Consider the following 61,923-nt stretch of genomic DNA (forward strand, 5'->3'; position numbering starts at 1 on the left):
TTCACAATTTAATCTCAATTCAACATGCATATACAATAGGATCTTGAAAAAGTGAAACTACACCTTCTTCCTAGCTTAATGTTATTGAGGAAGTTACAACTTTAAGCTATCACTCCGTATCAAACTTTAGGACTAATCAAGTCAATCTACCATATACGCCAACACAACTCGAGGGAGCAAAATACCATTGATAGGCATAACCCATGTAGCTTATCCTAGATTTGCTTGAGCAACTTTGATTAAATCCGCTATAATTTACTTTCATCATTCTAGCTAAAGTTCTTGTGTGGTTATATTAGACTATACCTCTCTATGATACATTTTGACCCCACCCCTTTGTTTTAACTAGAGCTCAATTTACAATTATAATTGATTAAGTTTAAATTAATACATCCCAAAATTCTAATCATTTATGAGATGGATCTTACCCTTAATCAACTTTCTATTACTTTGACTATAATCCAAAATATATACACACGTAATGTAGACCATAATCTAAAGTATAAATACCAGAGTAAATTATCTCACATGTTTTTGCTGGTGTGGTATATACAAAGTATAGTACTTCTTAAGTTTCATACACGATACACCGACTCATACAATACAACTATACAAGTGGTCAAGTGCATACTATGCTTAGATCTAAAGGTTGAAATAATTCCAACATGACATAACAACCTAAAAAACGAAGTGATTTACACTTAAAATTGCAAGGACGCTCTAATATTTCATGAGAAAAATATAATATGACCTATCTTGACTACGAAGTAGATTTTATACAAACGTGATTAGAGGTGTCAAAATCAAACCTAATCGATCGAATCTGATCCGACTAAAAAAGCTCAATACAAATTTTGACTCGTATGCACATTAACATAACTCAACTTTGAAATACAATTGAGCCGACCCAATCTTACTGAGCCCGATCCAAATATTCGAATTGACACTTCTAAATCCGATTTGCAATTTGATACAAAGTACAAACTCGTTTTGAGTGGGCCAAAACCGCATAACAAAAATTGTCTAACGAAGTTTACAACCAACTTAAACTCCTAAAGAGACTCGGACTTTAACTCATAATCAAGCCCATAAATAAACAACTAAAAAAACCAACAAAAAGAAAATCAAAATTAGAAATTCTGAGCGTAAGAAAATTTGGGTATCTAGGGTTTATCTCTCTCTCTCCTCTTTCTCTTTATCACTCCAGCAGGAAGAGAAAACAACTCCTTCACTTTCATCAAATTCCTCTCTTTCTCTCTCTTCCTGTTCGGAGTTTTCACATTAATCATGGCGAATCGTAAGAATTTCTAATTTTTTCAATTTTTTTGTGTATGATTTTTTATTTTTTCTGAATGAAGTTTGAATTTATTAATGGTGATTTTCAGAAGCTCCAGCACCAATTCGATCGTTTCTTCAAGCTGCGGCGAAGCCGGAAGAAGCTCCTCTTCCTCTTCGCGTTGTTCAGATTGAGGGCCTGGTCATTCTCTCTCCTCTTTTTATTAATTTTTAAAAATTTCGTTTAATTTGATTTAGTTTTGAAAGCATTGTTTTATTCGGAATTTGATTAGGTTTTCTGAAGAATTTCGGTCCTTTTTTCAATGGAATTGATATAATTAGATGTCTTAATTTTGTAAATCTTATTGTTGGTTTAAAGTTTTTATTGTTTAATCCCTTGAATTCGAAGATTGCGCATCTCTTTGATGCAATTACATGCCTCAGAAAACCAAAAATTGAATTTTTGTCTCCATTATCGTGATCACTAAATTCGCGTGCAAGTGAAACATGTTATTATGTTGAATTATGTTTTGCAATTGGATTGAATTGGATGGAATTGAAGGAGGTATAGGATGATTGTAAAGTGTGTAGGTGTTTATCAGTTTTGCAAAAATTATAGGGCATTGGGTTAATCGCTGAAGATAATTACAGCATGGATATAATTGAATGGTGTTTGATTGGGGTAGGTGATTTTTGAGCAGAATTTGAAGATAAAATGATGGATGTAAGAAGAATAGAATGAAGTGGAGGATTCAATTCATAACTGCAAGCTGTAATTTAGCAACTGACTAATGTGGGGAGGAGAGGGAGAAACAAAATCAATGAGTTGTTTATTGATGGAAATGGGAGATATTTTAATGATGCAGTAATAATAATATTGATTGACGGGACAATTTTTTTTCTTTTTTTGTTTTGATAGAGGAAGAAGCCTTTAGTGAATAATACAGAGATTTTGATTTAGGATTGTTTTTGTTTTGATAGAGGGCGAGGCCTTGAGTAAGTGAATAATACAGAGATTTTGATTTTGGATTGTTTTTGTTTGATAGAGGATGAGGCCTTACGTAAGTGAATAATACAGAGATTGTGATTTTGCCATAAACAATTGTATTTTTATTTTTAGTTGCTCAAGGTTAATTATGCAAATTTGTTGTTTTGGAGTACTTAAGACCTAAGGTTAAGTGTTGTTAGGAGATGCTGGTCTCTAATAGGGATGAATAGCCACTAATCCAGTCCATTTCTTATAGATATGATATGGAACATCCCTTGGATATGAAAAGAAGTAGGTTGAGTCATGCAATCCTAAAAGTTGAAGTGAGTTCAAAATTAATTTATGATTAGTGTCACTATGTAGGAGGTTGGGAGAAGATCATGGAGATGGAGGGATGGTTAGTCCCTCCGTCTCCCCCACGAGTGGCGTGGGTTCAATTCCTCATCCCACCTTCTGTGATAGGAGGTCCCCCCCCCCCCCCCCCCGTATCTTACCTGTAAAAAAAAAATGTAGGAGGTTGGGATCTTAAAGTATATGTGTTATGAAGTTAAAAAGTTGTTTATTCATCTATTGATGGATGGCTAAGACTAAATTTTGCTGTATGAATTGGTTCAGACTACACGTTAAGTGGTGCCAAGGAATGATCAGTGGGGTTGCTCAAATTTATATGAAATTTGTGATGTGGAACACCCACTATGAATGAAAAGAAGGCTGAGTCAAGAATTTCTTAATTTTGCGTCGAATCATCTTTCCTTTTGTTTTTCACGTGGGGTATTTGTCGATCAATATAGTTGTGTTAACATTGAGGAAGATTTTTAATGAATTTTTCTAGTCTATGGTTTTAATGTAGTTGCAAGTTCTAATTTTCTCTTAATCGAGAATGCGAGTGAATAGGCCGTAGTTTGATGTTTGACTTTTATGCATATAATTTCTACATGTTAATTATACTTTATTTTATAAGTAGCAAACACAAGGTCACAAGTGGTGTGATATGTTAAAAAGGGGTTTCATTGAATGTAATCTCTCTTGTGCATATGGAGCTGTACGTTATTAGGTTTCTAGAATTCTGACATTTTTTTTAATGACATGTAATTTGAGCAGGCAATTCTGAAGATAATTAAACATTGCAAAGACTTTTCCCCAGCTTTAGTCACGGGGCAACTTCTTGGTTTAGATGTTGGCAGTGTCCTTGAAGTTACTAACTGCTTTCCCTTCCCGGTATGCAAAGTGATTCATCTCTTATTTTCGTTGTCTTACTCTTGTCCTATTTAGTGAGCATTTTTTTTTTTTTTTGGGTTATTGATGTCTATTGTCATGTAATACATGCTTAGATTAGAGAAGAGGATGAAGAGCTGGAGGCTGAGGGTGCAAATTATCAACTCGAAATGATGAGGTGTTTGAGAGAGGTTAATGTCGACAATAACACTGTTGGATGGTAAGCTCTGATTGATTGTTTTGGTTATGTTTCCGCCAAAGAATTTGTGTTCAACAAATGAATTCTGTTTGATGTTTAGTAATCACACATCAACTTCTGATTAAGTAGTTGTCCTTTATCTCCTCAATATTGTAATTTGTATTTGTAAGAGCTAATTTATTCTATCAATCCTTTACCTATGAGTGGTTGTTACACTTAGCACTTTTCCTTTTGACTGTATTATAGTAATTGTTCTTGTAGAAGAGATGAACTTGATCGTTTAATTGTTGCAAGTCAACTCATATATTGGCATTTGCACCATCCTGTGTCCCATAGGTTTACTCAGTTGGGTTGTAGATACCTTGGCTGGGGGTCTCTACTTGCCCTAATTAAACTACTACAGATACAAGGTTGTTTATATATATATATCAGTTATATGTCGCAAAATAGCTTATAAACCGTCTTGGTGTATACACTATTTTCTAGATGAGACTACTAAGGTAGCCTGAGCAAGGGCTCTTAACCTGCCTTCATAATGTTTTCAAGCCTGTGTGTTTTAGCAACCTCTAAACTAGTCTTTGTTTATTGGGGGATAAGATTATTTATATCATCATGCTAATCCCAGCTTGTAAAAGAATTTTAATCTAATTGTTGTTGCTGCTGTGTTCTCTGCCTCATTGGGATAAATGTAACATTTCAGGTACCAGTCAACCTTGTTGGGGTCTTACCAGACTGTGGAACTGATTGAGACGTTCATGAATTACCAGGTAATTCTAATTTGACTTCTTAGCTGCACATACATAGAGTATCCAGTGTTAGTCTATTTCATAATGTATGACACTTGATTGATTTCAGTCACAATGGTGCTTTTGACTTGTACTATACGTTTCCTAAAGTGGTACATAAATAAAATCTTAGATTTTATCTTTAGTGTTTCAACTGCTGCTTGTGCTGAAATAAATTCAAGCCTTATTGTCACCATTCTTCTTGTGGAAAAAAAGAGAATAACTATTTATGAAATGTTTTCTATATTTAGTTCCTCTATGTCGGCAATCCAAACACTATTGTTTGATCTTACATTATTAGTTGTAGTAGTACTCTAGCATGTTTCAATTAGTTTGACTTGTGCGGCAACTAACTGGTTAAAAATTAGATTTGGCTTTCATTTGTTTGGAATTTTTTATTATAAAATGAAATGTTTGCATTTGAATTGTGCTGTCAACCATTATCAACTTGACCTGTGTTATTTTCTCATTATTTTTATAATTGTATTAAGGATAATCTTGCTCTAATACCTTTTAAGTTGGTGTTTGGCTTGCAGAGTGGAATGGGTTTGGAATTAGGATTGAAACTAGGCATGTATGGGGGTTTGAACTTGATACCTTCTAGTCTTCTACCATATGTTGGTTCAATATAAAATTGAAAATAATCCCTTAATTTTATACCTAGTGGTATAGTATGAGCCAAACCCACCTGCCCCTTGAATTTTTAAACCCCATACCTTATGGAGTTATGGGTTTGAAATTCATAATTTTGTAACCAATCACATAGTATAGGTTTTACCAATTTTAATTCCATATTTCCTATCAAAAAACCGCTTTTCAAACACTACATTAGACACATCGTCAACCTTTGTAACTTTGTATATTTTTTAAAGAAAGGATACACATGTCAATTATATTTTCACATTTTTTGATAATCCAATGTTCAAATTTAGTGAGATTTTCCGTGTAATATCAATGCAAGTGCCAATTTCGTGGTTTTGATGAAGTTCAGCCAGCATTTTAGACGTTCATTTTCTTAAGTTATCCAATAAGGTTGACAACAATTCACACAGGGTTGTCTCACAGCTGTAAACGATTTGTATTACTGTATTATTGACCTTTGGGGTTCTAGTAATAATTTATATGTTCACATTAAAAGATTGCCCCTAGTCTTCAATATGGTCACTGATTTAGTTTTTATTTTTTTTATTTTATTTCTATTAATTAGCTTAATGGATGCTGAGTTATTGAGGTTCATCAGCTATCTGCTCATTGTATCATCTTGTTTATCCTTTGATTGTTGTTTTTTTTTAATTACTTTTTTTTTTTGAAAAAGTTAAAAAAAAAATCTTCTGTAGGCTATTTCTCAGTTTTGATTTTTTTTTAACGGTTTTAATGTCATTGCAGGAAAATATAAGACGTTGTGTTTGCATTATATATGATCCATCTAAGTCAAATCAAGGTGTCCTGGCTCTGAAGGCGTTGAAGCTTTCAGATTCTTTTATGGAGCTATACCGCAGCAATAATTTTACAGGAGAGAAGTATGTCCTTTTTGCTTGTCCAGTTTCATTTTCGTGAATAAAATAAAAAATCTCTTTTTAATCATACCTGGTCCTTTATGTTATAGGTTGAGGGAGAAGAACTTGACATGGGTGGATATATTTGAAGAGATTCCTGTAAGTGATGGTTCATTTTCTCTTCTTGAATTGTAGATAGTTGTCTACTTCTTTGTACTCGCCGGATGAATCATAAAGAACTATATCCTGACTTTCTATTCCCTCTCTGCAAGCTTTAAGAGGGAGTACATTTGAGAAGAGATGTACCTTATATCTTCTTGGGAAATGATATTGCATTGTGTTCTTTTATAGATATCTTTCTTCACATTCAAAGAATTTTACGTTTGGAAAAGTTATTTGCAAGTAGGCCTAAGGAAATCACTCTACTCATTTGCTTTAAAAGGGGAAGAAAAAAAAAAAAAAAAAAAAAAGGAATTAAAGGCATTAAAAACTTTTCTCTACATTGGTCCTTATCCATGTGGCACTTTGAGTGTTGTTTGCTTAGGCTGATAGAAAATCTGTATTCTTTATTGTGTTTATATATTAACTTTTTTCTTTGCAGATTAAAGTCTCTAACTCGCCTCTTATAAGTGCTGTCATGACAGAGCTGGAAAATGATTCACCAGTCACCCAGGTGTAGTTTCTTCCCCTGTGTATTGCAGAATTTTTTTTCCCAGACACTTTTGTGTAGGTACTTATGTGGCTTGTACTTCTATTGTAGTGTGATTATGATCGCCTGCAATTAGTTACCACTCCATACATGGAGAGAAACTTGGAATTTTTGGTTGAGTGCATGGATGATTTGTCTATGGAACAGCAGAAGGTTAGATTTTCAGGCTTTATGGAACTTTTTGTCTGTTAGAATTTCCTTTCTGTTTGACAATAGTCACTTTACTATTAAACTCTGATTTTGCAGTTCCAATTCTATTATCGGAACCTCTCCAGGCAACAAGCTCAGCAGCAAGCATGGCTTCAGAAAAGAAGGTAATTTAAGTGATTTTTGAAATAGCTACCTTTAGCCAAAACAAGAGCGTTAGAACATCACACAGAGTAATATCCCCTTTAAAGATAAGTTTGGGTAGAAATGAAGAGGCTGCCATTGAATCTGAGATTTGGCAATAAAAGCGTTGTAGGTACATAATTTGGGAAAACCGAACTGATATGATATATATACTAGGAATTTACTCTAGGGGATCTCAAGTAGGTGCTTTCCTATAACCTTGGATGTTCTGCTAAGGTTTTATCTTTTGATTACTAATATAGCTACTGCTAATATTTCTCTTTTACCATCATGTTGGATTTTTATTTTTTAAATTCCTTATTGTTGGCATTTTCAAGATTGATGCTGTTGTATTATTGAATGGATCATGGGATTTGTGGTTGATTGAAGACATATGTGTTCTGACCTTCGTAGATCCTAGACCCTGCCAGCAGTAGAACTCATACCCATTGACTGAATTAGCTGTTGAATGAATCAAGTGTGATTATGATACCTTTTGATATTATTTTATTAATGTTGTCTGAATTGAAAGATCATGCTTGCAAATGGAAAGTGTTCTGCTGAGAGTGGTCTAATGAGATATAATCATGACACATTTATATCTTCTAATGTTAATTTTGTTCTCTCATTCATGCAATTTGTTTTATGCAGGGCGGAGAACATGGCCCGTAAAGCTTCTGGAGAAGAGCCTTTACCTGAGGAGGATCCTTCAAATCCAATCTTTAAGCCAATTCCTGAGCCATCACGACTGGATAGTTTCCTCATAACAAATCAAATTGGCAATTACTGCAACCAAATCAATGGGTATGTTAAAACTACTGGATAGTTTAGAACTTTTTTTTATTTTAGTTTGAATAAATAATGAACTTGGGGAGCCCTTGTGATTGTGAGAAGAGTGAGCATGTATCAGTTGCCTGTTTTTCACAGCTGCAAGGCTTTCTACCTTCAGCATGATATAATTAGATGGTACTTGTGGAGAGTTTTACTGCCCTGAGTTTCTGCAATTTTTTCTTCTTCTTTTTGGAGGGGGTGGGTCAGTGGTTAAGGAGTTTTTAATTGTTTTTGGTTATGTTGCAGGGTTGCTGGACAGAATTTCAGTAGATTGTATTTGACCAAGGCATTGCATGAGAATTGAAGTGCGGATGCTTGGTGAGCCTCTCCCACAGATCTCACAAATACATTATTGCTGCCTGAAAATGCTGTCCTTAACGAAATACTATCATCTGGGAGTTGGTGTCAATTTTCAAGAAATGGTGATTTGTAGACTAGTTCATTTTTGTCTGACCACATTCGTGGTGTTTTTTACAATTTAGTTATGTTTGTATTATACACTTAAGGTCGTAGGATCATTGCTTAGATCTGAATGTAACAAGGGGATAATTGGCTGCAATAGTGCTGCTTTGCCCTTTTCATGGGGTTTCTTTATTTCAATGTGTACTTTTTAAGGAAGCTCACAAAGGCTTAGTTTGTATACCGTCGCCGAGTTAAGTAATGCCGAAGAAAATGCAAATTTATGCTGTCTTGATACATGTGGAATGAGTTATGATTTGAAAATGGAAAGCCTTTTTGTCCGAGGAAAGTTGCACTCTACTAAATAACTTCGTATGGCTGTAGGTAAGATGAATTTAGCAAGGCATGCCTCAATAGTTACAGTATATTTCGTTAGTACTTCGTTTTTGTCTGCGCCTTTATTTGGTAATCCTTTCACTTGCACCCCACTTCTCTCTCTCTTTCTCTCTCTATTCTCATCAATCCCACTAACACCCATGTGCACAATTATATTTTACTTAAAGAAGTGAAATTTGCTCTATTCCGCAATAATAAAAAAATAATAAAAAAAAAGACGGAGGGAGTATATGATTAGATTAAATTATTATGCGGCTATGTTAAGAAAATGACATTAATTACATAACAGTTCTTGCGCTTATTCTTGTCGATTTGTCCCTTTTTTCCTGTTTTTTAAGGAAAATAAGGGACTGCCAGCTGCTATATTTGGTTACCCCCGTCACGTCGCTCGTTTTAGATGGCACTGCATATATGCATGGCCAAGGTGATCAAGTGATATGTATCCTAAAAAGAAAATGGAGCAATTTTTATCTGAGTATCTCAGAAACCACATTACTAAAATTACTCCTGTTTTACCAACAGACTAACAAAGCACATACCATATGCATATGACATCAGGAAAGTCGTTATCAAATCTTTGTCCAAAACATTAAAATAAAAAACCAAAAAAAGCATACAATTTCTTCACATCCTAATGATCCTACCTACTTAAATTCAGTAACCTTCTTGTCTTTGAGGAACTGGGGTTTTGATCACTTGAAGAATCTGAACCACCTCGGACATTGAAGGCCTGATCGAAGGAACTTGAGAGGTACAAACCAGTGCCACCTTCAAAACAGGCAACACCTCTCCATCAGGGTACTCTCCCATGCTATGATCAACACAATCCAACACGTTCCCTTCCTCGAGTAACACTCTTACATGATCATTCAGTATCACCACATTGTCTTCCCCATATTCTATAGGCCTTCTTCCTGTAATAATCTCAAGCACCATAATTCCAAAGCTATATACATCACATTTTTCATCAACTCTCAAGCTCTGGCACACTAATTCAGGGGCTGCATAGCCTGGTGCACCCTGAAATCTATTGCCGGCTATACTATGATTGTCAAACCTGGTAAGCAGTCTAGCTAGTCCAAAGTCAGAAACCTTAGCATTGTAATTTTCGTCTAGTAAGATGTTGCTTGGTTTCAAGTTGTAATGTATGATTGGTGGGCTGCAAGAATGATGCAAATGAGCGAGTCCCTTTGCTGTTCCAAGTAAAATTCTGAACCTTGTATCCCAAGAGAGAGGAGCTAAGTTTAGCGGCCTTTCATGGAGTCTGAACTGGAGGCTGCCGTTGGTAGCATAATCTGAAACCAAGAGCTGCAATTGAGGAGTCCAATAGTATCCTCTAAGAGATGCCACATTTAAGTGTCTGACCTTCCCTAGAGCTCTTACTTCCCTATCAAAGTCTTCCGGGTATTGAAGTATGTTGGACTTGTAGAGCTTCTTTACTGCCACAATCCTGCCTTCAGCCCCTATGGTAGCCTTGTAAACTATGCCAAATAACCCTCCTCCGATCTCAGAGGCCTTGTTGATAAGAGACTCAGGGTCAGCAAACAGGTTTCCTGATGTCCTTGTATCAAAGAGGACTAGTCTCCCTACAGAGGGTGTTCCTGACCGAGATGAGCTTGAGAAAATGCTTTCCAACGCATTGTCAATGAAAGCAAGTCTCCTCCTTGCAGAAGCGTTTAGTAGGGTTATGATAATTACCCCAATTACGATTATTGCAGCTGCTGCTATCGCAATGATGGCTGAGATACTGAGGAACTTGTGATGATCTAATCTTCGTGCTATCTCGTTCCCCTCATTATGACCATGCATGCTGTTGGGATATGCATTGGGATCAAGGACTAATGGCTTTTGTACATTCAACTTGCAAGGACCTTTAAGTAAGGGTGAGCAAAGTCCCAAGTTTCCTTGTAATGCACTTGCATCTAAACTCGGAAATACTCCCCCTGGAGGAAGCCTGCCAATAAGCTTGTTGTAAGAGACATTAGCAGCTAGAAGATTTTGCATTGTACCTAACTCTTTAGGCATCTCCCCACTTAGCTCGTTCGACTCCAGCCTTAGAAATTCAAGCCCCTTTAGCATTGACATAGAGCTCGGAATTGGACCACTTAAATTATTGTGAGACAAGCTCCTGTAATTCATAATTTTATGCAATCATGATCAGTAAACATCCTAAAAAAGGGAAAAAAGAAACAGAAATACTCAAGTTTGGTACACTTTTCCCTGTTTGTTAATCTAGAATAATTGTCAATTAATCCTAGACTATAAATATGAAAAAATTGCAAGCAAAAACTAATATTTAAGGCATCAAAGCTATAAAAAAAAAACAGAATTTACTTGATAAATGAGAGTACTTACAATAAATATAGTGAAGAGCAATTGCCAATCTCCTGTGGAATAGGGCCAGTCAAGGAATTATCATCCAACTGAAGGATAGATAAGCTGCTTGATGAATCACACAAATCACCAGGAATCATCCCATATAATGCACTGCCTCTAATATCTAAGACTGTTAAATTCTGAAGGTACCCAATTTCTGGGGGTATCCTAGAATGAAGGTTATTCCTAGACAAGTTTAAGTACCTTAAGCTAGAGAAAAGTCCCATTTCTGGTGGGATTTCCCCTGAAAGATCATTATTTGACAGATCTAACACAAGCAAAGACTCGAAAACCTGACCCGAAGCTGGTGGGATAGAGCCTGTGAACCTGTTTTCTGACAAGCCTATTTCTTCCAACCCCATTGTAAACAGCCTTTCTGGGATGCTCCCGTTAAAGAGGTTACCCTTAAGTTGGAGGGTTTTTAGCCCATTGCATTGTACTACTGAAGTGGGTAAATTCCCAGTAATCTTGTTGTTTGACAAAATTAGAGATTTTAGTGATTTGAGATCACCCATTGACATTGGTAAAACTCCTGTTAAACCATTATCAGAAACATCTAAATGTTGTAAATTGGTCAAATTTCCTACCCACTGAGGAAATTCACCATTTAAGGTATTGTGTGCTAAATTTAGGAACACCAAAGATTTTAGTGTACCAAATGTTGTGGGTATATTACCAGCAAAGAAATTACTGTTAAGATCGAGTTTAAGCAAATGCGGGCATAGACTAATGTCGGATGGTATCGAACCCGAAAATTGGTTACCTTGCAAGTGCAATTCCTTGAGATTATGCAAAGTATATATTCCAGTTGGGATATTACCGGAGAGTAAATTATTTGACAGGTCTAATAATCTGAGCCTATTCAGAGCAAATATCCCACCATTTTGGATAAAAGGGTTACCAGAAAAATGATTATTTGAGAGGTTTAACCCATTTAAGACACTACATTTAGAGAGTGTACTTGGTATTGGACCTTGAAAGGAGTTTCCTGATAAAGAAAGGTAGCTTAAAGATGGGAAATTTTGGAAAACGTTATCAGGTAATGGACCAGATAACATATTTTGAGAGAGATCAAGGTATCTAAGAGACGAACCGAGGCTCGAAAATGAACTAGGAAGTTGCCCTGTAAATTTGTTGTGACTAAGATCAAGTGTTTCAAGGTTAGGAAGTTGGGCTAATTCTGGCCTTAATTCACCAGTCAGATTGTTGTTAGATATTGACAGTACCTTAAGTCCCTGCAGCTTCTGCAACCCTTTTCCTAGCCGGCCCGAAAGGTCTAGGCCTGTTAGGTAAACCCCGGAAACCCGGCCTGTGGCCGAGTTGCATTGAATGAACTTCCAAGAGCAAGGAGATCCATCATCCTCAGTCCATGAGCTCAATGCTGGTGGGTTATGAAGTTCTGACTTGAACACTATTAGTCCCAAAATGTCGTCGTTTAGATCGATCGCCACGTCCTCGTAGGCAGCCCTAGAACGTCTCATGGCACAACATGATAGTAGTAGAAGGCACACTATCAACTGAAGAGTGCCCATTTGCAACTTTTTTCTTTGAGTAATTTTTTTTTTGGGTGCATAAAGTTATGTGTACATAACTGTAACTAACTAAAATATCATATAATAATTAAACTTTGAGTTAGTCCACTCAAAAGAAGGTGAAATCTTTACCTAAAAAGGAATTGTGGGTGATGAAATTTTGGTGGGTTTTTTGCAGGGAAAGAAAGGCAGATGAATCAGAAGAAATTGATTGAAATCTTTGGGAGAATGTTTTGAAAAATTATGGTGCCAAAAAAAAAGGTGGGGTGTAATGTGTAAAGAGAAAGACAAGTCAAGTAATTGGTCCAAAAAATGCATGTGACACCATATCAGAAGATAAAATAATGTGTATACAGCATATAATGCAACAAAATGTTTACATCCTCTTGTCTAAGGCATCCTATCTGTGCAATTTTGTCTCTTTTTAGGGTTGATTTAGAGCTATATTTTTCCCATACTTTGGTGTTTGAAATTAGTATACAGTATACTTCATTAATGACAATGGGAATATTTTGGTACTTCACTGTTAGTAGTAAAGCTATGACAGTAAGGCTGATGGGTTTGCTGGGAATTTTGGCAGAGGCTTATTTACCTAGGATTAATTGATAACATTCAGTTGATGTGAAGCCTTAACTAGTTGGTTAAAAGCTGAAACACCGGGAGCTCTATAGCGGAAAATAGTGAAACTAGCTGATTGCATTAACTGTTCAGTAAAACTATGGTTTAAAGTGTAGCAACTAATTAGTATGAATTTGATAGTCATATTATTAGTTTCATCTCATCAACGTGACTATTAATTTTGGATGAATTGCTTACCAAACACATCTGAAGTTGTAGGTTAGCTGGAGAAGTGGTTAGTTAATCACTTGATAAAGTACTGATTATATAAATATTGAATGCTAAATACTCTACTTAACTAAACCCTACATCTGAATCTTGTCTGCTCTTGCCGACCTAAAAGGGTAACTGGCTGACTAAATCTAAACAAGCAATAAATGCATGCATGTCTTGTATGAAAATTTTAATACAAGTATAGTTTTTGTAAGGAAATAAAGTCTTCATTTTGCGGCGTTAACATAAAAGGTGCAAGTATTTGGATAAATTTACTTCGTTGGATGCCTTGATCTTGATGATTCTATAATAGTTCGTTGTGTTCTGTCATTCCTTTCCAATCAATCAATAGTGATCAATTTAAGAGGATATCCAATCATAATTGAACTAGCAAGCTAAGAAAAAATCACCGTAGTAGTGAATAAGGAGTACTTCATGATACGGTCTTTCTAATGTACGAGGGCTTATGAGCTGCACTAGTTAAGCTTTAATATACTCTATTTATAAATTTTTCCGCCAAATAAAAAAAATTAATAATAATAAATTAAATTAAATTAAATAAAAAAAAAAGTCACTACAAGCAAGCAAGAGTTATAATATTGAAATGATGAACTCCAGGTTAGCTTAACAAGCATCCATGAACACTCATCAGAAAAACCGATACTAATAATAATTGATGAACTTGGTTAGCACCAAGTGGACACTGGACAAACATATACAAGTATATTGATACCAAAATAGTGAAAATACCAATCATTCTATGCGATATGTTCAAGAATCTTCAAAGATAAGAATAAAACCCAACACACATTTATTCAACATTATATTACATTATTTAAAGGCCACAATATTTATTTTAAGGCCTTCATAATTCTAGTTTGGATTGTTTGCAATATTAAGCTGATGTAATGTTAGCAATATGGAACTTCAATCAACTTCCAACATACTCACTTCATCACATGTGACTTGATTGTGAATTGCGATGCCTCTTTTTTTGGCTCACGGGCTAAAAATTCATGTACCTTATAATGTTATAATGTTGGGTGACGGTGATATATATAGTACTATAACATCTATTTTGTCATGTCAATATCATAATACGTTATTAATGACGGAGTTTAACTAGCATGGTCGATAAGTAAGATTGTAGGTATTAACTACTTGCATTGCTCCGTCTAGTCAGAGTTCATGAAATAAATAGAACTATCATGTTTTCGCAAGTACTCCCTCCGTCCCTTAATTTTTGCCCAATTGCAAAATTATGAGTCAAAATTTTAAAACTTTGATCATGTATTCTCGTTAATCTATTAGTGATAATGTATTTATGTGCGATCTTGTTAGAATCATCTCATTGTATAGTTTATTAATAGCAAATTTTCATAATTTTTACGCGTATAGAAATGAAGATATATATGTTTGAAGACCATGAAAAAGTCAAATGAGGTAAAAAAAATTAAGGGATAGAGGGAGTAGAAACAAAATATAGGCCTTATTTGGTTGATGTAGGAAGTAAATTCCCATGGGAAATTACTTCCTTTATTAAAATTCCTAGGAATTCCATAAATATGTTTGGTTGTCATGTGGGAATTTGTAAATCCTAGGAATTGTGAATGACCAAGGGAGGGGTGGGTAAGTAACTTCCCATGTTTTGTGGGAAGTGAAAATTTTCCATGAATTATAACTTCCCCCATTTTTGCTTTTTAATGTCAACCAAACAACATACCTAAAAGAAAATTCATGAGAATTTTGAATGCCCATTTTATTGAAGTTAGGGTATACGTGAAAATTCAACTATGGTGTTGTTTGGTTGCCTTTAGTTTTCATGAATAGTGAAAAGGGGAGTCTTGTAACAAACAATTAATTGGGATTACTTAGAAAGAAGGGAAAATGCAAATTACTCGAACTTGGTTCTTAATCAAAATGTTAAAGTGCAACAAAACTAGCTAGTTACTTGTTAGTGTATTAATTAGCTTAGTTAAATTATTATATGATCTGTAAATCAGTGATGCTTTGGTACAAATCTACTCCAAACTTATTTTAATTTCTCAAGTGACTTATTAGGAGATAGTCCTAGGATATCTGGATATATAATGCATATTGCAACCTACGTATATCATACCTACCATAAATAATAATGTAAGATTAACATGTATTGAATTTTTTTTTTATTTTTATTTTGGTAATAATCATTTATGAGAAAAATACAATTCATTACAGATATATGACTGACTTCCTCTTCCCAATATATTAATGATTCTCCAGGTGATGATGAGAAGACAAAGAATATGGTCACTTACAAAGTCAAATTATATACAAATTCCATAATTTTGAAAGAGCTTTCTATAACTTCTTTTATCATCTCCTAATGAAATATTAGTATGTACAATAATTTGTTTTCTACTTGATTAAGCATTCAAATTCAAATCATCTAAACATTGTAAACGCTTTGAAATATAGTCACCACTGTTAACCTCATCTTTACATAAAATTTTACTTCATAGATGATAATTGTATTGATGATCTTGATTATGAATTATTGTTATTTCATTGAAAAAATAGATGTAATGTGATTTAGTGGAGTATATTTTGTGAGTACCAAACTTTTCTTAATGGAAAGATATCGATATTAACATACTTATAAGGTTACTTCATGTACGAAATTGTAGCAACAAGTATTCCGAAACAGATAAAGGAAAATGTCACAAATATTCTTAGTGGAGGCAATATCCTTTTTTCCTAAGATTATGTATGGTTATAAGTAACTTACCCTAAGCAAAAGTATTAGTACTAATACTATTAAAATTAGGTGTATAGTCTGTATTATATTCCGTAATTAAGTACAGTAGATTAGTAGTACTAGTACATAAATTAGGAATATAGAAATAAGGTACCCGAAGAAGAAGGGAACAAGGACAAGAAAAACCTAGAGCTTTCAGTATCACAAGAGTTAAACAACGTTCACGGGTGTTTCCTCTATATTTTCTCCACTCCACCCAAAAAAGAAATGATTTTTTTCTCTTTTTACACGTACTTGTAAAGTTGGCTTCTCAAAGAGGTAAGTGGTCCTATATTTCATAATTCATATGCTTCTTTTCATGCCTCATAATATATGGTACTATACCCTTTGATACGAATGGTACCACCACCTACATTTAACTTCTTGATGGCATTGATGCCATGAGGGTTGATTCTTTTTTTTTTTTAACAATGATGCCATGAGTTGATTAGGAGCAAATAACAAGATACATTTGGCTATCAATGCAACAAAATTCCGAATTAAAGTTATTAATTCTTTTTTTTCTCAAGATACTGCAGACCTGGCCTATTGTTATGCTTATTATGGTTCCAAACAACAATCTATGACCCAAGAGGACACCCAACACATTCACTTTAGTTTTAAAAAAAATAAAAAAAAAATCGAAATTGATCCGAAAACATGGATTATAGCCTTTGTTTTTAGGCGATTTTTGACTTTTTTGGGGTCGAAAAAGAAAGAAGACGAGGCACTACTGAGAGGTTGTTTGGATAGTTGGAAGCATCTTTTCTACGTCATTACCACCTATGTAACGGTTTTCCAAATAGCCATGCAATTTCATATATTACCACCTGTTATGGTACTACTCCAACCTATATGATAACGAGGAACACTCCACACATACATTTCATATATTTGGAAAAGTTTAATTTTCCAAATTTAGTCCAAAAGCGTGAATTTATTAATCTAGGGTTTTATGCATTTTTTTAAAAAAAGGAACTTCCACGCTAGAAGTCAAAAAGGCCAAGGCGCTCCCTATAGAATTTTCACTATATTTCGAAATGATTCATGTTATGCATGGCTCATTTTTCTTTAATTTAAATTTTATTATAAGGTTATTAAAGTAGAAATAATATTTTGACATGCATCATGTTATTGTTATGTATGACTCATAAATTTAAATTTTTAAAGAGTAGACATAATATTCTCATCTACTCGTACTTCGTATTAAAATTATGGTCCAGTTCAAAGTATGGGCTAAATATTTCCTTTGCCTCTTTACAGTTGTATAAAATGATAATAGTAACATATAATGAATTGATGATTGTTTGTATGAATTGTAATAATATACATCATATTTGCTCACCATTTTATTTTTGAAGGAAATATCTGCTCACCATACATATAGTTTATGCTATAACTGGACTAGTTATTGTTGGAAATTATCTAATATTACACCGCACAAAAAAGAAAAATTAGATTCAAAAGATTTTGTTAATGTGTCATCCACAAAATTGAGATGTATTTTGTATGGCTCATTGGCTTGTGCAAAGCAAATGAAGCGATATCATCGTACTACCTCCATTCTTCCTTCTTTTAGTGTATTATTAAACACCGCCATAAAAAATGATCACCATCGTCAACATTTGGTATGAATGGACAAATATGCCTTAACTAATTCACCACCCCTTATCCTCCCCGAAGACCCACCACCCCTTCCGACCAGCGGCGACCACCACCACTCTGACCGGTGACCCACCACATCCCCCTCAATGACGACCCACCACCTTCCCTCGCCGGCGGGAAGGTGATTTTTTTTATTTCCGGCAACCACGGTAACGGAAGCCCAAAACTGATTACCAAGTTACCGTGCCCGATAACCGTTTCCAACTCCTGGAGCCCAAAATCGATTATCGTGCCCGGTAACCAGTTTTGGGCTCTGGTTGCTAGAAATTAAAATAAATAAATAAAAAAAACACCACCTTCCCGCCACCGGTCAGGGTGGTGGTGGTGGTCGTTGCCGGTTAGGGTGGTGGTGGTCGTCGCCGATCAAGGTGGTGGTGCTTGGTGGCGAGAGGAAAAATAGTGGTAAATTACTAAGGGTATGGTGGTCCATTAACATAAAATGTTGGCAGTTTTTTTTTTTATGGCGGTATTTAACACCTCCCTTTTTTTATTGCAAAGTTAGAGATTTTACAATTATAGAACAAAATGTGTTTTGTTTATTCAACATGTACTGGTATCGGAGAATTAGACATGCCACACTTGCTTGTAATGATAAATTAATCGCTAACACTAACATTATCAACCAAGATTAGTCCTGAGATCTGAATTCAAAAGGATATTAGTCCTGCAAAATCAAATAAAATCTTCACCTCATCACAGAAGAAAAACAAGTCTCATGGTGAAGGGGGAATTCAGACACCTTTCACAGATTTAATGTTCACAACTAGATTTCAGACAATGTTACACCGATACATTTACATTAACCGAAAGCGAAAAAACAGCCGGAAAAAGAAGAAAAGAAGAGGGGATGGGGAGTTTAACTAGAAGAACCAGAACCCTATCGTACTATGAGAGCATACCTCTTGCTATACAAACATCTACTAGGTATACTTTACTACTTACTAGCATAATCTCCTGCTGCTTTATTCTAATATAACCTATTTGATGCCAAAAGATCCATGATTTTAGAAACCTTGAAGCACAAATTTCAAACCCTTGCTAATGAATTGAGCAGGCAAGTTTCCATCATTCAGAAAAACGAATCCAGGTATTGGTACGCATGTTTTCTATTGTACTGTAATAAGCTTGCGTAAGTCCTGTCCCATATTCCTATATATAAACATTCGTCATCAGGGCTCAAAGATACTCCGGAAATCTCCCCGAAGAAATCGATCTCCTGTCGCTTCTCGTAGTTTGCTTTCGTGCTGTACACATGGACAAAATCGGCTGGTTCAGCAGCCACCATAAATTTACCGTCTGATGAAAATCGGATGGATCGGGTAGCACCCAAGTTTCCTTTTAAGACAGCAACTGATTCCGAAAGCTTCCTCACATCCCAAACTCGGCATGTCTTATCTTGATTACCTGTGGCAAAAACTTGTCCGTCTGGATGCCAAGCGGTAGCAAAGGAAAAATCGCGATGGCCTTCCACTGTTGAAACAACCTGCCCATGCAATAAACACATCATTATAATAAATCCTCATTTATGAAGGCCCACTTTCTACATTCACTCTTTTTAAGTATTCCCTGGGTTTATTGGTTATATTTTGACTTTTAAGAACAAATTAACAAACATTGACCTAGCATGTTGAGAATTATATGGAGTACAAATCAACAGCATGTCCGACATAAGTATACTGTTTGACAGATTCGTCTTACAAAAACAAAACACATGCACAAATTTGGTATATTCCCTCCAATACTCATTATCTTCCCACTTCACTAATTATTAGTTAATACTCAGTACACTCCATTTCATACCATCAATAACTTGTATTAACCAATGAACTATTGCTAATCAATCCAACATACAAACATTACTAGTCAATTCTGATTATATAAAGTGTTGTTAAAATCACGAGGATTGAAGAATCATCCAACGACTTGGATCATGCATAAAATTAGAATCAAATAAAGAATCAGTTGTGGGATCGTTATGATAGTATGAGAATAAATAGGATCACGATTAATTCTGAATCTAATGATCCTACAGCATAGATTAAACGAGCTTCTTTTAACAGCCTTGGGCTAGCTTATATACTGAAACTAAAAAAGCCAGCAGTTGATTATTATTAGAGCAGAAACGAAAATAAAAAATAAAAAAAAATAAAAAATAAAAAAAAACCCTTTTCTTCTCTAATTATCTCACTCTCCCCTAATTCGACAATTTCATGCTACTCCAACATTGATGCAGAAACATCCAAGATTTTCTTTCTTGATTCATTCTTGGAACTTTCTTTTAGAACTTTCCTAAAGTTTCTTGAAAGTTCTTAAAGGTTCTTGGAACTTTCTTTAAGTTTAAGTCTAGATTTTGCTTACAATATTTTACCCATCATTAAAAGGGATTTTCTTGTTTCAAGGATTAGGATTTAAATTTATATTTCAAATTATAATTAAAAAAAAAATCTATCTTTTTAGAATTTCTTATAGAGATAGAATACTACTAGGAATTCTAAAGTACTTGGACTCTTAAAGCATATTTTGTAGCCTAAAGGCATGGCCATTCATTGATAAAGTTGAAGTTTTGTTTGTTAATAATATTATTTTTTAGGCTTGTTCAGTACTTAAGGAGAGATTTCTCATTGTATTTGTCAAGTGAAACCTAAATCAAGATACTTAGTTTAAGCAAGTGAAACCTAATCTAAGGTTAATTAGTTTAGTGAGTGAAGCCGTAATTCTGATTTAATCCCTTAGGTGTTAACAAACAAGCTTGTTAAGATCTAAGATTAAATAAATAAAGATACATATCAAACCTCAACGAATCTGTTGCATCAACAAAATCATTTTGGTGTTCCAACAAGATTTGTATTTTGCTACAATATTATCGATCAAATATGTACTCTAATCTTCTACAAGTACATTTTAATAAGTTTTTGTTGTTTGATTTATAAATTAGAAATTTGCATGTTCCATTCGAATTAGAACAGTTTTGTAGTTTTTTTTTTAGTTTACATTCGCATATATTAGAATTATTACTATAAATCAAATGCTGTTAATTGCAAATCCCTCTCCCCACCTTTTTTCAAATCAAACTTCCCCCTTTCAATTTATAGGTCGGTAGCTCTACGCCTCTTCTAAAAAGATTGATTCTCTAAATTATGCCAAGCTCTTTTAAAAACAAATGCTCATGGTAATAGAACTGACCCTGGAGGCCTAGATAGGAGCATGGCACTGAGGTGGAAAATGAAAATAGGGTACGATGTAAATACTGTGCTGTGATGTGGTGTTTGCTGGTGGAGTTTATGTTTATAGACTGGCTGTAATGTCGAGAGTTGTTTGTTCCAGCCGATTTAAAACAGAAAATTAGAAATCTAATGCAGAACAGTTAGTAGAAAAAAAACTTAATGACATAGGTGAGGACGATGATACTTGTCAATATCAACGAAGTAATACTGAAAAAGGAAGGGAGACATGGATGCTTTTGCAGGTAGAAGTAAAACTGAAGTGTGAGCAACACTAAACCAGAAATTCAAAAAGGAAGAAAGAGAAGTTCGTCAGCAAACTGCTCCTTTTTTTTTATTTAACACCGGTGCAATTCCTTTAATGATAATTCTAAATTCCTATCACGGTTGAAAAATGTCCAAGTATGGGATTAAACTTGAATCTCCAAGCTATCATGAAATAAGGATGAAATATTTGAGCAAAAATATGACAAATGCACTAATGCAGTGACCATGCTTGAAAAGTAGATGGATGGAGTGGTAGGAAAAGACACTCCTTTGTAATTCCTTGGTGAATAGCCCTAAAGGGTCAGTTTTCTAATCGTAAATTGATACATTGAACAGACAAAGTTCTTAATACATAGGGTGCAGTTATAAAAAAGGTTGGTGAAGAGAATGTGGTGCAAGTTGTCACTGATAAAGTGATAAAGCGGCGAACTGTAAAGCTCCTGGTAAAAAATTGATGGAGGAAAGGACTATATTATTTTGGACATCATATGCTGCTAGCCAGAGAATTTAGATTAATAGTTAAGGTTCATAGTGTTACCATGCAAAGGCTAGGAAGATCACTTATATTTACTCTAGAACCATACTCTTCACATGGATAAAAGAGTTTACTATCGAGAGCTTATTAGACCTACGATTTGCTGCATCTTACCTGACATGAGGTGCTTAAATGAGCATAAAGGATCACTATTGGCTTAGTTTTCAGCTAATAAGTGGGTATCTAGCAAGTTAGCCAAATCTGTTGAAAGGAAAAAAGTTCAGAGGATCATCTTAGATACTAGGGGATTTCAGCAGTGCTGTAGCGTGTTTAAAAGCTGCATTGCCACTTGTGAAATTTATACGAATAATGGATTCTGATGAGAACCAATCTATGGGATTTATCTATGAAACAAAGGCGCAAGCAAAATTAAAAAAAAATAATTAAAAAATCAAATCAAAGAAATATCTAAACAATTTTGACAGAGTTACTTTAGTTTGTGTTATGTTGTTACAGATTTTATAATATATAGTGTTGTATGTTTTTCTTATAACATAGTTTCAAGTCTATCTTAGACATTGATGATGAGCATTGGGTTGAGGTACGAAATTAGGCTTTATAATGACCGCTTCAATATAAACCTGATTTTCAAGCCAATGCTAACATTAATATAGGTTTATATTGTTTTTTTACAAAAAATGGTTGACCTAGAAGAAAGAATGAAAGATTAATCAGCAAATGGATGCTTTAAGAATGTTAGAAGGCTGTATAGGTTGCCTACTGCTGTGATGACAAGAACCAACGGACAAAAACTACATAGGCCCCTACATTCACCATCCTTTTTTTAATTTTTATATTTGTAGACAAAAGTTATTTTCATGAAAATAACATGATAGTCTATATGTAATGTATGGTTGGTGCACCCGCATGGTGCACCCGAAAAGAACATAAGGTATATTTAAAAGAACATGGGCAAAAAAAGAACATTATATATATTTATAAAGAACATGAGCATAATATGTTCTTTAAGTTTGATGATTATGTTCTTTGAGTTTGAACTATATGTTCTTTATATTATACAGTATATTCTTTAATGTATGTAAATTAAAAAAAAAAAAATCAATCACTCGAGTAACCAGAAAAAAGAACATGTTCTTTTTGTAAAGACTTTATGTTCTTTAGCTAGAGGTGATCAAAGTTAGAACGGCCCGACCTGATTTTGGACGGGTTTTGGGCAGAATTTTTTCGCCCCCAAAATCGGATCGGACCCGGCCCTTAAATTTAATTTATTGGGCGGGTTTGGGAATGCGTTTTATGCATTTTAGTTGATTTTTTTACTCGACCTGAAAAGCCCGCATGGCCGGACAATTTTGGGCACAAAAACTTTGGCCCAAAATTTGGCCCGACCCGAGAAGTGAGCTGATTTTTTAACCTTTGCCCGGCCCACCCAATGATCACCTACATCTTTGTCAAACACGAACATGTTCTTTTTTGTCAAATATAATGTTTTTTTTTCAAACATGTTCAACACCTAAATAACCATGAAAAATAACATGTTCTTTTTGTAAAGACTTTATGTTCTTTGTAATGTCATGTTCTTGTCAAACACAAACATGTTCTTTTGTCAAACATAGGTATGTTCTTTTTCTAACACTAGCATGTTCTTTTTTTTGCCCATGTTCTTTAAAATATGTCTAATGTTCTTTCCGGGTGCATCATGCGTATGGTGCACCCGGGTGCACTATACTATTTTCAGTCTATATGTTTGCAACCTAGACTTGCAGTTCTTCTGTTTGTGAAATAGGAGTGCATGACGGTAAATATGCTTTCTATTTTTTTCTACTTTATATTATATATTTATGGGGTAACTTGATATCTTCTTATAACTTTTGTTATAATGTTAATAGGTTCATACAAAGAAAGCAAAGAAGGAAATCAATTACATCAAGAAAAATACACGATTTAGTTTTAGTAATGTTAATTTGATATTAAATTATAGACATGATAAACAAGCGAACATACAAATAACATAACAACCAATTGTTTTGGAAGAGTTGCCAGTGATGATGAGTTGATAGCAGAGGTAGAAGAACATGCTCTTCCATCAAATGAAACATCGTTAATTGATCTTAATTGAGTGACAAGGAGATTTGCTAGAGCGACAGATTTTAAAAGGAGAGGTGATCTTGAAGTTGAAGTTCAAACTTTGAGCGTGGCAACTTTTATGGGTCCAAATGAATTTGATGCAGAAAAATTAGGTGATGGCGACAACTTTTAAAATGAGCCAACTACTACAAGAATTGATGTTGGAAGTGATGATGTTGAATATGAATATAGATAAATACATTGTTTTTTTTTAAAAAAATAAAGAAAAAACTAAGAGCCAAATGTCCTTTGTAGTTTGTGACTTGTGCTGTAAATTGTATACTCCCTCAGAATGATTGTTATATACACGTAAGTGCACGGTACACCCATGAGCATTTTGTTCTCATTTTGTTGATTGTTTTTCATTTAATCATCAAATGAAAAGCAAAAACTAACTTAGAATTAGTTGGGTGCACGGTATACCCGGGTGTGTATAAACATTCCAAACCGTTTCGCAATAATTGCAATAGTAGGGTGGACACAAAGTTTTAGGAAAATCATAGGATAGGGTCTAAAAAGGGAATTTTATAATATAAAGTATAGTTAATGCCTTAGTGGGATATATTTAATTGTAAATAGGAGAGAAAAAAAAAAACAACGTAAGTGGGGTTGGTAGAAGAGAGAAATAATAAAATATTAGTGGGTCCTTACCAAATAAGGAAGTACAACAATTATTATGAAACAAATGAAAAAGGAAAGTGTTGTGATTATTACGAAACGGAGAGAATACTTAAATTTTTTTAACGAATTTTTAATGCGAATGAAAAAAAATGTCGACGAATTCACTATAGGTATCTATTTGTGAAAACAAAAACCCCCACAATTAATAAATATACGTATTAAGTCTTAATTTATTGAAGTAGGTAGGATTGTACTCCGTACAATTTTACGATCCGATCCTACGCATGATCCAGAGAGTCCCTTCCTACTGTGTTTAATCTTGAAAGAAAATAGCCGTGAAATTGGAGGAATATTAAGAAAAGTAACCCAGCAAGAGAAGAGGAAAGCATAACATTTTTCTTTATCACTCGGTTGCTCATGTCTACTGTTTTTTCTACTATGCTAATGTCTTCAGACCCTTAGAAGTACCTACAATTGAATACAAATACCTAAGCCAACAACATGCAACTGCGAATATTCTGGCAGATACCAGACTTTGGCACTCGGAAACATGCACATGCTTATGCTTATAGAATAAAGGGCACTGTCCAAACCTTTAATGGCCAGGCAGCTTATATATATGTAGCCCCTTAGCTCTATCTAAGAGAATTCTGCTACATGCATAGTCTGTCATACCTTTCCGCTTTGCGAATCAACAAGCAACCCATCGACATGATCACCCACAACAGCAATAAGCTTCCGGTCAGGACTAATTGATGTGTGCTGCATCAGGAATAAAAAAAGTAAGTCAGAAACATAGTGTAACTAGTAGCCAGATTACTGCAGAATACAACTCTAGATTATACCTTGATGTCCCATCAAACCTCCAAAAAAAATAAAGAGAGAAACACAACAGAACTTAACATTGTTTTATTTATGCCGTGAGTATAATTTGAGATGTGTGACAGGGAGAAAGAGAGAGATGCCAAAAGTATGAAAACACTCACATTTACTGGCCAAGGGAAGCGGAAGTGGCTCAAGTGCTGGAAACTCTCCATATCATACAGTCGTATTCCACAATCGTTATTTGAAGCCATAAAATGATAACAGCCACTGCCCGAAAAAAAAAAAAGGAATTCCAACCAAAAAAGTCATCCGTCAATAAAAGAGAAAAAAAGAAAAAGAAAAAGAAAAAAAAGTAGCCACAACATTCATTTGTCGTGATTTCAATACCTCGAACTGTTGTATATCTCAACAGCGTTGGTGATAGCATTGTCATCGTACGTTGTCCGGGCACAAAAACTTATTCCTTTTTTATCAAGACGCTGCAAAATTTTATCAAGTCAAAACACCATTAATTCCATCATATAATCAATATAGATTCTGTAACACACCAAAAGAAAAAAGGAAAGAAAAACAAATGTTTAAATTCAATGCCCTGAAAGACCATTAAGGTTACATTAGGGAGAATTCCACAAGAACAATGTATTCAGAGTACCCCTATAACAAGAGCAACCAATTCAAAACCTTCAAAGAGCTAATTGCAAAATCTGACCACAAGACTATGTTACTAAGAGTCTCAGATTCAGTTACTTCTGTCAGACACGAATATCCAAGTGTCACAAATCTAACCACCAGCTATCTTTTAAAAAAATTTAATGTTTATGGTTCAAAATGAAGTGTGTCCATAACCATGTCAGGGTGTCATCTGTCGAGTAACATATCTACTAGGTTCATTCTTATTCAAAAATTCAACTCTCTTTTTTTATTGAATAAGAAGACAAGGTTGATAAGAGAGGATCACTTTACTCATCCTTTCAATTTGACAGTCTACTTAGTAGTGCTAAAATTGTCTGCATATATGATGATTAAATAAACTATGAAGTCCTTTTTAAACACAGGTTAATAGAAAACTGCCCATACCAATAACATGTATAGTCATATAGAGATAACTCAGATCTATTCAAAAAACAAATATATATATATATATATATATATATATATATATATATATATAGAGAGAGAGAGAGAGAGAGAGAGAGAGATAACTCAGATAAATGACAATTCAGTTTAAGAAAAAGCAAAAGAAATCAAGTATCGCAGTAAGCAAACAAAAGATGCAAATATACCTTGCACACTAATTCTCCTTGGAACCCTCCAGCAACCATGAGTTTGTCTTTGACTGCTAGTGTACTAATCTGAGTTTGGGTAAAACCTTCCACCAAGCTTCCTTTGTGTTTCTGCAACATCAATCAACAAGATAGCCATTGTGAGTTAAAGATCAGCCAAGGACTTAAGGAAGAAGCTTCAAAGAGGCTGTGGGTATTGAAAAAAGGACTGAGGGGGAATATACAATCTCATAGTATGAATGTATGATAATATGCAAATGAAGGGATTTACTTTATTATGCAGTAATATTCCTTCATACAGTTTTTTTTTTTTGAAATTAAAGGATAAAAAAGATAAAAAGATAAAAAAAAATAATAAAAAAAAAAATAATAAAAAAATTATTAAAAAAAACAAAAAAAAAAAAAAACATATTTCAAGATAGGAGGGAAAATACCTCATTAGGGGAAACATGTCCAGCAAAATTAACAACCTCTGATAAGCTTCGAGTCAATGATGACCAATGCATCACTTGGTAGTTGGACATGAGATACACATCATGTTTTGAAGTAGCCCAAACAAGATTTCTTAACTGCAAATAGATGAACACAACAATGTCAAACAGTGATACAGCTCCAGCAACATGCACATTATGCTAACAAAAAAAATGAGATCAAAAGACTCTCTCAACAGCGTTCACCAAGATTGAATAAGTGGTTGAAGGACTCACATAAACTAGTACAAGAATAACATCTGAAACTGATACCAATTGAGAAAGACAATAACTCTGAAAATAAATTAAAAAAACAATATATATCTTAGGGTGCATTTATCTACCTGATTTACACTAATCTGAGCTTATTAAAACTTATTTTAGCTATAAATTGAACTTAAGTAGCACTTACTTTTTCCTAGAATTAACTTATCAGCACATATTTTCTTAAGGTGAACAAGACACATGTCCTTAAAGGACGCACAATGCAAATACTAGCATTTGACAAGGAAGCAACTCATTTTAGCATTCCCAATCGTCATAGACAGTAACAGCTACAATAAAACACAATGAAAGTCCCAGCACTCCTAGCACGTATCAATATATCATCACGTTCTATTAGGCATAGGTATTGCTAATTTTTATGCCAATTGATTTCAAAATCGATCTGAATGAGCTAGAAAGTGATCTCATGGGCACAGACAGAACATTATGAATCCGTATGTATAATGTCTTACATGGGTTCAAAAATCAACTTGGCTTATTCAAGATTTATAGCTTTCGCTTGTAAAAACTTTAATTGTCTGCCTAGTCCCAATAAGGACAATTGATTAGCTTTCACTTTACTCAAATTTACAGAGAATTTGCATGTGAGGCAGAATATTAAGATTTTACACATTCAAGATGAGTATAATAACTTTATAAATCTAGCGAGGCACTTCTTCAATTGCCATATAATTTTACTTCACACCCTAACATAAGCTTAAAAGTGGCCTACATATCAGTATATTCCCTTGGCACAAGCTATGAGCCTAGGCAAACTTCCAATCCAAAATTAAACAGCATGAAGATCCAGGGAGGAGAGAGAGAGACTATGGCACGAGTGAGAAAAAAATTACACAGGTGCTAATCCTAAACCTAATCAGAGAAAACAGATGTGAAGTCTATCAAATAACAACATCATGAATGCTTTGAAATTCCGGGCAACAGTGGTTATCATGGCCACTATCATAATCTCCGACCAGGGAAGAAGGCCTCACTGCCAAGTAAAGAGCTTAAAAGCCTACTATTTTGCAACATATACACAGACAGAAAGAGCCACATTTGCAAAATGCAACAACAATATATGGTAATGTAAACCTCAACTGTATTATCTGTTTTTCTCACATAATCAATACAGAAATGCAGAAAGCTACAAACCTGAAAATGCAGAATTGTAGGCTTGACCACTCTTGAATTGTAGAAGAACTCATAGAAATTTCCACCTTTCTCCTTTGACTTCCATTCCTAATCACACCAAGTAAGTCAATACACAAAATTCCGAACAAATATTTATTCATTATACACACTTCAAGGCAAGTAACCAACCTTGTCTATGGAGTCCCCAGAAGATGGGACGTTCTCATAATTCTTGTACTGTTCTAGCCTAGTTAACCTGTATTTCTCTCTTGTTATGTTCAATCTATCCCAAGGAATACCCTGAATGTCTTTCCCTTGTCTAGCACTGGCAGCAGAGGTATCTGTCACCTTTGTAAGCTGCTAAATCATATCAAGCAGGTAAGTTTCAGTACCAGGAAGAACAATACTTGAAATCGAGAAAGAACTGCATTAAAAGCTAATATTTTATCCAAGCTTCTACACTGCTTATTGAACCACATGAATAGAGATACTACATACCGCCTCATACTCATCCATTCCTAAATTGCCATCATCTCTAGCATAAAACTCCCCATCCACTTCGTCAATGAATTCAGGAACATCCTGCTCATCAGCCATGTAGTCGAATTCGTCGACTTGATGTTCAGACATGATTCACCTGCACATGAATGTCTTGGTATTAGCATAAAAAGCTTGAAATTTAGAATACATGCATAATTTCCTACCTAAACCCAATGCTTAAAGACCAGTCAGCTGTTCTATCACTGAAATATAATATATACAAAATTCGCAATATCTCATCAAATTATTAGATCAAAAGTACCAAAAATCAATTAGCAGTCAATCACTAAACCCCTAATCTTTATACTCTAGAAAAATCAATTGCCAACAAAAATAAATCAATACTAGATCTTCTACGGATCTTCACCCACCAAAAAAAATTGAAAAATTAAATTAAAAACAGAAGCAAAATTCAATAATTCTCAATTAAATTCCAAATCTAAAGAACACCCAATTCAAAACAATCATAACCCATCTATCAAAACTTGAACCCATACAAAAAAAAACCAAAAACCCAGAAAAAATGAAATCTCAAATCCCCAAAACATACCCTAAAATTGCAACCAAAGAACAACCCAGAAAAGAAATTAGATAATAAACCCACAAATCATCAAATCAAATATTATTAATTTATTATAAACATAACATAATTAAAATACAATAAAATAAACCAAGTAAGAATAATTTAGAATATGTAAGAAAACGACATCACCTTTTAATTAATTAAATTTTAAGACAGAAGAGCAATCTGGAAAACTCTCGTTCTCCTTCAACCTGAATATCTTTCCCAAATATCAGATACTATAACTTTTAATGGGGAATTTTTTTCTTTTTTTTAAGAAAATAAATTAATTAATTGAATTTCTACATAAAAAAAAAAACCGACTTTATTGGGTTGTGGGGAAAAGAGGAAGTAAATGGGCCTTAAAAATTGGGGAAAATAAAAATGAACGCAAAGACTCGGATGAGTCAACTCAACTCGAAAAGTAATGTGTCCCCAGAAATAGATAAATGGGGTTGCAGCATTAAATTGATTTGATAAGAGAATATCAAGGTTAATTAGATTTGAGAAATTAAATTTGGATTTGGCAAAGCAGATTTTGTGCAGAGAGGATGAGTTGTGAGGGGGGAGAGAGCAACAGAGAAACAGACAGGTTTGAGATGCGACGGTGGATCTCCAATTTTTATAAAATTTTATTTATGGAGTACTAATTAGAGGTGTCAAAACCGAATCGATTTGGAAAAAAATCATTCATTTTGAAATATAAACGATTCGATTTGATCAGAGAAAATTAGGATCCAAACCCAATATGTAACCGACCTGAACTCAATTCGAATTCAAATTTGACCCAATCTAAACTTAAATCGGCATCTTTGATCCGACCTGGAATCAACACGAAACCGATTTGATCCGAGTTGAACTCAAACCGAACCGGTTTGCCCGACCTAAACTTAACCTTATCCGAAATTGACCAAACAAATAACCGATTCAATCCGATCTATTTTGACCTGACTGATATTAACCTTACCCGATTTTAACTCGACTTGATTTTAACCCAACCATGATTTTAAAACCAACCTATTATTGACACTTTTTTATTTTCTTTTTACTTAAACATAATTATTTTGATCCATCTATATACAAGTTTTTTATTTATTTTATTCAAGGTCATATACTGTTATATTTAATAATTATTAATAAGTTTACCTTTTATCCCGTCAAAAAAAAAATGTTTACCTTTAATAAATAAATAGAAGTCCTACAGAGTAACATATTTACTTCAAATATGAAGTTTATAAAATTACATTAGCTTTATATTCGTCTCATCTAAAATTTTTTAAACACAATTATAAAAACCTCAACATTAAAACTCTTCTTACAACAATAAGTATTGACTCAAATCTTTTTCAAATTTAATTACAGTTACTTGGCTCAATGATAAAAAAATAAAAATTAAAAAAAATTACACAAGAACATTCAATGAGAACACTAATACATTGTATTTCGTAATTAGAGTAAACTAAACTTTGTACTCAACTTGTTTTACGTGTTATGGCAGGTTATGGGGAAGCATTGAATAGCCAATTTTTTTTTCATACCTTGAAGTCTGAGATAAATTACAATAAAAATGTACAATTTTAAGACTAAGCAATTAGAGTGAACTAAACTTTGTACTCAAACTTGTTTTACCTGTTGTAGCAGGTTATGGGGAAGCATTGAATAGCCATTTTTTTCATACCTTAAGTCTGAGATAAATTACAATAAAAATATACAATTTTAAGGCTAAGCAATTGTCATTTAAATTATCTAGCCATTACAACTAAATGAGTAAAGCGTTGAACATCACCTTAACTAAATTAACTTCAAAGAACCATTAGAAGCACATTTAGATATCGATATTTTTTTTTTTAACGATGAAGTATGAACTTATGTAATCTCTTCGAATGTAGGATTTAATTTGCTAGCTTGTACTTGTAGATGGGTATGAATAGATTAATTGGGCAGTCAACTTCAAAGAACCGTTAACATCACCTTTAATATAATGTCGGATTGTTTATATTTTTTTGGCTAAAACCGGTTATAACAAGTTAGAACAGGTTAAGTGGTCAGAATATTCTCTCCAACAAATACTATCCCATAGTTTAGTACCCAATTTATAACTTTTGATAGTTGAGTACCCAATCTGCAACAACTAAGATAGTTTAGTACCTAGTTTTATGGTTCACTCTTTGTAATTATTAGTCACATAATATGAAAAATGTAACATGAATGACTTGATATTGACCCAATAATGAGGTAAAACTCAATAAGTACTCTAGTTTTAAATGACTTTATTTGAATATTGAATTTATCAACCCGACCAAAATTAGCCAAACACAAAAGGATTTTATTTGGAATTGATCTAATATTGAATCAACCATATCTAATTAAATTGTACTTGGCCGAACCGCAAAATCAACCGAAACGAAATCAGCCCGACTCGAAATTAACCCGGTCAAACCCTCTTTTAATCCGATCCAAATTTATCTGAACCGATTATGAATCGATTTGAAGATGACCCCACCGAAACTCGACATATCTTGACCCGACCTAATCCCATCCAAGTTAAAAGAGTAATTTTGACCCGACCCGTCATGGGTCAACACAAACTCCATACGGTTATCTGAATTGACACCACTAATACTAACATTACAGTATTGAGTGTAAATAAATTGCTTCATCTATCTCGTAAAGATTGTTTCATCGTGTTAAAAATATATATTAGAACTTTAATTATGAATTCTCATTAGTTAATGGAAAATAATACAATCACGTGTGATCTTATTGTAATTATTATTAAAAGTTTAAGTTAATGTTTTGAAGATTATGAAAAGTGATTGAGAAATCTTAAAAGACGAACGAAGTGTTAATAAATTTAAGTAATAGAGATTTCATAGTTGTAGTCTTCTCATACGTAAAATTGTTTTATTGACTTTCACAGTACTTTCTTTATTTTTTATTACTCCGTATTTGGTTTCAATTATTTTTACAACATTTTGAGTTTTACATTATTCATACTCTTATTTTGTTTTTATGAAAAGATTTATACTCTATATTTTTTGACGAGAACCCAGGGGAAATTATATTAAAACTTTGTCTGCAAAAACAGACACCTAAACTTTTTCATACTCTATATTAAATACTCTAAAATTGATTATTTATATAAAAGAAAAAATATTAGAGGAATTAAATGAAATAGTTATACTTGTATTTTTTTTGTATTTATTTTTATTCTTTGTCTGTTTTCTCAAAGCGAGTTAAAAAGGCATAATTAATTGATAAATGTGTCGACTCTTTCGAGTGCAATCTAACTTTCAGAATGTACAATATACTTTCTAAATTCTAATCTTTGATTGTAGATTTTTTTTTTTTTTTTTTTTTTTTTTTTTTTTTTTTGAGAATAGAGATATCAGTAGCAGCAATGCCACGCCACAATTAAGGGGGAAAAAAAAGATGCGTTTACTGAATTTGGGTAGTATTCTTTTTGTCACAAAAGAAAACAAACACAATGACATGTAGTCGGCAAACAATCCCTTTTATTTTAAAAAAAAATATATATTCATCCCCACTAAAAAATTTGATGCTTCGAAAATTCGAAATTTCAGAAATTAAAATATTCCTCAATCTTATCCGATATTGTTGACATATTGAGTACGACATTTTTTTTTATTTTTTTTTATTTTATTTTTTAAGGTAAGAAGAAGCATCTAATTTTGTTAAAACTTTTCAATGATCAACTTATGTGGATTAAAAGGACAAGACCTTTCTTCAAAACAAAACAAAAAATTGATAAAAAAAAATAATAATAAAAAGGGCGAGACCTCTTGAAAAAGGAGAGGTAAAAAAAATTTCACCGCTAAAGTGGAATTATTGAACATAGATCCCTTGATTTAATTTATAGCTTGTCAGATGCTATCTTTACCACTAAATCAAGTACTATTTATATAATGTTAAATGATTGAGTGAAATAAGTATTAAAAACACAGTAGATTAAGAGGTAGCTAATAACCAATGAATCATGGATTCTTAGGTCCTTGTGATATGGATAATTATATGAGTAATGATATATGTAGCCTTTAGGGCTATATATTACTATTAAATATACTTTTTGAAATGGAATTAAGGTGGGAATTCATGATAAAATCACGCACGTATCGGTGTAATTATGTTAATTTATTCTCAATATTTCTTTTTTTAGCTTCTTATACATAGTCCTACGGGTTATGTTTACCAATTTCCTAATTATAGTCATCCCCACTAAGGCACTAAACACTGTTTGTTTCTATTTTCTAACTTTATGATTTTACAAATTTTCCCCCTTATTTATTACGAGTAACTTAATTCTCAATATTTATGTCAAATTTTCTCGCATTTTCCTCATGTTAATGGTAGACTATCTCTCTTAACAATAATTATTACTCTATCTTTAATCTCATGCCATAGTGAGTTTGTTCAACTACATTTATTGAAAATAAATTAACTGTAAAGTACAACATATATAACGTACGTACTCCTTATATAATTTGGCGATTGTCAATGAACAACTTAAATATTTGGTTCATAACTTTCAAATGTATTGATTTTATTCGTTTTTAGAGAGCCATAAAGGATAAAATGTAATGAACATGTATGATTAAGAGATTTTATCTCACACAGAGTAACACCCAGACCCTATAAATTTAAGCAACTAGACTAATTGGATTAAATGTAAGGTAGTACTAATTAACAATGTAGAGTAGTATAAACATGTACTAAGTATTGCACAAGTGTCCAATTAACATGGTATGTGTATGTTGCCCATTATTGGATGGTAAGAAAACTATAAATCCATACTAGTGAAAATTGACCTCTTTGATATAGGGATGGCAGTGGATTGGGTTAAATGGGAGACCCATCCCATTTCCGTTCTAATAGAGCAGGGATGGAGGGACATTTGGTGGGTGATGGGTATAAAATGTGTACCCGCCACGAGTAAAGATGGCATTGGGTCGGGCCGGCCCGAAGCCCGACACAGCCTAGCACGAAAAAAGCATGGCACGACACGGGCACAAAAAAAGCACGGCACGGCACGACCGGGCCCGGCGCGATAAAGCATGCTAAAATCAATGCAATTTTGCTTAGACACGCAAGCCCGGCCCAGCCCGACATGAAACTCGTGGGCCAAGCCATGGGTCGGGCTAACTAACCCCAAAGCATGTGGGCCTGGCACGAGGCACGACCGGCAAGGCCCAGAGCGATCTTTAGCCACGGGTGGTGGGGTAGGTATGGATTTTAGAGTAAACCTGCCCTATCCCCGCCCCAACACCCGCCTCAAAGTCGCCTTATCCTAATTTTTGTAAAGGTTGAAACAAACTTGGAAGAGTCTAGAATCTTGATACTATAATCATATACTCATGAATTATTGACATTAACAGCGTATGAATTCCATCAAGTAGATAACAAAAGAGGTTTGTTATAAATGATAACTTTTCATATTATGGTAGCGGGTTTGAGGTGGGTATGGAAATCCAAATGGATGGTGAGGCGGGGATGGATATTAGCTTGTACACAATGGGGCAGGTATAAATGTGGATATTGTACCCACCATGTATGGGTGGTGGGGGGGGGAGATAGGTATAAGATTTTTTAGGCAGGGATGAGTGTGAAGGTAGCATCCTCCGCATCTGACGCACCCCATTGCCATCCCTACTTTGATACCTATTGTAGTAGTGGTATATAAATCCCGAAAGACTTTGACCTATCATTAAAACTCGTCTATATCATTATCTTTTATGCTCTCACAACTATAATATATATTTGTATACCAAGCTAAGCTTGGTCTAGTGACAAAGTTTGTATTTCACAATCAAAAGGTTGTGGGATCAAACCCCACTAGTGACACTTTCTACCAGGCTGAAACCTCTTATATGTCCTCCCGGCCCGGATTAACGAGCTAGACACATTGAGGGTGGGGATTCCCTTACCCTTACCTTCCCTCCTCCCCTCTCCCAAAGTGTCTAACCCATTAACTCGGGTCGGGAGAACTTGTAAGAGGTTCCGATTTGATAGGGCCCTTCTCCTTACCAACTAAGAAAAATAATAATAATAATATACTTATATCATACCATGGAAATAGAAAGTAAAAAAAACTAGCCAATGCAAGTGTTTTCCTGTAATTATCACAGCCTCTGAAGACAAACATTGAATAATTAAAAATAGAGTGTGCACCTCATGCTTTGTCAATGACATTAACGTGAAGGTGTGCGCATGCATAGAATCACAAAAGGATTCTAGAATTCATTAATCAAATACGTAAACAACTCTAGTACTATAATAATCTAGCATAGTTTGGTGTTGTTTTTACACTTTCGTCTCACTAGGGTTTTCTTAATCATACGATCCATATTTTTATGATTCCTTTTGTTGTCTACGTAAGAGTAGTATATATTATATTATTATTTATATACATGATATTCTTCATTTTCTTCCAAACAAAGAGTAATAATTGTACTTTTACTTTAATTTAATCCGATCCATTCTTTAGTAATAGCCCCTGTTTGATTTTACACACACATAAAAATTATATTATATAAACTTGATGTTTTTAGAGTGGACTTTAAAGCAAAACTATGTTAATCTTAGGTTACAATATTATTTATAGGATAGTTAACCTACAAACTTCCAATAACCGTGACAATTTTTTAGGATGGAGGAAGCAATATATAGTTTATACGTTTGGTATATTATTCAATCTTTCTAGAGCGATTTTCATATTAAAAGCTCGAAAATAACTAAATTCCTAAATTTGCTACATTTTACAAAAATCTGTACATATCATTCACAACAACCAAGAAAACGAGATTTTTTTTTTTAATTTTTTTTATAAAACTGCATAAATCGCTAATTCAATTAGCGGTGGTTAAATTAATACACATATGTCAAGATTCAGTTCAGCATTCATACGCGTACTAAAATCGCTATTTTAATTAAGAGTAAAACCACTAATTTAATAAGCAATTTTAGGGAGAGTGAGGGATAGCTCAAGTGGTTAGAGCTTCCCTTTCGATTCAGGAGATACTGGGATCGATTCTTACCTCCACCCAAGTGGCTCTCTAAACAACAACAAAAAAAAAAAAAGCGATTTTAGTGTGAGCAAGTAAAAAAAAAAAAGTTGCGCTAATTTCAGCTGCTGATGTGGATATTATGTCTGGAATATTGATAAAAAAAAATGGCATAATTATGAAAATTAGTCATTTTCGAGCATTTTTAATGGAAATTGCTTATCTATCGACGACACATATCATGCATTAAAGGTTCTCATCTTTTAGATACTCGAATATTTGGATGTGACAGGTGAACTTTTTACGATGTATTTTTATTTTAATGTTCAATGATTAAAATCATTTTCTCTTATATAAAGACATTCTCAAATCCAAGTCACCTTGCAAATATTTGAAACAGCCATAATTTCATAGCCCCATACACATATCATTACCATCTTCATTGTACAATTCGATATAATTTTACGTACACAACCTCTCAAAATCCCAACCATGCATGTGCTCATGTGCAAGGGTGCAATTTAACATACGAACATAAGTACATAACCTTCAGAGATTCAGAAGCAAGGTGAGTGATACCTTTAGCTAGTCTCTAAAGAGCTTTGGTTTATTACAACTGAAGAATGAAAATTACAAAAGGGTAATTTTCATCATTAAGCTCAACATTATTATTATGAAAGTAAAATAGTAGTAATGATAATAACAAAAATCTAGCAAGTCATAATTGTCTAAAAAATTGTGAAAGTGAAAATTAATTTATTTATTTTGACATACAAAAAGTGAAAAATAAGTGCAAGGTGGGAGTAATCCAATTGAATCATAACGTCCTTTTCTTTGTCTCATCAATATCTATGGGAAAATAATAATAATATCTATCCTGTTCAATGATGTGGGTGTAGTGCCTTATGTTAGCCTCACGTTGAAGATAATTAAATTGTTAAGCAATCAATTTCAATTCCTTGAGTGAAATCTCAACAAATCTTTCGAACTTAACTCAAGCTTACTAATTAGTTGAAATTAAATATCCAACTTTATGTCATATTGGGAAGAATTAAAGCAATTAGTAGTTCCAAACATTATTACTAAACATTGATCATGTTTCCTTTTTTTTTTTTTTTTGAGGAACGATCATGTCTCCTTGATATCATGATAGCTAACACATTCATCACGATTATGAGCTATACCACCATTTCTTAAAAAAAAAAAAAAAAAAAACAAAAAAAACCTTACCACCAAAGTATCTTAAACGTAGGTGTTGTTTGGTTTAAATAAAAAAAACATGGGAATCGGGAGTTCTTAGAAATTGCAAAATGAGTAAGTTGTTTGGTTGAATAAAATTTGGAGAAATGAGGATAGTAGAACTTCTTAATTCCCACAAAATTTTGAAATTTACTTACCTAGTCCCCCCTAGGTAAGTTGAAATTCCTATGGGAATTTACTTCTCTCGTTACTAACCAAACAACTTTAGAAATTCCCTTGAATTTGGTTGAAAAATTTAAGTCCCATATATTAGAAGTTCACGGGAATTTTCACTTCCTATGTTAACCAAACGACCCCTTATATACGTGGTATTTTTCATCAATTTCCAAAAAAAAAAAAAAAGGTTATGAATGAAAAAGTTTATAACCTCTACTGTACTATATCACAATTCATCGTGTTTTTGAAAGAAAATTTGATAAGAATAATCATGACTACAAAACAAAAAATATAATCTCAGACTTCACAAATTTCCATGTTAATATCAAATTTGCTTGGTTAATTAACTATATTGGTATAAAAGTTAAGTAACGACAAATTGGTATAGATCCTTATAAGACCAAAAGTTATCACCCGTTTTTATTAAGATCTAACTTTTTGACCCTAGAGGTAAGATTAAATGTTTCATTATGAAATTATGATTGTGTTATATAAGTAAATTTGAGCTACTTGAATTTAACTTTTTTTTGGACAAAATGCTATGAGTATATAATATAGTTTGACACAAACTTAAATTATATATATTTACTGATCCAAACTTAAATTATCTAATTAATTGTGTGTATGTGAATTGAACTTATTAGAGCTTATAATTTGAGTCTTTTGAAGCTAATAGTACCTATCTAAATAATTTATCTCTTTCTTAAAAATAATTTGTCTAGAAAAACAACTTTGTCTATCATTTTCAAATAATTTGAAGCAAGGTAGCATGCATCATTTTCTAACCCCACTAGAAGTGGAATTTATGGAGTATATTTGTCCTATTGTAAAATACTAAAATAGATATGACTTGAGCCAATTACATACCCAAAGTGGACAAGTTTTCAATTGTTGGCCACTTTGAACAAATTTGCTTACGTGGACAAATTTGCTAATTCCAACAATAACCCAATAACAAAAAATGTTTCTTAGTGAAATAAATCAAATCATAAAATTTGGGGAAGTGACAAATAATTGTAAAAAATAACAAGTTTTTATTTTACTGTAAAAATCAATTTGGTATATATATATGTATGTATATATATATGTATATATATGATTAGTCTCGAAAAAATATGTTCTAAGATTAAAGTGTAATTCTTTCTAGTAACTAATCAATTTAATAATTTTTTGAAAATGAAATTTTGAAATAGATGGTTAACCACTTAAAATTTTTATGTATGTTGTATGAAAAAAAGTTGATAATCTAAAAATGTAAAAGTTAAAATAAAATTGTCACTGTTTGATCTCAAGATAAGTTTGTAGTCATTGCTCTTTGACGTCTAAAAATTGGATAAGGATTCACATATACATATATAGAGTTCTCCAAACTATTCTTCTAATTCACGAACTTCCAATTTCACTACATTCAAAATATAATCAGCTGCTTTATTATCGTATTGTTTATATTAAAGGTTTCTATTGTGAACTTTGATCCCCTCATCAAAATTAGGTAATAATAACATTCTTAAGAAACTATTTCCACAAGGCTCAAAATAAAGTTTGTTATCATGATTTATATCAAAAATGAAAATACAAAGATCGATCGAAAGATACATAACCACATGGTGCACACGCATACGTAAATTCACCTTCATACATCATACTTCTATAGTTTGCAATGTCAATAGATTAGATGCATGCTCAATATCTAGAGCGCAAAACTTGCTTAATTGTGCAAAATTAAAGATACTAAAAAACTTGCATGCCTTGAGAAGAGATATCAAATCTTTTGTGGAGATTGGCGATACAAAGTTGGTGTGTTGGAAAATAGGGAAAAAGTGCTCAACCTCCAAGACAAGGTGTTAGCAAAATGTGGAGTATAAAGAGCTTCTAGAAAATCCACATTTTTTTTTTGTGCTTAGTAATATTCCTCATTATTATGGGCTTAGACCAAAAAATTTATGCCATGTGAATGTGGTAAAAGGGCAATATTCCTACTTGAGTGGTGCGTCTTGTTGTTCATTTGTGAATGCAACTCACCAATACAACTTTCTTTTCTTTTGGGCTATCATAACTGTATTTGTCAGAGAAGCAAACTAGTAGCATAAGTACTTGTTTAGCTACTTAAGGGATTATAATATCACAAATACTCTAGAAGATTTCGTGTATACGCTACATTAGCTATAGACCTAGTTATTGGACTGGTCGGTTTAAGGACAGTGTCGGTCAAAAGTGAGTTGGATACTTGGGTCATATCATGGTTGTCTTGGGTCATAATTAGCCAGGCCAAAGTGGAATGAGGGTCAATAGCGAGGTTGATAGAGTGCGGACCATTAAGCAAGCTAGAAATAAAGCAAACAAAAATAGTTGAAACTAAGTATAAGTGAGTATCAAGCTATACAAATTAATTTTTATTATACGAAGTATAACTCTTTCTTATTTCTACAGATTATTGAGATACTCTCTTAGTTTGACCCTAACCATTTAAACAATGGGCTAAATTCCTTCATATTTTTGTAGTCAAAGACTAGTAGTACTGATGTGGTACAACTGTACAAGTGTCGTGTGAAAATATCTCGGAATCTCGGATGGCAAGGGCAGAATAGCTAGCAAACATATAGGCCATTTGAAACTGAACTCAACACAAGTGAAGATATGAACCAAAAAGTATCATATTACTCATGGTAGTACATACTTCGTACAAAATCAATTAGTCGTATATACTCAGTACTATTTTGCTACAATTTTAGTCAGAGCTTTAACATACTCAAGAATCCTTATCTGGAATGCAGTACTTGTAAAAAAAACAAAGAAAGTGAAAAGAAATTAAAGCACGAAAGAATACATGATGGCTGACTTCTAGTTCCAGAGGATGCACGATGTAACTGATGCAGAATTACAGAGGTCTAGCCATTTGTAAATTGCTTGAAGAGAACTTCTCGGATCTTGAAATGCTCCTTTGCTGCAACATAGTGTAAATCGTGCAATTGCTGGCTTGTTGCGACAATATATCATCAAAAGCAGCTTCAAAGATAATGACTTACAATTAAGGTACCTTGACACAAGTAGACGTAGACAGACCTATCTTTGATGCATCATGGTTTTAGTGCCACAAACTCCAGCCTTAAGGGATCATAGATACTTTACATACTTTCCCTTATAATTTACCTGATGTAGTGTGCACTTGAGCAATGAAGCAACCAACAAGGGACTTGCAAACTGCAAGCACTGTTAGTGATGCCCTTAAGAGGCCATAATTAGCATTTACACTCGCTAGCAAGCATGCAAGACAGAACTGAAACGCAATTTTTTTTTTCAAAGTAAAATTAACAACACTACACCATCCCTAACAAAAAAGTAGACATAGGATGAAGAAGAAAAAGAAAAAGGAAACGACAGCATGTATGGAGGTGGAGGGGGAGATGAATAACTTGACTGAAACCAGCAATTCATGATGCTATTTAAGGAAGCATGGACAAGAGAAATTGCCAAACACAAGTCAGATGCCTGACAGATTGCTATGGTATTTAAGATCAAACAAAAAATCTTAAAGAGTAGAGCTTCCAATGTCACCATATAATGGTGCAGCATTCTAGAATGTACCTTAAGTTATTGAATGAAAGACATTAAAGAAAGGAAAGTTGTAAACAGAGACAAAAAAACTATTAAATGTCCAAGAGCTTATGCCTAATGAAGACTAGGAAGCATCAAGCTTGCATAAAAACTGAATACCTCTGTACTATTGCACTAATAAGCAGTTCAGAACCAGCAAGATGAAGTAAATGCAAGAGGTGGGTTATCAGGGAAAGGGAGGGTTAAAAAGAATCTGGTTAGTCTTGAATGACCTAAGAGGTAAATGTTTGACCCGTATCTGTCCACACAGTAGTCCTAATAGAGCGCGGTCATCAGAAGCCATAGTTGATGTTGGAGCAAAAACTATGGAACCCTCCAAAGCTAGAAGGGACCATCCATAATGCTCCAAAAATAGACCTGTTTGTACAATATCTACAGCAGATATTGTTTAGAAGTTCAGAATATTGTTTACAGTATTGCTTAGAAGTTTCCTAATTCAGTTTTGTGCATCACAATATCAATGTGTTACTGTCCCAATGTTGTTACCTAAGAAAATTAATGGTACTCAAACATTGGTGATTAATAGTTCATGAAAAAAGCCATAATATGAAACAATATGCCAAACAAAGCCCTATATTGCAGAGTTTAGGATCCAGGACTTCTGAAATTTTGAGTTACAGCATAAAGGAAGTGTTATAGCTGGAAACAAGAGATGTAAATTATTCAAAGCACATGTCCATGCAAGATAACATATATAAATTAAGGTTTTATGTTCCGTAAATGAAAAGAAGAAAAGGCGTACCAATAAGAGTAAGTCTGTGGAAAAATCTACTTGCAGAAACAGCCAATTACTTTATAAGATGAGCACTTTTGGAGTTCATTCTTCAGCCTTGATAAAAATGAAAGTGCCCGGAGAGATCGCATACAAGCAACATGTGTTTACCTTAAGCTGATAGAAAAATGTAATAACTAGAGAAACACAACAAGAACGAGCCACCTCAGTAAAATCCAAACTCTAATATCTGTTGTTGCAAGCAGATATCGCGTATAATCTGTGCCAAATACGACATTTGCAACTTTCACCAATCCCCATTCCCAAATTAGAAAAAGGGAAAAGCAAGAAAAACAAAAGGAAAATAAATATTTTACCCGAATCACCAGACTAGAACAAGTAATAAAAACACTATATACAGAAAATTACATGAATACAGAAAATGATGGCAACAGGAAAACTTACATTCCTTCATATTTTCACTCCATTTCTTTCCAGAGAGAACCTAAATATAAACTTTTTACAGTGTCAATATTCATTACTACCAGCGTTCAGAAGTATCACTGTTTTCCCTATGACCCCCAGCCCCAGGCCTCCAGAATTGCTGCTCTGCATTGACGTCCACCGGTTGATCATACTCTTCATCAGTGTCTTCCTCGCAAATTTCAAATTCTGAATCATTCCCGTCAAATAGATCCTCAAATCTATCATCTTCAGTAACGTCATCAAAAGGTTCTAGCTCCTGATGAACAACAGCAACAGGATGATCTTTAATGAGAGTGTCATCATTAGCTAAGGCCAATTTCATTTCTCGCCTTATTCTCTTGCCATGCCTGACCAGCTCAAACAAATGATCTTTGATTAGTAGCCCTTCATCCTTTTGGATGAGTTCACCATTATCATCATATGCCTCAACCAAGAACACTGAATCCCTCTGGCCCTTCAAACTTACATAAAACAGCTCTGGATGCGGAACTAACATAGCCCTTAACTTGTTGGGTAGCCCAAAATCCTTTCCGAAATGTGTCAAATGGTCAATTAACGTCCTCTTCTCAATTGTCATCCCCAAAATTTCCCTCACTACACTGCAAGCCCTCTTTTCTGCTTCTAAAGAATTCTTATGAAATTCTTCAAAAGAAGTCTTATAGGGGCATATATCTGGCAATTCTCCAAATCTAATAAAAAAATCATGATCCCGTCTCTTCACAGTTAAGCCCTTTCTCAGTTTCGCTAGCTTAAATTTCAAGGGCCGATCCACGATCAGCTCATGTGAGTGATTGCTAAATTTTGGCAATGGTTCTGCTAAATTTGGGTCCCAAGAAACAAGCTCAAGAGCATGACCATAGGATGTATCAACAATCTTGAATTTTCCAGGATGTTCATTGCAGATACGGGATCTAACATTAGGTGGTAGCCCAAGATCAGGGCCCAAATGCACAAGCTTTGACATAACAAGCCTCTTATGAGGAGAAAGCATGAGAAGCTTTTGAAGCTTGTTGGCCATCAAAACAGAAGCAGTAGACCTAAGAAGGGCTTCTCGCATAGAAAGCGATTCAGCTGCAGGGGTTAGACGCACACATAGTTGGGAGTTTGTTTTAGTTGCATTGAGTGGAGTAGGTGGATATGGCACATAGAAGAGCTCGAAAATGGTAGGATAACGTTGGATCATGGAGACAATAGACCGAGGCTTTGTTAGAGATAAGTAGGAGCGGCATTTGGAAAGAACATAAATAGACATGTAGTGCTTGGGTTTTGAAAGAAGCAAATTCCTAAGCTTCTGCACAAACCGAATTCTATTCTGTTTAATCACATGCCTATCTAATGAACGATCCCATACAAGCTTCGGAACAGAACAACAAATCAAAAGTGACCTCCTCCTACATTTCCCCAAAGAAACAAAACCACCCCCACCTCTACCAATCTTATCAATTGTTATTGGGGGTATAAAGCTCGATTCGAGGGCACCACCTCCACCAATCTTATCCATTGTTATTGGGGGTATAAAGCTCGATTCAAGGACACCCCTCTACCAATCCCATCCATTGTTATTGGGGGTACAAAGCTCGATTCAAGGCCACCACCTCTACCAATCTTATCCATTGTTATTGGGGTATAAAGCTCGATTCAAGGACACCCCTCTACCAATCCCATCCATTGTTATTGGGGTATAAAGCTCGATTCAAGGCCACCACCTCTACCAATCTTATCCATTGTTATTGGGGGTATAAAGCTCGATTCGAGGCCAAAGTAGGGTCTTCCTCTATTGGAAAAAGGGATAGGCAGAAGCAATGCCATAATCAGGTTTCAAAAGACAGAAACTTATGGAATAATCATGATTAAGAAATAGCTTTCAATCATAGAATTGATTATCATAACAGAATGAAGGCATGAACCGCAGGCGGCGGTGCAAATGTCACAACTCCAAGCAAATCTACCATTGACGACCATGTCAATTAGCAGTGTAAACTATATAGTTTATACAGAAAAATTCAAATTTCCCACAAACAAAAACTAAAAAAAAAAAAAAAAAAAAAAAAAAAAAACCAAGAATTAAATAACAGAAAAATGAAGCATTACATTGAGATAACTGATGATAATGGAGTAATAATGCAAATTGAACATAAATAAGGCAAGACAAATTGAGAATGAATTGAGCACAAAATCGTAGTAAGAAATTAATTCATTTAAAAATTAAGAAACTAAATTTGAAAAATTAGGCAACTTAAAAAAACATAATTCTACGAAATTAAGAATTTACCTTAACGTGCTCAAAACCGCCTCACTGCCGTATAGCTGGGGTATTACTGTAGTAGTATTATGGATTTATTTTTTTTGATGCAAAGTATTATGAATTTATGGCCTGGGAAATGAAATTGGGTTGAGATTAAAAGGGTAGTGTGGTATTTAGCATGTTAAGAGTATGTTCTGTTCACCTTAATTTTAGTTCAGTTCAGTTTTTAATTTCCTTCTCTTATAAACAATTTATTTCAGCTATATTCAGATCAATTCAGTTTAGTTAGGTTGTTTTCAATAAATCGGAACAACCCTAATTTTTTTTTTTTTTTGGTTAAATACTTTCTCTGGTTTTTTAATTGCACCATTTAGGTTGGGCATGAGACTTTAGGAAAAGTGTACTTTTTTTCCAAACATGTTCGACACCAAATGGGACTAGCTTTCTCCGTTTTTATTTAAGTGCCACAGTTTGACCGTCACATCTATCAATGTACAACTTTGACTAATGATATCATTAATTATCAATAAGTATATAAATTATAAAAAGTTGATATTTGGAAGCTTTGCTTTAAGATGATTATAATAAGTACTCATTAATTATATTTTAGTTTACGTATAAAGCATAAACATTGGTCAAAGCAATGTTTATGAATAGTGTCAAATTTAAACTGAGGCACATTAATAAAAAAAAACCGGAGGGAGTAATGGACTACAAAATTTCCTTTCTCTTTACATGACACCAAAGAAATGACTTACAAGATTTGCTTAAAACTGAAATATCACCAAGCACTACCTCAATAACAAAGAGATAAATGGTACCCATCCAGAGACGGGACTGGCAACCACACTCCAAAATGATAATCTCCAACCCACAACGCTTTCGTGGGTTTTGTTGCTATTTTCGAGTATAACAGAGTCAATTTTGTTACTGTATTCGAGGGTTGGGAAAGGGAGGTAGGACTGTTCAATGTTCCAAGACCAGACTGAACAATCAGAGCCTAACTGGATCCAAGACCGAAAATTTGTATTTTAACTTTTAAGAACTGGAGTCTAGACCGATTTAGCTAGGATTGCACCAAAAAATGGTTCTAAAACCTAAATCATATTGAATTGGACTAGTTTTAGAATATTTTTAGAAAATTTTCAAAATTATTTTGGAAAAATGCAAAAAAAAATAAAATAAAATAAAAAAATAAAAAATAAAAATAAAAAATGAAAAAAGAAAAAAAGGAAAAAAAAATTTAATGTCTTTTTTTTTTTTTTTAAGCTAATACAAAAAATCTCATTAAGATTATAAGGATAATCCTTATCATTTTATTAAGGCGCATGCATAAAATAACCAAAAATACAATCTAGTCCAAGACCCATTTTTAAGGAGTTTTCGATCGGACCAAATAGAATACTAGAAAAATTAATTGCTCAACACAAAGATCGGACCCGTTTTTGAACACCCCTAAGGGTGGGGGGCTGTTTATCTGTGGAGCTGAGGTCTTTTCGATGGGTTTAATTTGGCCACGAACGGTGGTCGGGGCTGGTGGCCTATTACGTAGTATTTTGTTTTATTTTATGGACCAATTACGCGTTAACATGTGTCTAAGTAACCTGTTGTATCAGGTTGTTGACCGGTTTTACCTGTTAGGAGAAAGCGCAAGTGAAATTCAGTTATGATCATCAATCAATAACTATTATGATTTGTAATTTTTAGAGTATTTTTACAATATAAAATATGTATTTAAACAGTATAAATATGAGTAGTGGTATTTATACAAGTATTTTATGTAAGTATTTTATACAAGTATTTCATAAATATCTTAAGTATATTTGTTATAATATTTTAAAGCAAGTATTTGAATTTATTTTATTACATTGATTTAATTATGTAAGAATATTGTAGAATATAAACTAAGTAGTATGATCACCCAAATTTAAGGGAATAAGATGATAATTTTATGTAGTGAATATTATAGAAAAAATTAAAGTCAAGAAAATTATTTTATGCTAGAGTATCTTTCTAACTTTTGTAAAATATTTATTATTGCAAAATCTGTGCCTTAATTTTATTTTAATTTTATGATAAATAAATAACTTGAGGAGCAAGTCAAGAGATTTTCATGGCAAGCATGACTAAATGGTAAAGCAACTATATAAACCCATTTAGTTATAAATTTTCAAACTTTGTCGAATATTAAAATCAGGTAAGCATTTTATAAATTTTAAATTTTGGAAAAAAAAAAAAAAAAAGAAAGAAAGAAGAAGGGGTGAAGGCAGCCGGCCAAGGAGCACCGGCTACCCCCACCACTACATCCCACCCAGCTACACGGGGCAGCTAGCACTGCGCCAGTCGACAGCTGCCGCTGCTACCACCGATACCGTGATGGACTGATGGTGGTGCGAGTGTTGTTCGGTTTTGTTAAAAACAAATTCTTTTTTTTTATTTTTTTTATTTCTCTCTTTTCTAATTTAATATTTCGATTTTTTAATTTATCTAATTTTAAGGTTGATTATGATAATTATCAGTTTTAAATTCATGAGGATTAGTTAGTATTGATCATTGAATTTAAGGGTTTTAAAAGAGTATTGATGTAGTATTGAATTAGTTTAATGGTTTGTTTTTAAAAAGGGTTTTAAAGCTTTATAAAAGGAGATTTTAATTTATTTATGACACTGAAAATTTATTTTAGATTACGTGTTTATTGAGAAGTAGTATATATTGATTATGGTTTATTTATGATTTTTAACAAAGGAGTTCATAGAAGGCAAGTTCTAGTGCTTTTGCTTGTTATTGGAATTGCTAGGCAAGGTATGTGCACACATATTCTCGCTCTAGGTTTATTTTATTGCAAGCAGTATCATGTTAGACCTTAGAATTTATGTGTGATGCATATAAGGTCCATGAGAGGCCTAGTTTATTTTTTTTTCTACTTAATATATGAAAAACATGTTTATATGTCGTATGTTTTTTTTATGCAAGTTTGATAGAATGTTAGAATTAATTATATGTATGATTAATTCGTATTTTTTTTTAAATATGTATTCATGAATTTTATTATGTGAACTATGTTAATAAAGTGAAGTAAAGTGATGTGATGATTTTTATTCTGCGAATCAAAGCATGATTATGATGTTAAAGTTAAGTCAAGCAAGTTAAGTCAAACATGTTTATTTTTATTAATTAATCACAATTAATTAATAGGGCATGTGGCTTGGAAGGATTCCTACAAGTATTAAGTACGGGGGAATATAATGTTTTAATGCTTAGTTTCCTAATTGTAGTGTGAGACGTTGCACTACTGTTTTTAATGGAATTCCTAAGATTTTGGTGTTACGTGGAGGCAGATTGCATACACCGTATTATTGGGAAATTGATCCATGTCCTGTTAGAAGTAGTAGAGTTGACAGAGGTCAATGAAATAAGTATTATTGTCACGCCTTCCATGATTTCCGTTCATGTACCTAGCTAAAGTAAAGCAGTGTGTGGTTCCTACATGCATCTGTACCGTGCATCATACAGACATTTCGCGGAAAGAACATATGATACAAATGTAAAGAACATACAACTTTAGTAAAAAGAACATACTATTAAAATGTAATAAACATATATCTAAAGTAAAAAGAACATATTTGCACCAAATTAAAAAAGAATGAAAAGAACATATGTCCTTGTTCTTTAATTGTCGGTGTACTGTAGTTTATTTGTGATATAATGTTCCTTGCTTATTATAAAGTGTTCTTTGAATTTTGTCTTTAAATTAAGGTGGGGATATATAAATAATGTTCGTTACATAATATTATCATGTTCTTTATTAATATTACAGATGTTCTTAAGATAAAAAAAATGGATGTTCTTTACAAAAACAACTATATGTTCTTTACAAAACAACTTTATGTTATTTACAAAATAGCTGCATGTTCTTTTTGCGTTTTTTGTCTGTACCAAGTAAGGTACAGGCGGCGGCTGTACCTTAAAATTTTCAAAAGTAAAGAGTAAAGTGTCTTTAAATGTCTTTATTTATTTATTTATTATAAATATTATTGATTTTTTTAAAAAAAAAATTTGACAGTTGTTTTTTATTTTTTTTACTGTTTTTTATTTAGATGAGAGGAATTATGATGATATTCTTGTGGAAAGGGAAGAGTGGTTAACAGACTATTTTACCCAAATTCGGCCTAAATGTGTCCAGGTTGTAGTTAGAGGTATGAGCGAATTTTTTTTACATAAATTTCCATACCCTTACGATTTCATTTCTTCTTCTACAAAAAAAAAATTTAGGGTCCCTTCGTAGGCGATAGAACAAGTCTTCTCCAGTGTTAAATGAACATCCTTTTTTTGATGTTCTATCTTGTTTACAAGTACATGAAAAGTTGGACTTCCAGTGTTAAGCCCAAACTGATTACTCCATGGTTGTAGAAACAGTTTACATTCTTCATCAGAGTTATTTGATTTTGGTTCTGTAATTGGGACTCCTCCAATGGGCAGGCCATAGACTAAATGAACATCCTCTGGCAGTATTGGTATCTCATTTCCTTTTGAGAGTACCAAAGATGGTCTATCTTGGTCAAAGCTACTGACCAATTCAGCACAAAAACTGCCCTTGTGTGCATCTAAACTTATATGAAGTAATCTACCAAACCCCAAATTTTTGATAGCTTCCTTATGTTGATCAGGAAGGTTTTTTTATAGCTCTTGTTATTAACTGTATGGGGGTGATTCTCTGAATCAATACACGATCTCCTTCTTCTTCTTGATCTTCATCCTCCAAATGTTTAGCCTTTTTTTGCTGTACAACAACAATTGTAGAAGACTGCTTTCTTTTCATCTCTTTTGGAGGTTGGAAGGGGACAATACTTCTCTCAGGAGTCCTAAACATTTAATTTAGGAACATTTATTATATAAGTTAGGAACAATAGGCATATACATTAGGAACATTACGTGTATGTGTTATGAACAATGAGCATTTAAGTTAGGAACATTACGTATATAAGTTAGGAACAATAGGCATATTAGTTTGGAACATTACGTATATAAGTTAGGAACAATATGCATATTAGTTTGGAACACTATTTTTTCTGAATTTTTGCATATAAAATATTAACAACAAGCGTATTAGTTTGAAACATTACTTACTCGTTGTGAATTTGCTCATTTGAAGGTGGTGGCACTGTTATCTTTCCTACCTCTTTTTCAATCCTTTTTCTGTATACTAACAAACGATTTTATACAACAATCTGAAATTCAAATCAATAATCTCAGTATTTCTTAAAGATTAATGAAAATGCGACTTACATGAAGTTGACAAGAGACTTTTTTGCTGGCCTGGGAGCATTTACGGAAGAATCCATAGGGTTTCAATGGAGATTACGAACAGTTTTTTTTTTTTTAAGAAAAAAAATTTGAACAATACGAATTCATTAGAGATTACGAACAGTGTTATTTTTTTATTTTTTTTTTCAGTAATGGGGAAGTGGGATTAATTAGTGGAGTTAAATAGTCTTTAATAATTTTTGACAGTTTTTCAAATTTTAGAGGGAACGTGGAGTTATTACGTGTACTGTTAAACCGCCTCATTATTTACGGATTTGTCATTATTATTGTTCCAGACTTTTATACCTATTGTTCTAAACCTTCATACTTGTTCCAAAATTTTATACCTATTGATCCAAAGCTTTATACTTACTGTTCCAGACTTACATACTTGTTGTTCCAAACTTTTACACGTATTGTTCCAAACTTTTATACTTATTGTTCCAAACTGTTGTACTTATTGTTCCAGACATATATATAATTTCACGTAATTTGTTAATTTATGAATAATTTTAATATAATTTTTTTTATATTATTTGAACTTACTTAGTTCTTTCAAACTACATTGGCTTTGTTATAATTGTTACATGTGATCATATTCTAGAAATTTAATTTCCTAAATCAACGAAATAAAAATAAATAATACTTGTATTGTATATAAATTTAAATAAAAATACTTACGATAACGGGAACTACAGGAACATAGTACCATGTCTCGTCTTCCTTTTCTTTTTTGGTCAACTCCCGACTAATCTCTTTTGCCTTCATCTCAGTCAAACTTGAATTCTTGATTAAATAACAACCCAAGTTTCTTTCTACTAGTCTTTTTATTATCTAATAGCTGATCCTCTTTACTCCCTGCAACTGATTTCAGAAATAAATGTCCCATGCCCCACCAGTAGTATCGAGTGACTTACAACATCATCAGGTAATAATTCTGGGACATTATGCTTTTCAGCTGCAACAATATCAATAAGACCCTCCTAAAAACACTTTAAAGACAACTAATTTAACTTATATATATATATATATATACATATATATATATATATATTGTATATATATATATATATATATATATACAATATATATATATATATGTATATATATGTATATATATATACATATACATATATATACATATACATATATATGTATATATATATATATATATATATATATATATATATATATATATATATATATATATACAATACATATAATTTGTTAATTTATGAATAATTTTAATATAATTTTTTATGTTATTTGAACTTACTTAATTAGTTCTTTCAAACTACATTGGCTCTGTTATAATTGCAACATGTGATCATATTCTAAAAATTTATTTCTAATGTCAGAAGTGTATTATCATGGTTCGATTTCTCGAAGTTGGGGTGTTTAACGCTGTGTTGTTATCAAACAAAAGGGAGGCGGATGAAGAAATTGGGAATCAAGTGGATTCATGGAGTTACGGATCCGACAAGACTTGAGTTTCAAGGCTTAATTGTAATACCCGTATTTTAATACATATTTTAATTTAAATCATTATTTTATAAAGTATTTAAATATTCAAAATGAATTATTTATGGTATTTTATTAATTTAAAAAGGTTTATTTTAATTAAAAGTCCATTTTTATTTATTTAATGGTTTTGAAAATACTTTATTTTATTATTTAGAAACTTTGGGGCATATTATTTTATAAAAGGAAGTTTTAAAGTCAACGGAGTTTTAGAGAAAGTCAATGACTACTTTTAATAGGAGTAGGAATCATTAAAGGTAGAAAAGGAATTTAAGTTAGGAGAGTTTTTGGGAGAGGGTATAAATACCCATCATATGAGCAAATTAAACTTTGCCCAAGGTGGAAAATACCCAAAGGTAAAATCTCTCTCTCCTCTTATTTTCTTTCCCCTTAATTTTTCCCCATACCCTTGTATTTTCTCACCTCCACGCCACACACCACACATGCCACCCACGAGTGGTCGGCCACCACCACAGCCACCCAGCAGTCGGCCACGGCCACCAGCGAACGCCTGCAACAGCAGCACCGGCGGGCGAGCGACAGCGCCCTGCCGTGTTGTGTGCGTGCGCAACCCAACACACAAAAAAAAATCTCTTCTTTGTTTTAAATTAATCTAGCTTTGATTTAGTTATTGTTTTTGGGTTGTGTGATATTTTTATGATGTTTGATTATGATTATTATGTATATAATTTTCAGATTTAGTTTTTGAATTAAAAAGCCCTAAATTAAAAACCCTAAATTTCTAAATTAATATATATTGATGGAAATTGATTGTAGATGATTGTAATTATTGAAATATGTGTTTTTAAACATAATTACAACAATTTTACATGTTATATAAAAATGGAATTTTTATATAAAGGTTAGAATTATGTTTCTTGAAAGGATTTTTAATTACCCATTAATTGGGAATAAAAGTAGGGGTTTTAAATTAATTTTCAGCATGTTTTAAAGGGTTATAAGTGATTTAAAGAGTGTATATATTGTTGGAAATTTATATTGAATAGGTATTAATGCCTCTTTGTAATTTTGGGTTGTAGGAGACTTCCAAGTGAATGACTTTATTTAGTCGTGGCGATTTTGAGATCATATTCGAGGTACGTTAGCGTACTCGATAATTATTTAAGTGTATAGAAGCATGCTAGGCTTTGATTAATACATTCTTAGGTAGCATCATGATAGGTATTGATTGGAATTGTTGTTTGGATTGATGTTGGCGATTGATTTGTGAAGTATGAATTATTTATGGTGAATTGATGATTGGAATTAATTATGTTGGCATATTGAATATGAACCACACTTTTATTATTGGCACAGTTATACTGGCACTTATATTATGTTGAATTCCGCCACTTACGAGTGGTTCTTTTATACTGGCACGGTTAGCTCCTGTGTTATTACCCCTTTGATGCGTAATCAAGCTAAATTAGTGATTTAGTTATATATTGGTTGGTTATGTTGTATGTTGTATGCTTGTAAATAGGTGCAACAAGGTAAGTTGTGTGATGATAGGATGGAAGTATGTTAGTGTGTACTGTTTACGCTTATGTACTCAGCGTTGCTGATTGTGTGTTGTATGTTTGTTTGGCCTTGTCTTTATCTTGGCCCTACGACGACCCATTTCTAATGGCGAGTAGTGGGGACAAAGTAAAGAGAAGTTTTTCAGGTGATGAAACATATTCATGATGGGCATGAGTGAAGAGCGAATCATGTTTAGTTTCCAAAAAAATATGATGTGGTTTATTGCTTTGATTATCATATATTTTGCTTGTGGGACTAACACAAAGGTTTTAATATTTATTTCGGTTTTTATAAGGGCCTACAGTGGTTCCTAGTTATAGGTTGACTTTGTTTGACTTTGGTTTGACTTCATTTTCGTTGGTTTTACTTTTTAAATTGACTTGTTTTGATTGGTTTTTAAAGAGAGCCTTCCGATGTGTGTCTTTGATAATTGCCTTAGCCGTTTTCACGGTGGCTGTAATGTCTTAGAATTTCCTATTTTGTATTTTAAAAAGAGCAAAACAGATATTTTAACGGGAAGGAATTTCTAGGGTGTTACATTAATTGAATACACATCGAAGAAACCAGCATAAGCACATGATAACAATTTGCACTTATAACAATATGCTTTGTTTTGAGAACTTCTCAGCAGGAAATGAAGTTGTTAATGAAGAGATGAAGATGATGGCGAGCAAGGAGGTGAAAATCCTTGAAAAAAAATTCACCCTAAACACTAAAATCAGGTGGATTCCAAGTAAAACAAATGGATTGGCTGATGCATTAATATGATTGCATCACATGTTTGCATTGTGGAAACACGTAGATGCTGTGTCAGAATGCATATATCCCAAATCTACATGAGTATAGTCTGTTGGAACTTTTACAAGTATAAAAAATTTAACAACCTATGCTTATATTGTGCTTGGAAATTATAAATTTATAAGGGTTTTTCGAAGTTTTGCCCATTGAGGGTGTTGAGTTTCTAAAGTGTGCCCATGCTTTTTTTAATATTCACAAAAGATTTGAGTGAGTGAATTGCAACTTTTGCCTAAATTTAGAGAGTGGTTGTGTAGTTAACTCTACTAAAATACATAGATCGAAAGATACAAAACCACATAGTTCACATACAATCATACATGTATACGTAAATCATCACATTCAAATAAAAGTTCAAACTTCTATAGTTTGCAACGACAGTAGATTAATTAGATGCTAAATATCTAGGTATATAACAAAACTTGCTTAATCAAAGATAACAAAAGACTTACATTGAGAAGATATCAAATCTTTTGTGGAGATTGGCAATACAAACTTGGTGGTGTTGGAAAACAGGGAACTATATTCAACCTCCAAAACAAGGTGTTAGCAAAATGTGGAGTATAAACAATAAAGAGCCTCTAGAAAATCCACAATTTTTGTGCTTAATGCTTAGTAATATTCCTCATTATTATGGTCTTTTTTATTTCAATTTTTTTTTTATTTAATTTTGTAATTTTTTATTTTTCTATACCAAAAAGCTTATGGCATGTGAATGTGGTGTAAAAGTGCAATATTCCTAATCGAGTGGTGCTAACTACTAAGTCTTGTTGTTCATTTGTCAATGCAACTCGGAAATTTTCCAAACTAAGCTTCATTTAGAAAATATACTCCATTTTAGACGCGTGGCAATTCTATTTACCAAACTAAGCTTCCAGGGTAAAACGCCACCCTGGGTGTGGTGTAGCGTTTTACCCCCTAACTGAAATGTTTGAAAAAAAATTCTACCAAGGGTAAAATGCTACCGTGGTGTTAGGTTTACAGTGAATTTCAAACTAGAAATCACTTATAATAACAAGAAATACTTAATAAAATGTGTGGGAAACAAAACCTAAATATATAATTACAAAACAAAGTAATGTAATTAAACAAACACAACAATGGTGTTACAATCAAGTATTATTATCTAGAAATTATAGTAATTTCAAAAGAAAACACTAGTGAGAAGATTAATTGCACTTGCCTAAACTCCAAGCCGAAGAACCACACATGAACATGAGAATCAAGTTGCCCCTTGAGACTTTGATCTTGATACACTGTCAAAGGCGTATGAATACTTTCCTAAAGGGATTAATTTTCCCCACACGGTGCTAGGGTTAATCCGGAAATTCCCTTTGAGATACAATTGACAGCACTTTTCGTTCTTAGCACAAAGAATCGAAAACTGATGGATGATTCACAAGAAAGGCTAAAATCAAGAAGTTTTCTCAAAATAGTTTGCAAGAAAATTTAGAGAAAATATGGAGAATTGTTGGGGAGAATAATAGAGAATAAAGTTTTATGTTCTTCCTTTCGAAAAAACTCCTTCTATATAAAATATAATCAACCGTCGTATAAAACCGCAAACCGGCAAGAAGCGCGGGCGCGCCACCTGCCCGCGCGGGCGCTCCACCATCTCGCGCGGGCGCGCCTCCTTCTTTGCCTAAAAACTTCGATTTTCCAGAAAGTTAGCGCGATTTATGCACGGTTTTATCGCGGGTCGCGCCTAGCTGGCGCGAGCGCGATTCCATAGAGCGAACGCTCCACTCCGACACTCTAAATTATCAACACGTGGGTGGAGTTTTTTCTTCAGCATAAAACGCCAACCAGGTTGGCGTTTTACCTGCAAGATACTACAGGAAACAGCCTGCTCCTGAAACCTACAGGCTTCTTGCCAGCCTGCTGCCACTCCCACCACCAGTGCAACTACTGCCAAGTGCCAACCACCACTTCTACCGCTACCAACCACCACTTCAACCACTCCCAAATAACACCAACCACCACAAACCACCACTTCGTTCACCTACAACCAACAATTTAACAACCTTCATCCACCAGTTCCATAAAATCATGAATGCGTACAGTAAAGTTGATAAATGGAAAAAAATCAGTTAAAAAAAGCCAATTATATTAATAAAATTTATTTGTATACAATGTACTAGAGAATCCGACTACAACAAACTAACAAAAGCAATTCTAAGATCCTGATTCATCTATTCAACCTAATTGCTCTCTATCAACTCGCGGTCTCCGACGACGAACGTACTGAGTTACAGTTCTGAAAGGATCGGGGGGGGGGGGGGGAAGTTCTGAAAGGATCTGGGGGAGGAGTATGTTGGCTGGATGACGGACCCTCCTGTGATAAGTATGGCGCAAACATGGGTATGGTGAAATCCCGGAGGATTTCACCAAACTGCGAGGACGCTGTAGGGGACGTGTGAGTCTGTCCTCTACTACTCTGGCCTACTTCACGGTGTGAATGCTGTTGGGAGCCTCCACCGTACTGTTGCTGTGATTGGTCCCACCTCTGGATAAGATGACCATGACCATGTCTTTGTAAGCTAGTCATAGTCATCGCTTGAATTTCAACTATCTGCGATATGGTGGGATATGATATGCTCAAGACTCCTAGTGCATCATGTATAGCCAGCATATCAAACGCCTGCATAAGTCAACAATCAGTCAATTTAATAATATCAGAAATTATAAATTGATAAAAAAAAAATCCATCTAAAACTCACATATCCACTTATGTCTCCAAAAGCTGGCTGATAATGAGTTGAGGGTGGGGTGTAGTTAGGGTTGATGAAGCGTCCGGTAATGTTCCTGTACCATACCATGTATGGATCGTGATACTCCATCCGGCCTTGGAAAGGCGCACCATCCACGACGTGCTGCAACCGCTGATCCCACATGTCAATGAAAGGGGAATGCTGAACCGCCCAGCTCACGTCCCCCTTTCCTCGTCGGTCTGTCCTGTGCAATGGACACTCATGTCACATGTGGCGGGGACGGCCTGACGAAGGCCAAACTGTCGCATGACTCTATCGGGGATGTGAGCCTCCACTACCTCAAAACAGATGAGGACTGTCATGGCACGCCACTCCATCTGATGATCACAAAGATATGGGGGCATGGCATCGACTAAGTTAGCGACGTACGGATCCCACGTCATCTGCATTAACATGCCGTCAGTAACATCATAATAAACTTATTGAAACAATGAACGGGGTGTTAAATTAGTTTTTATAGTGTAATTAATCAACTGAGACTCACTCAGTCTATCGAATGCGTCTCTATAATACGGTAGACTCATCGCTGCATGCACACGAGTAAGTCTCTGCACCAACCACCTAATTATATATGATAACAGTATTATGAAAAACTATTAGCAAAATAAAGCGGTATGTGGATAACTTAGCAGTAAGTCATACATACCTGCAATTGTATGCCTATCTGGTGAAGGGAGTGGCGGAGCCTCATATGCATGCTCCCGATCGTCCTCCTCCTCATGGCCACCCTGCTGTTGATAGTTAGCAGCCCTAGCTAACCTACCAACGTGGATGTGCTCCCAAACCCATAACTGTAATAAAAAACTTAAGTTAAGTTTAGTCATCGTTAAGTATGTAATAGTTAAAAAAAAGTACAAAATTAAAGGGACTACCTGAAGCACAATCAAGGGACCACCGATCTCCCATCTACCTTGCTGGGATGCTCCGCATAGATGGCGATACAAGGTCGCCAGACACGCACTACCCCAGCTGTACTCACGTATCCGCTCCCAGCTGTTCTTTAACAGCTGTAAGGTAGATCAACTGTATGTGACTACCACTCTTGTTACTAAATAACGATCCTATCAACATGAATAGGTATGCTCGAGCGTATCTCTGAACGACTCCATCATCAGCATTAGGAGGCAACACCCCAAATGTCTCTCGTAACCATATGTGTCAGCCCTGTGCCTCTAATATCGACGACCTCAGGCCTCACCCCTAACACCCTCTCAACAAGGCCACGAGGGTCCTCTATAATGGGCCTTGTCACTGCCCTACCCCGTATTGGGAGTCGTGTCAGTATCGCCACATCTCGGAGCGTGACGGTGGCCTCCCCAACTGGTAGATGGAAGGAGTGAGTCTCCTGTCTCCATCTCTCAACGAGCGCAGTGATTAGCGCTCGATCTATAGGTGTGAATGCCATCTTATGAAATCCGCCAAAACCCATGTAATCAATGTAACACAGTACACGCGGGCCGACAACCCGGTCTTCCACCACCCTGCCAACATGGTGCCTGCAAAGCAAGCACCGTGCTGGATCAACCTGTAGAACAAAAAAAATTACATAGATAAATTAACATAAAAAATGCCAAAAACATTAAAGATTTGGTAGATTAAAAATTATTGACTGCTCCCATATGTCACGGCTCCGATGGCTATCCTGAAGTGTCAGGATAGAAGGGTCAGCTGGTCTCGATCCTCGAACGTGTCACTCCATGATCTCTGTTCATTACACAATGTAAAACAAGAAATCAGCAACATCATAAGTGAAAACACACACACAACATGTCATTAAACTAAGACTACATATACCCGTCACCGCCCATTCGTAACGGACAAGTTCTCTTATTGTGTCCGTCTTGACGACAACGGCCGCATTTGATTGGTGGACGGTTAGTCTCATCCATTTCATTTCGTATGCGCTTTGACTTTGGCCAACCAAGTCCTCGGACCATGCTCTCATCAAGAATGATTTTAGGCCCTCTGTATGTCCTCCACGTCGTTTCACAAGGAATAGTCTAGAACTTTGGGACATAAGTATTCGCATACGCCTCCGATCGTAGGAAACTGTCCACCCATGGTTCCTCAGAAACTAAATACTTAAGACATACGGCTAGAAAATGAGAACACGGTAGGTGAAATATCATAGGTTTGTTGCATGTACATGTTCTCAAATTGAAATTGACGGTATGCTTATGGTTTCCTTTTCTGCCTATCCTCTCTCCTAGGTGTGTTTTTACTTGGTATATACCAAGCTGACGGTCATAAACATCCACTTTATGGTATTTTGCTTTTCCGTTATTCATCTCCAAAATGGAAGTGACCTTAGTGGGTATGCATATCCGTCGGCACACCTAGCATGTGAACTATCCCTTCTTATATTAAAATATTTGTTAACTCTATGGTAAGTTAACTCAACAAGGGACATGATCGGCAGATTTGTTTTTGTACCACATATCGACCAACCACACTTCCTCTTGCATTTAAGATGAAGGACATTCTCATTCAATGTCACCGTGGTGTAGAATTGATTCTGTTGTTAGAAATACATTTTCACCATTTCTTGAAGCACTTTCTTACTGTCGAAAATCATACCCTTCTCAAATTCTCCCCCTGCAACAAACGAAGTCTGGTTACCCAGATCAGCCCAATACATGTCCACCTCATAGTTCTCGTTTATTTGAGTGAACCAAGGCAAGGGAGTTCTAGCCACAACATCATCAACAGAAATTTCGTTGTTTATACCATCTTCCTCATCTCCGCCCTCACCCTCGTCATTTGTATCCTCATACATATCAAGAACAGACAATTTGTTGTTTACAACAGTTTCAGCAGTCACCAAAGTTTGAGATGGTGTTGCTTGAACATGTTCTTGCATAGGAGAGTAAGTATGCAACTGCATCGGTGATGAAATGTCATTGTTTGAGGTAGATGGACCAGGTTGCTACAACATTGACACCGACACCCCTTCATGTACAGGTGTAATATGTGAACTGAATGGATTGTTAAATTGATCGTCGTGTAACATTCTACTGAACAATCCCATTCCATATTCAGATGATGGAATGTTGTATGAGGGAATTTATAACGAGCTTGTATGGTATGAGGGAAGATATGTAGGTTGTTGTTTTATCAATCGAATAGTCTGTTGAGTATATATTTGCACCATTTCCACATATAAATTAGTGGGAAGACACCTCATTGCAACGACACCCATCAGAACCTCCAAATGGTCACCATTCAAAACAGGTAAGATTTGAACCCCACTGACACTCTCAAACCTCATTTTAATGTTCAGTTCAACATTCTTTGGGTTTGAACCAGTTACAGTATAAACCTTGTTCAACAAATCATTGTAAGTCATACAAGGTTTCAATGCCAATGGTTCTATTTATCCTCCTCTATACTCGACGTTTGATCCGACACACATAATTTCACCCCCCCCACCGGCATAACAAAACAATCAATTGTGAAGCCATGTTCTACATAAGAATCGGAACGCATATTAGATGACACAAATACACAACACAACTAAAACCACAATAATTCCATTAAACCCTCAAGCTAAGTGTATATACAAAGTAGTGTTCAACAATATTAATGTACTTATTTACCTAATTAATCAACAATGTAGTACATACTTAAATGTACCTAATTCAACAATGTAGTTTGTAAATATACTTAAATTACATAATTACACAATAAATATACATATTTAACAAAAAAAAAAAACACTACATACTTGAACAACAATGTATGCTTCATATACTTAATTTGAAATTAAACAACATACATATAAATATACTTAATTTCAATAATTAAACAACAATGTATTATGTAGTTATACTTATTTCGCATACTTGAACAACAATATAGTACATAAATTGTAAATTACAAACATAAATTCCCAAAAAACATCAAAAACAAGTAACATAGTTAAATTGAATAAATACCTCAAACACAGTAAATTCACTGCGTAAAAGTGTTACAGAAAGAAGGAGGAATAATCTTTAGTGAGTATGATGAAGATCTAAGCAATGGGAAGTGATGAATTTGTTGCAAATATGGAGGATTGGGCGAGGTACTGTGCGCGGGTTAGGGTTTGAGAATTGGGGGTTTTTTGTTTTTTTGAAGAACAATGAAAAAAATAGAACCCTATACCCGATGCAAAAACGCCAACCAGGTTGGCGCTTCCAACAGTAAAACGCCTACCTGGCGTTTTAACCTTGGCCAAATTTTTTTAAAATTTCAGTCAAGGTATAAACGCCGACCGGGGTGGCGTTTTTGCCCTAACTGAAATTTTTTTAAAAAAATTGGCCAAGGGTAAACGCTACCCTAGATGGCGTTTTACCCTGGAAACTTAGTTTGGTAAATAGTTTTGCCAAGCGTCTACAATGGAGTATATTTTCTAAATAGAGCTTGGTCAGGAAAATTTTCCATGCAACTCACCAATACAACTTTCTTTTCTTTTCTTTTAGGCCATCATAACTATATTTGTCAGAGAAGCAAACTAGCATCTTAAGTTAAAGTTATTTGTGTAGCAGGAACACGAAATCTTCTAGCATCATAAAATTATTGTGGACCAAGTCCAGACAAGAATTTCTGATGACCTTGTTCAATAAAATCCTTTACTACATTTAACCTTAACCATTTAGCCAAAGGGCTAAATTCCCTTGTAATTTTTGGAGTAGCAAAAGAGTAGTAGTGGTATAGTTGGTGTTTAGGTGCTGTTTAGACATACAAGTAATTTGGATGGCGAGGGCAGAATAACTAGCGAACATATATATACTGTTGGAAAATGCACTTAATTAACACGAGTGAGGATATGAACCTTATATTATTGATTATTATTATTTTTTTTGAAGGAGAAATGCTGCATTCCTTAATTAATTAATAAATAAAAGATATCCCTTCAAAAAAAAAAAA

At 34.1% G+C, this 61,923-nt stretch overlaps 4 protein-coding genes across 6 annotated transcripts; 1 reads left to right on the forward strand and 3 right to left on the reverse strand.

Moving 5' to 3' along the window:
* The first annotated feature begins 1,096 nt into the window (after positions 1–1,096).
* LOC110711696 (eukaryotic translation initiation factor 3 subunit H-like) lies at positions 1,097–8,518 on the forward strand. Its single transcript, XM_021890113.1, has 12 exons — positions 1,097–1,297; positions 1,386–1,477; positions 3,365–3,481; positions 3,595–3,698; positions 4,378–4,444; positions 5,849–5,982; positions 6,069–6,117; positions 6,560–6,631; positions 6,719–6,820; positions 6,914–6,981; positions 7,649–7,801; positions 8,075–8,518. The coding sequence occupies exons 1-12, from the start codon at positions 1,288–1,290 to the stop codon at positions 8,130–8,132; spliced, it is 1,026 nt and encodes a 341-aa protein (XP_021745805.1). The 5' UTR covers positions 1,097–1,287; the 3' UTR covers positions 8,133–8,518.
* A 205-nt stretch (positions 8,519–8,723) lies between these two features.
* On the reverse strand, positions 8,724–12,872 carry LOC110711695 (probably inactive leucine-rich repeat receptor-like protein kinase At3g28040). Its single transcript, XM_021890111.1, has 2 exons — positions 10,979–12,872; positions 8,724–10,751 (listed from the first exon to the last, which is right to left on the reverse strand). The coding sequence occupies exons 1-2, from the start codon at positions 12,529–12,531 to the stop codon at positions 9,278–9,280; spliced, it is 3,027 nt and encodes a 1,008-aa protein (XP_021745803.1). The 5' UTR covers positions 12,532–12,872; the 3' UTR covers positions 8,724–9,277.
* Positions 12,873–18,475: 5,603 nt separating this feature from the next.
* Positions 18,476–30,223, reverse strand: LOC110711795 (uncharacterized WD repeat-containing protein C2A9.03-like). 3 transcript variants are annotated; one of them, XM_021890220.1, is made up of 10 exons: positions 29,761–30,223; positions 29,007–29,145; positions 28,698–28,868; positions 28,530–28,616; positions 27,075–27,209; positions 26,641–26,751; positions 25,745–25,836; positions 25,519–25,624; positions 25,208–25,294; positions 18,476–19,286 (listed from the first exon to the last, which is right to left on the reverse strand). In XM_021890220.1, the coding sequence occupies exons 2-10, from the start codon at positions 29,136–29,138 to the stop codon at positions 18,873–18,875; spliced, it is 1,335 nt and encodes a 444-aa protein (XP_021745912.1). In that variant the 5' UTR covers positions 29,139–29,145; positions 29,761–30,223; the 3' UTR covers positions 18,476–18,872. The 3 variants fall into 3 exon arrangements, with proteins under 3 accessions (XP_021745912.1, XP_021745914.1, XP_021745913.1); XM_021890222.1 differs by having other exon boundaries at positions 28,698–28,865; positions 29,761–30,222; XM_021890221.1 differs by lacking the exon at positions 29,761–30,223 and adding an exon at positions 29,599–29,679.
* Positions 30,224–42,724: 12,501 nt separating this feature from the next.
* Positions 42,725–46,266, reverse strand: LOC110711705 (protein ROOT PRIMORDIUM DEFECTIVE 1-like). Its single transcript, XM_021890120.1, has 2 exons — positions 44,565–46,266; positions 42,725–44,283 (listed from the first exon to the last, which is right to left on the reverse strand). The coding sequence occupies exons 1-2, from the start codon at positions 44,665–44,667 to the stop codon at positions 42,914–42,916; spliced, it is 1,473 nt and encodes a 490-aa protein (XP_021745812.1). The 5' UTR covers positions 44,668–46,266; the 3' UTR covers positions 42,725–42,913.
* Positions 46,267–61,923: the final 15,657 nt, after the last annotated feature.

The sequence above is a fragment of the Chenopodium quinoa genome, unplaced genomic scaffold (assembly GCF_001683475.1).
Source record: "Chenopodium quinoa cultivar QQ74 unplaced genomic scaffold, ASM168347v1, whole genome shotgun sequence".
NCBI lineage: Eukaryota > Viridiplantae > Streptophyta > Magnoliopsida > Caryophyllales > Amaranthaceae > Chenopodium > Chenopodium quinoa.

What these genes read in the sequence shown, in the direction of transcription:
- LOC110711696 (XM_021890113.1), top strand. An exon ending in CTAACTGCTTTCCCTTCCCG is followed by an intron (nt 3,482 to 3,594) that starts GTATGCAAAGTG and finishes ATACATGCTTAG; the next exon opens with ATTAGAGAAGAGGATGAAGA. An exon ending in TGTCTATGGAACAGCAGAAG is followed by an intron (nt 6,821 to 6,913) that starts GTTAGATTTTCA and finishes CTGATTTTGCAG; the next exon opens with TTCCAATTCTATTATCGGAA.
- LOC110711695 (XM_021890111.1), bottom strand. Translation starts at nt 12,531, where the DNA reads ATGGGCACTCTTCAGTTGATAGTGTGCCTTCTACTACTATCATGTTGT. An exon ending in TGCTCTTCACTATATTTATT is followed by an intron (nt 10,752 to 10,978) that starts GTAAGTACTCTC and finishes TATGAATTACAG; the next exon opens with GAGCTTGTCTCACAATAATT.
- LOC110711795 (XM_021890220.1), bottom strand. Translation starts at nt 29,138, where the DNA reads ATGTCTGAACATCAAGTCGACGAATTCGACTACATGGCTGATGAGCAG. An exon ending in CTGGGGACTCCATAGACAAG is followed by an intron (nt 28,617 to 28,697) that starts GTTGGTTACTTG and finishes TGGTGTGATTAG; the next exon opens with GAATGGAAGTCAAAGGAGAA. An exon ending in GAGATATACAACAGTTCGAG is followed by an intron (nt 25,625 to 25,744) that starts GTATTGAAATCA and finishes TTTTTCGGGCAG; the next exon opens with TGGCTGTTATCATTTTATGG.
- LOC110711705 (XM_021890120.1), bottom strand. Translation starts at nt 44,667, where the DNA reads ATGGCATTGCTTCTGCCTATCCCTTTTTCCAATAGAGGAAGACCCTAC. An exon ending in AATGGATAAGATTGGTAGAG is followed by an intron (nt 44,284 to 44,564) that starts GTGGTGGCCTTG and finishes AGATTGGTAGAG; the next exon opens with GTGGGGGTGGTTTTGTTTCT.